Genomic DNA, 72089 nt, shown 5'->3' on the forward strand with positions numbered 1-72089 from the left:
CTAGGACCATAAGTGCTCGTTTCATAGGATATCCTAAAGAGTCATTAGGATACAATTTTTACGTCTTAGAGGATCACAATGTGTTTGTGAGCCGACATGCCATCTTCTTGGAAAAATAGTTTATCCTTGATAAAGGTAGTGGGAGAAAAATTGAGCTTGAAGAAAGAGTCTCTGAAAAGCAACGAGTAATGGATCCTATAGAACCTATTCACAACGAGCCAGTACACGTAGTACCTCCTCCACCTCGTATATCTAGTAGGGTTTCCCATCCTCCTGATAGATACTTAGGTATGCTTATAGAGGACACCGAGGAAATATTTCTCATGGGAGATAGCGAACATGTACAGGATCCCAATACCTACAATGAGGCAATATTTGATATCGATTCCGAGAAATGGCTGGAAGTCATGAAGTCAGAGATAGACTCCATGTATTCCAACCAAGTCTAGACCTTAGTGGATCCACCAGATGGTATAGTACCTATTGGATGTAAATGGATCTATAAAAGAAAAATAAGTTCGGATGGAAAGGTAGAGACCTATAAGGGAAAGCTAGTGGCGAAAGGGTATAGTCAGCGCGAAGGCATTGACTATCAGGAGACCTTTTCACCTGTAGCCATGCTGAAATTCATTCGAATATTGCTTGCCATTGCAGCATTTCATGATTATGAAATATGGCAGATGGATGTGAAAACTGCTTTTCTGAATGGATATCTTGATGAAGATATTTATATGGAGCAGCCTTTGGGTTTCACTTCCAGTGATGGTGATCACAAGGTCTGCAAGCTGCAAAGATCCATCTATGGAATAAAGCAAGCATCTCGGAGTTAGAACACTCGTTTTAATGATGCGATCAAATCATTTGATTTCATCAAGAACAAAGAGAAACCGTGTGTTTACAAGAAGGTTAGTGGGAGTGCTGTCATATTTCTCGTGCTGTACGTGGATGACATCCTTCTAATTGGGAATGATATTCCTATGCTAACCTCGGTCAAGGTCTGGTTATCAAAAGAGTTCTCCATAAAAGACCTTGGGGAAGCATCCTACATTTTAGGGATTAAGGTCTATGGAGATAGATCTAAAAGGATGCTTGGCCTATCATAGAAGATGTACATAGAGAAGATACTGAAGAGGTTCGGTATGGAAAATTTCAAGAGGGGTCTATTACCCCTTAGGCATGGGATTCATCACTCCAAGAAGATGTGCCCCAGCACATCTAAAGAGATTCAACGCATGAGCAGGATTCCTTATGCTTCGGCAATAGGAAGCCTCATGTATGCCATGCTGTGTACACGACCTGATATAGCCCTTGCTGTGAGTGTCACCAGCAGATATTAGTCAAATCCAGGCGAAGAGCACTGGACAACTGTGAAGAACATTCTTAAGTACTTGAGAAGAACTAAAGATTTGTTCTTGATTTTTGGAGGATCATCAGAGTTAAAGGTAGAAGGATACACAGATTCAGATTTCATGACTGATATTGATGATAGAAAGTCTACATCTGGATATGTGTTCTTGTGCAATGGTGGTACGGTAAATTGGAAGAGTTCCAAACAACCGATCATTGCTGATTCTACCATTGAAGCTGAGTATATTGCCGCCTCTGAAGCTGCAAAGGAAGCCTTCTGGTTCAAGAAATTCATTGCAGAGATAGATGTAATGTCATCAGATGCCATCACACTCTACTGCGATAATAATGGCGCCATAGCTCTTGTTAAGGAGCCAAGGTCTCATTAGAAGTCCAAGCACATAGAGCGGCGCTTTCACCTCATACACGACTACCTCGAAAAGAAAAATGTCGAGGTGCAGAGAGTAAACTCCGCGGACAACATGGCGGACCCGCTCACTAAGCAGTTAAATCAGCAGAAGACTGAAGCCCACCTTGAGAAGATGGAACTTAGATATATGTCTGATTGGCTTTAGTGCAAGTGGGAGATTGTTAGATGTGTGCCCTAGAAGCCAATCTGGCGGACACATTATTAATTCTGGGATATAAATTTGTACTTGACTTTATTGAACAATAAATGGGCATCTTTTCATTCATATTATTTATGTGTCTATGAATCGTCCAAGGAATTAATAGGATGATGATACATATTCTCAAAAGTTGAGAATTTGAGCCATGTATCATTGGTGATAAATTTCTAAATGCTCCTGGTCAATGGATCATCACGAGGATGGTGATCGATCCGATAAGTGCACAGATCGCTTTCCTTATGGATGGACGAGACTCGAGTCCACAGTGTAGGGACACTGAAGTGATAGTGCAGGTGCTTATTAGAGAACAAGGGTACTGAGCATGACCAAGACAAGAAGTCACTTGGATGTCTATCCACTCGTCAGTGACTTGCTTGATGTTGCAGTAGTGTGACTGGTCCTTTGACCTGCGGTGCTTCGGCTACTCACAGTGAGGTTATTGTAGTTTGACTACATGTATACATTGTCTCTAGTCATATGAGTCTCTGTAGTGTAGATTGGCTGCAGTAGGTTCACTGTAGGAGTAGGGTATGCACTCACATGGAATCTATCGACCTTGATAGAAGAAGAGTGATCCTATGTGATTTACAAGACTGAGTTCTAAGACCTTGGCCAGGGTAGAATATATAGTGGAGAAAAAGTTTTTCCACTATCGATCTCAAGTTGAATAAATCTAGACATATGACAGACAACGGGGTTTGACGAGTTATCCATGACCTCCGGTCTGTAGGGATCCATGATAGAAGGACTGTATCATATGATAACTGCACCTAGAGGTTCATCATTCTATTCTGCTGGGTAGCCACTACATACTTGTTGTCCGATTCCTGTTTACCTAAAAATATGCTAAACAGATCGTCGTTAGAACCGACAAACAAAGTTTAAATTAATTTTACTCTTATCTGTTCTACTCGAAGAACAGTGGTTGTAAGAGGTCGATCCATAGGCAGGCGATTGGAGTTGCATAAAAATCAAAACATTCACTCGAATTCGAAATCGATTTTTGAATGATAAAAAAAAACATTACTTTGAGGATGTTAAATGATTCTCTAGTCTACCGGAGAATATTTTCTAATTGAAGAATAAACAAAAGAAAGAAAGAAAACTTTATAATTGAGAATGTAATGCAGAGTAGCGGTCAAACAGCAAAGAAAAATATTTAAATATGATTTTCAGTACAAATAAAATAAATTGCAGGAATTAAACTAAAACTTAGAACATAGATTGCATAAAAGAAAATTGATGGATTTCATAAAAAGAAAACTGATTACAAATAAAAGTGGAGATTAGAGGCCTAATACTCCTCCTATTTTGCAAATAAAATAAAGAAAAGAAAACAAAGAAAAAAAATCACTTCTCTTTCCTCTCTCTCTCTCCCACGGTGGAATACTAATTTTTCTTTTTTTTTCTTCTTTCTTCTTCCCCAAAACAGAGCTCCCCTGTTTCTTTCTTGGACCCGCTGGCCACCACCCAGCCGAGAGCTCCCCCTCCTCTTCCCTTTGGACCCACCGGCCACCCTCCTATTTATAGGATGAGGATGCTTGGGATTTCGAAAGGGCGGACTTGGAGGCACGATCCATGGAGCTCGGGCGCGGGGTGATTCATGGCTGGTCACGGGATCACTGATGATGCTTGGATCCTGGAACCGTTGCTGGAGGAGGAGGCGTCGGATGCGGGATCGCTGGGAGGAATCGCGGAGCGGACGCTGGATGCTGCTATCACGGGGCCGCGTTGAAATGAATGCCGACGGGAAGGAGGGGCTGGCGAGCTGAGGCGGAGGCTCCGTGGGACCACTGCTAGCATCACGGGAGGCTTGGATTCCATAGGAGAGGGGGCTAGCCGTGGGATGATGGCTGGCTTCACGGAAGGGTGAGACGTGGGCTGAGGCGCTGGCATTCGGAAGACGGGATCGCTGGGAAGCCGGAAGAGGAATGCGGATGGGATGAATCCTTTCTTCTCCCCTTCTTTCGCATGGGATGAAGCTGGGACAGATCCTACGGCTGTGAAGGAAGGTGGGGATGCGCGGATGCTTCACATGCGTGGGAGCTTGATCTGATCATGAGATGGACGGCTGTGATGATGGCGTGATCCGTGGGATGCTAAGAGGACTCGTTGACGATGCGGACGGAGTGGATTTATTTGGGATGTTGATGATTGGCTGGGCAGATGGCCGAGAAGGAAATGATCGCGGGGCCTTGATGCGGGACTGATTTGGTAGGTGACCTGATGGATGGTGCAGGATTTCATGCTTGCATGGCAGTTGGAGAATTTGTTGAGCTCGAGCTGCCAGGCATTGGGCTCAAACCCAATGTTATTAGGTCTCTTGGACTCCTTGCACTCAAACACAAATACAATATTAATTAATTAATTTTATCATTAAAAATTAACTATAACACTAATTAAGATGGTACAATGATTGCACTTTTGTGCTCTCATCACACCCCCAACTAGCTTATTGCTAGTCTCTAGCAATTTAGTGCGAAAATGATAAAAGTGCAAAAGTGTTATTTATTATATAAATATACTAAGATAAATACTCACTTTCGTAGAGCATTACGATTGCACTTAGCACGTGCAACAAGCCGTTAAACCCTTAGGTTACCCTAGTGGACGAGTGTTGTCTCATGAGGGTTTGCAAAGAAGTTTTCCACAAACTTCATTAGTCAGGGATTTCCAAATTTGAACAAGTATTACTGTATGAAGCTAGAATTGCAAGGACAATAAAGACTTATAGTTATCATATTTAAGCAGACTTTAACTTAAGTTTCATTACACCCCATCTATCTGCTAACAAGTCAAGAATGTAGTGAGGTGTAAGATAGTATCATATAAATGAGTGGCTTTCACTTACTTCCAACATGATCACTCCATTTTTCAAGACTTTCTAGAGTTAAATGGTAATGAACACCCCGGATTTATTTATTTATTTATATTTTTTTTTATCAGACTGAATGCTAAGAAGAATGACTTGTGCAATTGTTAGCATCCCTCATATGCCATGAAAATTTCGAAATAATTTTAAGATTGCAGCGGAAAAACATATGCAGGATCCGTTCATCGCATGAACGTGTTTTAAAATCTTTCGTTTGTAGATAGATTAGAATTAAATTATTTTAAACCATTTTAAAATCATTAAGAAGATCAGATCTTCACCTTGTGCGGGTAGATGGTCTCCGCAAATCTGATTCACGTGGTATTTGATGAAGGTTCAGTGGAAACCGCACACGCGTCCGGCCTCTACAGGTATCCACACGAAGTAATGAGTCGATCGAAGCCTTTGGATCTCCCCAGGGTGCTAGCTCCCTTGCAGAGAAGGCTATTGATAGTTGAATCCTTTCTTCTTGCAGCAATCAACACTTGGTTGCTTTCTCTTGAGGATGAAGAAGAGGAGGAAAAAAAATAAAAATAAGCATACACTTGCAGCCTTTTATTTTTGGCGGAAGAAGGAAAGAAAAAGAGATGCACACGCCTCCCTTCTTTTCTTTGTTGGTGGCTGATGAAACCCCAAAAGAGGAGAGGGCTTCTCACGGCTCAAAGAAGGTTGAAAGGAGGAGAGGTACGGCTCAATAATGGAATGAAAAAATCCCATGCGGCAGCCCCTCTTTTATTTTGTTTAAGATAAAGTTGGAGCTCCTAAAATTTAGGAGCTCCATCCTTATCCATTATTCAAGAGGAGGGGGGTGGGCCCCTCCTCCTTTTCTTCCCGTGAAATGCCAAGGGAGGGGTGTACGACCCTCCCTCCTTATGTTCATCACGCACACCTCCACTTGATCTAGTGGAGGTTAGGGGCTTATTCTTAGGTGGTTTAGTCCCTTTCAAAAAAGAACTAGGTGCACCCTTTTTTTCATTCCAAATCCTAATCCCATTAGGATTTAATTGAACCAAGATTCTATTGAACTCTTCAATCCTAATCCAATTAGGAGTCATTTAATTAATTAGATTAAAATTAAAATTAATTAGGACTTCAGAAAATCCTAATCTAATCAGTACTTGTTCAAATTTCAGCCCCAAGATAATTAGAACTTTAGAAATCCTATTACAAGTAGGACTCTAATTTAATTTGAAATCTTAATCCAATTAGGACTTCATGAATCCCACTCCAAGTAGGACTCATCAAGTCCAATTAATTAAATCCAATTAATTAAATTAAATTGCAATCTGATTGCAATTATTTCTTCTTCTAGCCACTAACTCTTAGCGGATTTTCAATTTATCAATCTAATTGATCATATGTGATTCTTCATCACAATTCAACCATCGGATCGGTCAATACTTCAAATGTGTGTGACCCCATAGGTTCTATTCTGACTGGTAATGAGATATATTGCGATCTCTACCACAATATCATTGAAAACTCCTTTTAATGGGTTGAAACAATTCCAACTCAACTCGCCAGGGATCATCGACCGTCAAGATGATCCCTGTGAGTCTCACCATCCACCAGTGACACCTAACAGTACGTAGTGGCTACCCAGTAGAATAGAATGATGAACCTCTAGGTGCAGTTATTGTATGATACAGTCCTTCTATCGTGGATCCCTACAGACCGGAGGTCATGGATAACTCGTCAAATCCCATCGTCTGTCATATGTCTAGATTTATTTGACTTGAGTTCGATAGTGGAAAACTCTTTCTCCAATTTATATTACTGCCCTGGCCAAGGTCTTAAAACTCAGTCTAATAAATCACATAGGATCACTCCTCTTCTATCAAGGTCGATAGATTCCATGTAAGTGCATACCGTACTCCTACAGTGAACCTACTGCAGCCAATCTACACAACAAGGATCCATATGACTAGAGACCATGTATATGTGCAGTCAAACTACAATAACCTCACTGTGAATAGCCGAAGCACCACAGGTCAAAGGACCAGTTACACTACTGCAACATCAAGCAAGTCACTGACGAGTGGATAGACATCCAAGTGACTTCTTGTCTTGGTCACGCTCAGTACCCTTGTTCTCTAACAAACACCTGCACTATCACTTCAGTGTTCCTACACTGTGGACTCGAGTTTCGTCCATCCATAAGGAAAGCGATCTGTGCACTGATCGGATCGATCACCGTCCTCGTGATGATCCATTGATCAGGAGCATTTAGAAATTAATCACCAATGATACATGGCTCAAATTCTCAACTCTTGAGAATATGTATCATCATCTTATTAATTTTTTGGACGATTCATAGACACATAAACAATATGAATGAAAAGATGCCCATTTATTATTCAATAATAATAAAGTCAAGTATAAATTTATATCCCAAAATTAATAATGTGTCCGCCAGATTGGCTTGTAGGGCATACATCTAACAATCTCCCACTTGCACTAAAGCCAATCAGACATATATCTAAGTCCCATGTTCTCAAGGTGGGCTTCAGTCTTCTGCTGATTTAAATGCTTAGTGAGCGGGTCCGCCACATTGTCAGTGAAGTCTACTCTTTGCACCTCGACATATTTCTTCTCGAGGTAGTCGCGTATGAGGTAAAAGCGCCGTTCTATGTGCTTAGACTTCTGATGAGACCTTAGCTGCTTAGCGAGAGCTATGGCGCCATTATTATCGCAGTAGAGTGTGATGGCATCTGATGGCATTACATCTAGCTCTGCAATGAATTTCTTGAATCAGAAGGCTTCCTTTGCAGCTTCAGAGGTGGCGATATACTCAGCTTCCATGGTAGAATCAGCAATGATCGGTTATTTGGAACTCTTCCAATTTACCGTACCACCATTGCACAAGAACACATATCCAGATGTAGACTTTCTATCATCAATATCAGTCATAAAATCTGAATCTGTGTATCCTTCTACCTTTAACTCTGATGATCCTCCAAAAATCAAGAACAAATCTTTAGTTCTTCTTAAGTACTTAAGAATGTTCTTCACAGCTGTCCAGTGCTCTTCGCCTGGATTCGACTGATATCTGCTAGTGACACTCACAGCAAGGGCTATATCAGGTCGTGTACACAGCATGGCATACATGAGGCTCCCTATTGCCGAAGCATAAGGGATCTTGCTCATGCGTTGTATCTCTTCAGATGTGTTGGGGCACATCTTCTTGGAGAGATGAATCCTATGCCTTAGGGGTAATAGATCCCTCTTGGAGTTTTCCATACTGAACCTCTTCAGTACCTCCTCTATGTACATCTTCTGTGATAGGCCAAGCAACCTCTTAGATCTATCTCTATAGACCTTAATCCCCAAAATGTAGGATGCTTCCCCAAGGTCTTTCATGGAGAACTCTTTTGACAACCAAACCTTGACCGAGGTTAGCATGGGAACATCATTCCCAATCAAGAGGATGTCATCCACATACAGTACGAGGAACACGACATCACTCCCACTAACTTTCTTGTAAACACACGGTTCCTCTTCGTTCTTGATGAAATCAAACGATTTGATCGCATCATTGAAACGAGTGTTCCAACTTCGAGATGCTTGCTTTAGTCCATAGATGGACCTTTGCAGCTTGCAGACCTTGTGATCTAAGTGAAACCCAAAGGCTGCTCCATATAGATATCTTCATCAAGATATCCATTCAGGAAAGCAGTTTTCACATCCATCTGCCATATTTCATAATCATGAAATGCTGCAATGGCAAGCAATGTTCGAATGAATTTCAGCATGGCTACTGATGAAAATGTCTCTAGATAATCAATGCCTTCGTGCTGACTATACCCTTTCGCCACTAGCCTTGCTTTATAGGTCTCTACCTTTCCATCTGAACCTATTTTTTTTTTGTAGATCCATTTACATCCAATAGGTACTATACCTTCTGATGGATCTACTAAGGTCCAAACTTGGTTGGAATACATGGAGTCATCTCTGACTTCATGGCTTCCAGCCATTTCTCGGAATCGATATCAGATATTGCCTCGTTATAGGTATTGGGATCCTGTATATGTTCCCTATCTCCCATGAGGAACATTTTTTCGGTCTCCTCTACTAGTATACCTAAGTATCTATCGGGAGGATGGGAGATCCTACTAGATCTATGTGAATAGGTTCTATAGGATCCATGACTCGTTGCTTTTCAGAGACTCTCTCTTCAAGCTCAATTTTTTTCTCACTGCCTCTATCAAGGATAAACTATTTTTCCAGGAAGACGGCATGTCGGCTCACAAAAACATTGTGATCCTCTGAGACGTAAAAATTGTATCCTAATGACTCTATAGGATATCCAATGAAACGAGCACTTATGGTCCTAGGCTCTAACTTATCCGCCTGTTGTCGTTTGACGTGGGCTGGACATCCCCAAATCTTGAGATGACCAAGACTTGGCTTCTTACCATGCCATATCTTATACGGTGTGGTAGGAATGGATTTAGAGGGAACTCTATTCAGTAAATAAATTGCGGATAATAAGGCATCTTCCCAAAGAAACATAGGCAGATATGTGAAGCTCATCATGGATCGGACCATATCCAATAGAGTCCTATTCCTCCTTTCTGACACCCCGTTGAGTTGAGGTGTACCCGGAGGCATCTATTGTGAGACTATGCCATTCTTCTTGAGATAGTTCCAGAATTTTCCATGAAGGTATTCTCCTCCTCGATCTGATCGAAGAACCTTAAGAATTTTTTCAGTCTGTTTTTCTACTTCATTTCTGAATTCTTTGAACTTTTTAAAAGACTCAGATTTGTATCTCATAAGATATACATACCCATATCGTGAATAGTCATCGGTAAAGGTAATGAAGTACGAATAACGATCCCTGGCTGACACATCAAATGGGCCACACACATCAGTATGTACCAGGGTAAGTATTTCAGTGGTCCTCTCCCCATGTCCTACAAAGGGCAATCTAGCCATTTTTTCTTGAAGACAAGACTCATAAACTGGATATGACTCGGAAGTCAATGGGCCGAGAAGCCCATCTATCTCCATTTTGTTCATTCTGTCCTCTCCAATATGGCCAAGCCTGAGGTGCCATAAATACTTCTGGTTTATCTCATTTCTGGATCTTTTAGATTCTATGGTACTCACTACTTGCTCAGACACATTCACTGATACATCAACATGCAAGTGATAGAGACTGTCAATGATGAAACTACGTGCAACTAATTTATTTCTGAAATAAATAGAACAACAGTCTTTGTCAAAGATCAAAACATGACCATCCTGTGCTAAGCACGAAACAGAAATCAAATTCCTGCTAGCAGCAGGAACATAATAACAGTCTCTAAGCAATAAACTAAATTCAGACGGTAATCACAGAGGATAGGTGCCCATAGCTACAGCAACAACTCTTGCCCCGTTGCCAACCCGAAGGATTACTGCACCTTCCGCTAGCCTCCTACTTTTCTTTAGATCCTGCATAGTAGTGCACAAATGAGCACTAGAACCAGAATCCAAAACCCAACTAGAAGTAGAAGAAACCGTAAGGTTAGTTTCAATTACGAGCAAGTCTAACATACCTTCAGAAGGTGTGTCTGCGTTTTTGTTCTTTAGGCTCTCGAGGTATAAAGGGCAGTTCCTTTTCCAGTGGCCGTCGACATTGCAGTGGAAATATTTTTCTTTGTCATCAGCCTTTTTCTTATGGACTTTCTTCTTAGGCTTCTTGTCTTTTTTCTGCTTCTTAGCAGGCTTCTTTTTCTTCCAAGTAGACTTTCTCTTGGAACCAGAAGGTCAGCTTAGCTGCTAGAATAGAGCCCCTTGAACTTTTCAAGGCTTCCTCAGCAGTTACCAACATGTTCAACAATTCGGTCTTAGTGCATTCAATCTTATTCATATGGTAGTTTACTATAAACTGCCCAAATAAATCAGGAGGGAATTTCAGGATCAGATCTATCTGCAGTTCCTTATGCATGGTCATACTAAGCTTCTCAAGCTCCTCTAGGTCCTTGATCATAGTCAAACAGTGATCGTGGACAGACTGCCCCTCGCGCATCTTTACCTTAAAGAGTCTCTTGGACACTTCAAAGCGTGTAGTGTGGCTCTGCTCACCATACAACTCTTGCAGGTGTGTCAGTATTTTCCTAGCAGTCTTCATATTCTCATGCCGGCATTGAAGTTCATTAGTCATGGATGCCATGATGTAGCACTTGACCCTAATGTCGTCATCTGTCCACTTTTGATGCATCTCACGCTGATCATCAGTAGGACGTGCTGGTAACCTGGGGATGTCACTCTCGAGCACATACCCTAATTTCTCACAACTTAGAATTATTTTGAGGTTTCTCAGCCAGTCTTTGTAATTGGTTCCGGTCAGTCGGTTGGTTTCAAGGATACGGGTCAAAGGGTTCGAAGCTGACATTGTGATCTATAGAGAGTAAAGATTCTAGTTAGACTTTGTACTTGAACTCTATTTGTTTTAGGGTCTTTTAAAATAAATGTACTTCCACTATTTTTTCGAATCCCTCATACTCTCCTGATGGAGAAACGAAAACCCTAGGCGACTAGAATTTCTAGTGGGTATTGCGGTCTCACCGATTATATGCGGCCTCACCTAACAGTTATTGGTGACATATAAATGGATGAGTGTACAACTCTTGTACAATGCTTCTTAAGCAAATTGCAGTGGTACTTGGTCTCTAAGTGATGAAGACCTCACCTAACAGTTATTGGCCCCATTACTTAGTTAAGTCAGACCCACCGTATAACCGTAGAAATAAAGTCGTCATTGGGTCCTCACCTAACAGTTATTGGTGCCCAACCCCACCTTTACCCCACAACATCTCATGTCTAATAGAGAGGTCCAGTCCCCCGATGCAACTTGCCCACTGTGTCCAGCCAAAACAAATCAACACCAAAAAGACCTTAGCAACTCTACTACGGTGGAAGACCTATGGACTTAATATTGCATAATCAAGTCTCAGTGTTTGCAACTTGAGTTCTTCATAACAGGTAATCGAACAGTTGGCTAGGTAAGCAGGTGGGAGGCTCCCCTTACTCAGAGAGTAAGGTTCTAATTAAGTAACCACCTTTTAGGCTTGCCTAGACACCAATTAGATCAATTAATCTAATATGACTAACTCATGTTGGTTCACCCTTGACTGATTAGGGAGGTTTCGATTTAGGTCTCACTCGATCGCGTATTCACATCTCATACAAATATAAATCTACCTGTATAAACATAAGCATTAAACATCCAGGCATTTATCAAAAATAAATATAAATGGTGATGATCATGGATCCAGGATGGGGTCATTTTACAAGCACATGCACGTCAATTGGTTTGATCGTCTTCAACTCTTGACTTGATCTTGATCCCTTAGGTCCAATTGTGATCAACTCCTTGATCCATCTTCAATCAACCCTTGATCTCGATCCGTGCATCTTGAGCTTGTTGATGTACATATCGATCAACCATCGACGTGCAACACACATCACAGAATACATCCCAGATTGCTTTAAAAAATTAAATAAAAATAAAAATAAAATTACAACCCTTTTTCATGAGACACGCAGGTCTCTAATACATGAATTTAAGATGCGCGCAGGCATCTGAAAAATTAAAATTACATGCATCATAGAACATCGCATAACATTTCAGCACATTCAAAGGTTCCATCCATGATCATCACCATACGCATCACATGCATAAAAATTATTTTCAGATCTGTAATTTAATTGATTATTTCATCTCATGACTTTTTGATTATGCAAGATTTGATTCTAAATATTTGTAATCACATTATCAAAGCATTTGAATCATTAATCTAAGCATCCAATAATTAGTATGCAGAAAAATCAGCAAGCTGAAAATTCTGCATACATAAATTTCAGCAAGCATAATCCCTTAAATTTCAAATCTAAAATGCCTTGAAAAATTTAATTATAATCTTAATCTACATAACCATGGCTTTGATACCACTGTTAGCATCCCTCATATGCCATAAAAATTTCGAAATAATTTTCAGATTGCAGCGGAAAAACATATGCGGGATCCGTTCATCGCATGAACGTGTTTTAAAATCTTTCGTTTGTAGATAGATTAGAATTAAATTATTTTAAACCATTTTAAAATCATTAAGAAGATCAGATCTTCACCTTGTGCGGATAGATGGTCTCCGCAAATCTGAATCACGTGGTATTTGATGAAGGTTCAGTAGAAACCGCACATGCGTCCGGCCTCTACAGGTATCCACACGAAGTAATGAGTCGATCGAAGCCTTTGGATCTTTCCGAGGTGCTAGCTCCTTTGCAGAGAAGGCTATTGATGGTTGAATCCTTTCTTCTTGCTGCAATCAACACTTGGTTGCTTTCTCTTGAGGATGAAGAAGAGGAGAAAAAAAAATAAAAGGAAGCATAAACTTGCAGCCTTTTATTTTTGGCGGAAGAAGGAAAGAAAAAGAGATGCACACGCCTCCCTTCTTTTCTTTGTTGGTGGCTGATGAAACCCCAAAAGAAGAGAGGGCTTCTCACGGCTCAAAGAAGGTTGAGAGGAGGAGAGGTACGGCTCAATAATGGAACGAAAAGATCCCATGCGGCAGCCCCTCTTTTATTTTGTTTAAGATAAAGTTGGAGCTCCTAAAATTTAGGAGCTCCATCCTTATCCATTATTCAAGAGGAGGGGGGTGGGCCCCTCCTTTTCTTCCGTGAAAGGCCAAGGGAGGGGTGTACGCCCCTCCCTCCTTATGTTACATCACGCACACCTCCACTTGATCTAATCAAGTGGAGGTTAGGGGCTTATTGTTAGGTGGTTTAGTCCCTTTCAAAAAAGAACTAGGTGCACCCTTTCTTTCATTCCAAATCCTAATCCAATTAGGATTTAATTGAACCAAGATTCCATTGAACTCTTCAATCCTAATCCAATTAGGAGTCATTTAATTAATTAGATTAAAATTAAAATTAATTAGGACTTCAGAAAATTCTAATCTAATCAGGACTTGATCAAATTTCAGCCCTAAGACAATTAGGACTTTAGAAATCCTATTCCAAGTAGGACTCTAATTTAATTTGAAATGCTAATCTAATTAGGACTTCATGAATCCCACTTCAAGTAGGACTCATGATCAAGTCTAATTAATTAAATCTAATTAATTAAATTAAATTGCAATCTGATTGCAATTATTTCTTCTTCTAACTACTAACTTCTTAGCGGATTTTCAATTTATCAATCTAATTGATCATATGTGATTCTTAATCACAATTCAACTATCGGATCGGTCAGTACTTCTAATATGTGTGACCCCATAGGTTCTATTCTGACTGGTAATGAGATATATTGTGATCTCTATCACAATATCATTGAAAACTCCTTTCAGGGTTGAAACAATTCCAACTCAACTCGCCAAGGATCATCGACCGTCAAGATGATCCTTGTGAGTCTCACCATCCACCAGTGACACCTAGCAGTATGTAGTGGCTACCCAGCAGAATAGAATGATGAACCTCTAGGTGCAGTTATCGTATGATACAGTCTTTCAATCGTGGATCCCTACAGACCGGAGGTCATGGATAACTCGTCAAACCCCGTCATCTGTCATATGTCTAGATTTATTTGACTTGAGTTCGATAGTGGAAAACTCTTTCTCCACTTTATATTACTGCCCCGACCAAGGTCTTAGAACTCAGTCTAATAAATCACATAGGATCACTCCTCTTCTATCAAGGTCGATAGATTCCATGTAAGTGCATACCTTACTCCTATAGTGAACCTACTGCAGCCAATCTACACAACAAGGACCCATATGACTAAAGACCATGTATATGTGCAGCCAAACTACAATAACCTCACTGTGAATAGCCGAAGCACTGCAGGTCAAAGGACCAGTCACACTACTGCAACATCAAGCAAGTCACTGATGAGTGGATTGACATCCAAGTGACTTCTTGTCTTGATCACGCTCAGTACCCTTGTTCTCTAACAAGCACCTGCACTATCATTTCAGTATCCCTACACTGTGGACTCGAGTCTCGTCCATCCATAAGGAAAGCGATCCGTGCACTGATCGGATCGATCACCGTCCTCTTGATGATCCATTGATCAGGAGCATTTAGAAATTAATCACCAATGATACATGGCTCAAATTCTCAACTCTTGAGAATATGTATCATCATCTTATTAATTTCTTGGACGATTCATAGACACATAAACAATATGAATGAAAAGATGCCAATTTATTATTCAATAATAATAAAGTCAAGTACAAATTTATGTCCCAGAATTAATAATGTGTCCGCCAGATTGGCTTCTAGGGCATACATCTAACAACAATATCTAGCCTTATTAAGCTTTCTAGCTGACCCATGTAGCGAGTGTTAGGCCAATGACTTCCGATCTAAATGGCTCAGGGCACTAGGTGTAGAGACACCCTAACAGGCTTAATAACTCAAGTTAACTAGGCTTTAAGGCCAAATTAGTCTCTCAGAGTTTAATCTCAATCATCCTCACCTTTTTACGCGAACACTCGCTGCTTGCCAGGCAAGAGGCCCGGTTACTCAGTGAAAAGACTTAAATGAAACTCATTATTTTATTTTATTTTATCTCTTTTTTTTTGATTAGGGTGTTCATCACACATATAACTTTAAATTATTCCAAAGATTAAAAGTATTTATATTAGTTGCAAGTTTGCATACCCCACTATTCATATGCTTATGTGTAGGTGCTAAATCATCTTGTATCATGTTAGCAGAAGATAGGTGGGATGAAAACTCAAGCTAAAACTGCTATCATATTCCTTAACTCAAAGCTATTGTCAAAGCAATTCCTAGTTTGTACAGCCAAAAAGATTAGAGTTTGAGTTAAAAATTTGAAATCCCTTTTTTTTTAAATTTTTTTTTAATTGCATAAAAAAATCAAAAATATTCTCACCCCCATACCTAAATCTAACATTGTCCTCAATGTTAAAGAAGATTTAAAGCAGTAATAGGACATAGGAGAAGTTACCTGATATGGATGGATAAAGCGACAATTGGGGCTAAAAACCTCCAAACCTGCATGTTAGTAATGTATTGAATTTTTTTTTTTTGAAAATCACATGTTGGGTTGCCTCTCAAGAGCGCTAAGTTTTATGTCTTCAGCCAGACAAAATGTAAATCCCCCTATTTTTTCAACCATTATCTAAGAATGATTTTGGAAGAGTCCGATGAAGAACAGTCGGCTGATGACGATCTATGCTCATAAGAAAAATAGAACTAAGGGGCGCATGCTTGACCCCTTCCTCGGAATGGGCAAGGTAAGCTTCTAAAGGGTCCTTATTATAAGTTTGTAAGAAAGTCTCCTGAACCAGACTTTCAATCATGTCAACTTCATTGATTTATTTGTCGTCTGGTGGTTGTTTACTTATGTTGAAGACATTAAGCTCGACTTTCATATTGCCAAAAGATAACTTCAGCATCCCATTTCGACAGTTGATCACAGCATTTGCTGTGGCTAAGAAAGGTCTACCTAAAATTATAGGTGTGTGACTGTCTGGATGTATTGCAGGTTCAGTCTCAAGGATAACGAAGTCCACAGGATAGTAAAACTCGTTTACTTTCACTATTACATCCTCTACAATCCCTTTGGGGTACTTCACTGTCCTATCTGCTAAGAAAAGGATAATATTTGTAGGCTTTAATTCTCCCAAACCTAACTTTTGGTACATATAGTAGGGAAGTAGGTTCACACTGGCTCCTAAATCTAATAGAGCTCTCTGGATGATCGTCTCTCCTACTTTTATTTCAATGGTTGGGCAACCAGGGTCTTTGAATTTTGGGGCAATCTGTTGTTGAATGAGAGATGAGGCTTGTGCAGCCATAACAGCTTGCCTAGGAATGCTGGTTTTTCTTTTGACCGTGGTGAGGTTTTTCAAGAATTTTGTGTAGGAGAAAATTTGTCGTATGGCATCGAGAAAAGGTATATTTATTTGAACAGTTTTAAAGACTTCCATTATTTCATCAAAGTTAGATTGTTTATTGGAGTCCCGAAGTCTACTAGAAAAGAAAACCTTAGGTTTGTATGTTTCTATAGGTTCTTCCTTTTTTTCTGATTTATCCTGTTCTTGACCTCTCTTCTGAATAGGGTTCTTATCGGATTCATTTTTATTTTCTTTTTCATGTTCAGGAAGTTGGACTTTATTGTCCACTTGCTTGCTAGACCTTAAAGTGGTAATTGCCTGGACTTCATAGGTCGGATTTCCATTAGAATCGATTTGATACTGACCTCTCTGACCTTGATTTTGTTGTCTACTAGGGTTAGGCACTGGTTGACTAGGTAGTTCACCTTTCTTTCTATCCCCTAGAAAGTTTGCTATTTGGCTTAGACTAACCTCAAGTTTTGCAATCGCTTGCGCATGGAATTGGTTAGTCTGGGCTTGGGCTGTATTAGTCTGTTGTTGTTGCTTGATAAAATCTTGTTGTTGCTTCATCATATTAGCCATCATGGTTTCTAATTGTGAAGGTTGCTGTGGGATAGGGGCATTATAAGGAGGTACAGATGGAACTAATGGTTGGTTCATTTGTGATGGACCTATCTTGAGAAAGTGGTTTTGAAAACCTGGTGGACCACCTTGATGCTGAATAGGTTCATTCTGCTTGTATGAGAAATTTGGGTGGAACCTATTATCAGGGTGGTAAACTGGGCTGAATGAGTTGGGAGTCGGCTTCTTAAAGGCACTATATGAATTTAGAGCATTTGCTTGCTCGGCCTTTATGGTGGGCAGATTAGGGCAGCACTCCACTAGATGCTCCAGACTGTTACACAAGACACACAAACTATATGACTCGTGATCCACTTTCATGACGGGATTTGACTCTTTGTATGAACTCGAACTAGTGGAAACAGTGAAAGCATCAAACTTTTTACTTAAGTTGTTCATTCCAGTCACCAGATTGGACATGACATTTTTGAGTTCTGGATCTGTTTTCATTTTATAATTACTTGGTTTTCTAGATCCGAACTCATCTCTATTTACTTCCTCACCATAGCTACTCCAATTTTGGGCATTTTCAGCTAAGTCAACAAGAAATTCATAGGCTTGATCCGGGGTTTGGTTCATGAACCTACCCTTGTGCATGGACTCAATCATGTTTCTATATGCCGGAGTTAGTTCTTTATAAAAGAAGTGGACCAGATCAGCCTTATCAAGCCCATGGTGCGGGCACTTGACCAAAAGATCATGGAATCTTTCCCAAAGTTGAGAAAATTCCTCCTCAGATTTTCTTCTAAAAGTTCTGATGACATCCTTAATTTTTTCAGTTTTTACCATGGGATAGAACTTAGCCATGAACTTCCTAGATAGTTGTTCCCATGATGTGACAGAATTTGAAGCAAGAGAATACAGCCATGCAGCAGCACGATCCTCTAAAGTCATGGAAAACAACCTTAATTTAATACCCTCTTCATCTAAGTTTTGATTTCTAAACGTTTGACAGATTGTCAAAAAGTTATTTAGATGAATGTAGGGTTGTTCACTCTCGAACCCATAAAACTTGGGTAACATATTTATTGTTGCAGCCTGAATCTCGAATTGGGCTGCATTATTAATTGGCAATACTATGCAAGTAGGGGGACTAGCGGATGCGGGTGCAAACAACTCATTCAGAGTTCTAATATATTCACCCATTGTAGAGATTGACGGTTGGTTTATAGTTCACAAGTTGTGATGAAAAGTTCTGTCAATCTCAGGATCAAATGAGGTTAACTTATCCCTTAATGACCTTCTACCATGCATACATTATCACAACTTAATTAGACTCGACTCCTAAACGAAATCCTAAAAGAGAAGAAGGGCTAGACACAGATGATCACAACCAACACCACACAGCAATTTGAGCCTATTAGTCTTAGAATTAAGTGAGGTTTAGTAGCTTCTTAAATCTAGTTGTACAAAGATTTATCAGGTTAAAAAGTTTTTGGAATTCTCTCCTAGATTAGACAGCTCCTAATCTTCCTTTCAGATTAAGCTTGAACTTACAAGTTAAGCAATTCAGTAATCAGTGATCAGAAAAGTTCCGGGGTGTGTGGTGGTGCCAGAAGGGATACACCGATACCACAATATCTGTAACAGTTCTCACTGTTGTAAAACTTTTCCAGACATCACCAATTACTAAATCCTCACTGGAGTGGCTTTCAGCCGCTTCTTTCTAAGAGCCTAATTGAGCTCGAAAATCCTAAGACCAACGTCTAATTGATTTTAATTTAATTTGGCTTAGGATATGTATGCAAGGTGGTGATTTTTGGGCTAAGGACAGGTAATGACTTTCCGACCTTATCTTTTTAACGAGTTTTGCCTTTAAATTATTTTATGCAAATGCTTAATACTCAATGCAGCAAATAATCAATGATTTTTTAAAGTTTATGCAATGTCATTAGGTTGTACTGATTAAATGAGCAAGCATTTTTTTTTTATTTACTATTTTTTTATTTTTTTTATTTTTTTTAATTTTTTTTAATTTTTATATAGCAATAACTTGAATATAAACTAAATACAATCCTTATGCGTCAGTCAATCTTCGAATACCCGTTGAATAAGCTCTGGAGATTACTCCGTGAGGAGTCCCAATAGAGGTATGATAACCTCGAAGGATTGCACCCTATCAATTACTAGCAAAAATAATAATTTTTTAATTAATTTTTTTTGATTTAATTAATTTTTTTAACTTTTTTTTAATTTAAATTTCAAATTTCGAATCTCAGAATTCAAATCTTGAATTTAAATTTTTGAATTTTTGAATTTTGGAAATTTTTTCAATTTTTTTAATTATCTTTTTTTTTGAATTTTATTTTTTTTTACTTTTTTAGAAAACTTTAAATTTCGAATTTCAAATTTTAGAATTTAATAACTACGAAATTATTAACTAAAAATAATCAAAATAAGAAAAATTAATAAAAATAAAAACTCACTACCGGAGTGCGTTCACTCCGGACATCCAAAATTCGATTTGATCTTCGTGATCGTTCTTGCTTCTCGATTTGCCTCCCCGGCAACGGCGCCAAAATTCTATTGTCCAATTCCTATTTACCTAAAAATATGCTAAACAGATCGTCGTTAGAACCGACAAACAAAGTTTAAATTAATTTTACTCTTACCTGTTCTACTCGAAGAATAGTGGTTGTATGAGGTCGATCCACAGGGAGGCGATTGGAGTTGCATAAAAATTAAAACATTCACTCGGATTCGAAATCGATTTTTGAATGATAAAAAAAAATATTACTTTGAGGATGTTAAATGATTCTCTAGTCTACCGGAGAATGTTTTCTAATTGAAGAATAAACAAAAGAAAGAAAGAAAACTTTGTAATTGAGAATGTAATGCAGAGTAGCGGTCAAACAGCAAAGAAAAACATTTAAATAAGATTTTCAGTACAAATAAAATAAATTGCAGGAATTAAACTGAAACTTAGAACATAGATTGCATAAAAGAAAATTGATGAATTTCATAAAAAGAAAACTGATTACAAATAAAAGTGGAGATTAGAGGCCTAATACTCCTCCTATTTTGCAAATAAAATAAAGAAAAGAAAACAAAGAAAAAAAATCACTTCTCTTTCCTCTCTCTCTCTCTCGCACGGTGGAATACTAATTTTTCTTTTTTTTTTTCTTTCTTCTTCCCCAAAATAGAGCTCCCCTGTTTCTTTCTTGGACCCGCTGGCCACCACCCAGCCGAGAGCTCCCCCTCCTCTTCCCTTTGGACCCGCCGGCCACCCTCCTATTTATAGGCTGAGGATGCTTGGGATTCTAGAAGGGCGGACTTGGAGGCACGATCCATGGAGCTCGGGCGCGGGGTGATTCACAGCTAGTCACGGGATCACTGATGATACTTGGATCCCGGAACCGTTGCTGGAGGAGGAGGTGCCGGATGCGGGATCGCTGGGAGGAATCGCGAGCGGACACCGGATGCTGCTATCACAGAGACGCGTTGAAATGAATGCCGACGGGAAGGAGGGGCTGGCGGACTGAGGCGGAGGCTCCGTTGTTGGGAACCCGCCCATGCCGCTGATATTTCAAAAATTTTTCAAATGGCAGCGGAATCGGCATGCGCGAGTTCGACGTTCATCACATGAACGTTGTTTCGAGACCTTTCGTAATTAGGTAAGAATTAAAACTTTTAAAACTATTAGGAAGATCAAATCTTCACCTTGCGCGGGTAGATGATCCCCGCAAATCTGAATTCGTGGTTTTGGAAGAGGGTTCGCTTGAAGCCGTTCAAACGTCCGGCCTCTACGGGTATCCACACGAAGCAGGATCCGATCCAAGCTTTCTATCTCACCGGGGTGCTAGCTCCCTTGCAGAGATAGCTTTGATGGCTGATGTCCTCCCTTTCAATCAACTCTTGATTGTGCTTAGAAGGAGGAAGAAGAAGGATGAAGAAGAGGAAGAAGATCCAAGCCCCTGCAGCCTTCTTTCTATCTCCCTGCGTTGGATGGAGGAAGAGAAGGGAAGGAGGCCGCCACCCTTTCTTTGGCTTCTCTCTTGCTTGCGGCTGAAACAAGGGAGGATGAGGATGGCCACGGCTTGGAGGAGGAGGAGAGAGAGGTTCTTTACCTTGGGGCCGGCCCTAGTCCTCCTTATAAAGGGAGTGGAGCTCCTAACATTTAGGAGCTACATGACAACTTGCCTAAGAGGGGCGCCGCCCTCTCTTCATGCCGCACAAGGGAAGGAGGAGGGGCGTGATCCCTCCTTCTTGTGATGCCCTAATCCTCCTCTAAGGAGGATTAGGTGTCCCTCTTATGGCTAAGTCCTAATCCTATTAGGCTTTAACCAAATCATGAATCAATTGGGTTTAATCTATGCTAGTCCTAATCCAATTAGGACTTGAATGAACCATGACTCAATTGAACTCTTCAATCCTAATCCAATTAGGAGTCATGTTGATTCATTAGATTAATAATTAATTAGGACTTAAGGAATCCTAATCTAATTAGGATTTGTTTAATTTTAGTCCTAATCCAATTAGGACTCCATTTGAATCCGAAGTCCTAATCCAATTAGGATTTCTAGGAATCCTACTCCAAGTAGGAATCCAATTCAAAATTCCTAATCTCATTAGGATTGTAGGAATCCTATTCCAAATAGGAATCCCAGTCCTACTCCAACTAGGATTCCTAGTCCTAATCCAATTAGGACTCTAGGAATCCTACCCGAAGTAGGATTTGTGTTTAAGTCCAATTAATTAATTCCCTTTGTTCCTTCTTCAACTTCTTATCAATCAAATTGATTACTTGTGATTCCTAATCACGATTTCAACCATCAGATCGGTCAATACTTCTAGTGTGTGTGACCCCATAGGTTCTATTCTGACTGGTAGTGAGATATATTGTGATCTCTATCACTATATCATTGAAAACTCCTTTCAATGGGTTGGAACGATTTCAACTCAACTCATTAGGGTTTATTGATCATCGAGATAATCCCTATGAGTCCCACCATCCACCAGTGACACCTAGCAGCATGTAGTGGCTACCCAGCAGAATGGAATGATGAACCTCTAGGTGCAGTTAACATGTGATACAGTCCTACTATCGTGGATCCCTACAGGACGGAGGTCATGGACAACTCGTCAAACCCCATCGTCTGTCATATGTCAAGATTTATTCGACTTGAGTTCGATAGTGGAAAACTCTTTCTCCACTTTACTGCCCTGGCCAAGGTCTTAGAACTCAGTCTAACAAATCACATAGGATCACTCCTCTTCTATCAAGGTCGATAGATTCCTTGTAGGTGCATACCCTACTCCTACAGTGAACCTACTGCAGCCAATCTACACTGCATGGACCCATATGGCTAGAGACCATGTATGTGTGCAGTCAAACTACAATAACCTCACTGTGAGTAGCCGAAGCACCGCAGGTCAAAGGACCAGTCACACTACTGCAACATCAAGTAAGTCACTGACGAGTGGATAGACATCCAAGTGACTTCTTGTCTTGGTCACGCTCAGTACCCTTGTTCTCTAACAAGCACCTGCACTATCACTTCAGTGTCCCTACACTGTGGACTCAAGTCTCGTCCATCCAGAAGGAAAGTGATCTGTGCACTGATCGGATCGATCACCGTCCTCGTGATGATCCATTGATCAGGAGCATTTAGAAATTAATCACCAATGATACATGGCTCAAATTCTCAACTCTTGAGAATATGTATCATCATCTTATTAATTTCTTGGACGATTCATAGACACATAAATAATATGAATGAAAAGATGCCTTTTATTTATTCAATAATAAATAGTCAAGTACAAAATTATGTCCCTAGAATCAACAATGTGTCAGCCAAATTGGCTTCTAGGGCATACATCTAACAATCTCCCACTTGCACTAAAGCCAATTGGTCATATATCTTAGGCCCATCTTCTCAAGGTGGGCTTCAGTCTTTTGCTGACTCAGCTGCTTAGTGAAAGGGTCTGCCACGTTATCCGCGGAGTCTACTCTCTGCACCTCTACATCATAGTCGCGTATGAAATGGAAGTGCCGCTCTATGTGCTTGGACTTCTGATGAGACCATGGCTCCATAGCTAGTGCTATGGTGCCAATGTTATCGCAGTAAAGTGTTATGGCATCTAATGACATTACACCTAACTCTGCAATTAACTTTTAATCAGAAGGTTTCCACTGCACCCTTAGATACGGCTTAACATTCAGCTTCTAAGGTAGATCTATAATGATCGGTTGTTTGGAACTCTTCCAATTTACTGAACCACAATTGCACATATTCTGATGTAGACTTTCTATCATCTATATGTGTGCATCCTTCTACCTTCAACTCTGATCTTCTCCCAAAGACCAAGAACATGTCCTTAGTTCTTCTCAAGTACTTAAGACTGTTCTTTCACAGCTATCCAGTGCTTCTTGCCTGGATCCGACTGATATCTGCTTGTGACACTCACAGCAAGAGCTATATCAGGTTATGTACACAGCATGGCATACATGAGGCTTCCCATTGCCGATGCATAGGGAATCTTGCTCATGTGTTGAATCTCTTCAGCACCTCCTCTATGTACATCTTCTGTGAAAGGCCAAGCATTCTTTAGATCTATCTCTATAGACCTTTATTCCCAAAATATAGGATGCTTCCCCAAGGTCTTTCATGGAGAATTCTTTTTGACAACCAGACCTTAACCGAGGTTAGCATGGGAATATCATTCTCTATTAGGAGAATGTCATCTACGTACAGTACGAAAAAACGACCGTACTCCCACTAACCTTTTTGTAAACACACGGTTCCTCTTCGTTTTTGATGAAATCAAACGTTTTGATTGCGTCATCGAAACGAGTGTTCCAACTCCGAGATGCTTGCTTTAGTCCATAGATGGACCTTTGCAGCTTGCAGACCTTGTGATCTCCATCACTGGAAGTGAAACCCAAAGGCTGTTCCATATAGATATCTTCATCAAGATATCCATTCAGGAAAGCAGTTTTCACATCCATCTGCCAGATTTCATAATCATGAAATGCTGCAATGGCAAGCAATGTTCGGATGTATTTTAGCATGGCTACAGGTGAAAAGGTCTCCTGATAGTCAATGCCTTCGCGCTGACTATACCCTTTCGCCACAAGCCTTGCCTTATAGGTCTCTACCTCTCCATCCGAACCTATCTTCCTTTTGTAGATCCATTTGCATCCAATAGGTACAATACCTTCTGGTGGGTCTACTAAGGTCCAGACTTGGTTGGAACGCATGGAGTCTAACTCTGACTTCATTGCTTCCAGCCATTTCTCGGAATCGATATCAGATATCGCCTCGTTGTAGGTTTTGGGATCCTGTATGTGATCCCTATCTCCCACTAGGAACATTTCCTCGGTATCCTCTGCTAGTATACCTAAGTATCTATCGGGAGGATGGGAGACCCTACTAGATCTACGAGGTGGTCGAGGGACATTGTGTACTGGCTCTGTATGAATGGGTTCAATAGGATCCATGACTCGTTGCTTTTCAGAGACTTTCTCTTCAAGCTCAATTTTCCTCCCACTGCCTCTATCAAGGATAAACTGATTTTCCAAGAAGATGGCATGTCGGCTCACAAACACATTGCGATCCTCTGAGACGTAAAAATTGTATCCTAATGACTCTTTAGGATATCCTATAAAACGAGCACTTATGGTCCTAGCCTCTAACTTGTCCGCCTGTAGTCTCTTGACATGGGCCGGACATCCCCAAATCTTGAGATGACCCAGACTTGGTTTCTTACCATGCCATATCTCATACGGTGTGGTAGGAACGGATTTAGAGGGAACTCTATTCAATAAATAAATCGCTGTGAGTAAGGCATCTCCCCAAAGGAACATAGGTAAATCAGTGAAGCTCATCATGGACCTGACCATATCCAATAGGGTCCGATTCCTCCTCTCTGACACCCCGTTGAGTTGAGGTGTACCCGGAGGTGTCCATTGTGAGACTATGCCGTTTTCTTTGAGATAGTCCCGGAATTCCCCACTAAAGTATTCTCCTCCTCGATCTGATCGAAGAGCCTTAAGTGGTTTTCCAGTTTGTTTTTTCTACTTCATTCTTGAACTCTTTGAACTTTTCAAAAGAGTCAGACTTGTGTCTCATAAGATACACATACCCATACCGTGAATAATCATCGGTAAAGGTAATGAAGTAAGAATAACGTCCCCTGGCTAGCACATCGAATGGGCCACATACATTTGTATGTATTAGGGTAAGTATTTCAGTGGTCCTCTCCCCATGTCCTACAAAGGGCAGTCTAGCCATTTTTCCTTGAAGACAGGACTCGCAAACTGGATATGACTCGGAAGTCAATGAGCCGAGAAGCCCATCTTTATCCATTTTGTTCATCCTATCCTCTCCAATATGGCCAAGTCTGAGGTGCCACAAATATCTTTGGTTTATCTCATCTCCGGATCTTTTGGATCCTTTGGCACTCATATCTTGCTCGGTAACATTCACAGATACATCCATATGTAAATGATAGAGACTGTCAATCATAAAACCACGTGCGACTATTTTATTTCTCAAATAAATAGAACAGCAGTCTTTGTCAAATGTAAAAACATGACCTTCCTGTGCTAGACATGAAACAGAAATCAAATTTCTGCTAGCAACAGGTACATAATAGCAGTCTCTAAGTATTAAACTAAATCCAGACGGTAGTCGCAGATGGTAGGTGCCCACAGCCACAGCAGCAACTTTTGCCCCGTTGCCAACCCGAAGGGTTACCGCACCTTCCGCCAGCCTTCTACTTTCCTTTAGACCCTGCATGGTAGTGCACAAATGAGCACTAGAACCAGAATCTATAACCCAACTGGAAGTAGAAGAAACCGTTAGATTAGTTTCAATTATGAGCAAGTTTATACCTTCTGAAGGTATGTCACCTTTCTTGTTCTTTAGGCTCTCGAGGTATGAAGGACAGTTTCTCTTCCAGTGGCCTTCGACATTGCAGTGGAAACATTTTCCTTTGTCGTTAGCCTTTTTCTTTTGAACTTCCTTCTTTTGCTTCTTGTCTTTCTTCTGCTTCTTAGCAGGCTTCTTTTTCTTCCAAGTAGACTTTCTCTTGGAACCAGAAGTCAACTCAGCAGTAAGGACATTGCCCCTTGAACCTTTCAAGGCTCCCTCAGCAGTTACCAACATGTTGATTAGTTCAGTCTTAGTGCATTCAATCTTATTCATGTGGTAGTTTACTATAAACTGACCAAATGAATCAGGAAGTGACTGTAGGATCAAATCCACTTGCAATTCCTTGTGCATGTCCATACCGAGCTTCTCAAGCTCCTCTAGGTCCTTGATCATGGTCAGACCGTGATCATGGACAGACTGCCCTTCGCGCATCTTCGCTTTGAAAAGCCTCTTGGACACTTCAAAACGAGCTGTGCGACTCTGCTCACCATACAACTCTTGCAGGTGTGCCAATATGTCCCTAGCAGTCTTTATATTTTCATGCTGGCATTGGAGTTCATTAGACATAGATGCCATCATATAGCATTTTACTCTAATGTCATCATCCAACCACTTTTTATGCATCTCACGCTGAACATCAGTAGGACGTGCTGGTAGTGTGGGGATATCAGAATCGAGTATATAGCCTATTTTCTCACAGTCCAAAACAATTTTGAGATTTCTAAGCCAGTCTTTGTAATTGGTTCCGGTCAGTCGGTTGGTCTCAAGAATACGGGTCAAAGGGTTTGAAGCTGACATTGTATCTGCAGAGAGTAAAGATTCTAGTTAGACTTTTGTACTTGATCCTAATCTGTTCTAAGGTCTTTTAGAACAAATGTAACTCCCACTATTTTCTCGAATCCCTCACACTCCCCTGGTAGGAAACGGAAATCCTACACGACTAGGATTTCTAGTGGGTACTGCGGTCCCACCAATTTACATGCCACCTCACCTAACAGTTATTGGTGACACATAGATGGATGAGTGTACAACTCTTGTACAATGCTTCTCAAGCATGTTGCAGTGCAACTTGGTCTCTAAGCCATGAAGACCTCACCTAACAGTTATTGGTCTCATTTCTTAGTTAAGTCAGACCCACTGTATAACCGTAGGAATAAAGTCGTCATTGGGTCCTCACCTAACAGTTATTGGTGCCCAACCCCACCTTTACCCTACAACATCTCATGTCTATAGAGAGGTCCAGCCCCCCAATGCAACTTGACCACTGTGTCCAGCCGAGACAAATCAACATCAGAAAGGCCTTAGCAGCTCTACTACAGTGGAAGACCTATTGACTTAATATTGGTTAATCAGGTCTTAGTGTTTGCAACTTGAGCCCTTCATAAGAGGTAATCGAACAATTGGCCAGGTAAGCAGGTGGGAGGCTCCCCTTACTCAGAGAGTAAGGTCCTAATTAAGTAACCACCTTTCATGCTTTCCTAGACACCAATTAGATCAATTAATCTAATATGACTTGCTCATGTCGGTTCACTCTCGACTTGATTGAGGAGGTTTTGATTTAGGTCTCAATTGGGTTTGCTACATCACATGTAAACCTATCTACCCGACTCGCATTTACATCACATGCAAACGGCACATCACAGGCAGTTATAATTGCAGCATCAAATTAAAGCTAAACTTTAACTAGGTGATGATCATGGATTCTAATTAGGTCGTATTACAAGCACATGCACATCAATCGATCAAGTGGTCTTCAACTCTTGAATTGGTTCCAAGCCTCCTTGATTCGATCCTTGATCAACCCTTGATCCCATCGCCATCAACCGCTTGGATCACCTTTCATCTCATGCCTTTGCTTCAACTTGATCGTTGATGTACATCACATCACAGAAATACAACCAGATGTAAAATAAAATAAAAATAAATTACATCTCCTTTTAGGAGGCACGCAGGCCTCTCAAAACATCAAATAAGATGCATGCAAGCATCTGAAAAATTACATGACATCGCAGATCACATCGCAGGTCATTACATTTGATACCAAAAGGGGTTGAATCCTATGATCATCACCGTATGCAACAATTATAATTTTCAGATCTGAAAACTAACTGATTGTATCATGACATAGGTCACTGATCATGCTAATCATGATTCTAAACTTTGTAATCCCATTAACAATGCATTTAGAATCATCTTTTTATCACATAAAAATCAGCATGTAAAAATCAGCACCCCTGAAAAATCTGCATGCAGAATTTTTCAGCATGCATGATCATTTAATTTTCAGATCTAATATGCCTTTAGATATTTAATTCTTACCTTAATCTACGAAGCCTAGGCTCTGATACCACTGTTGGGAACCCGCCCATGCCGCTGATATTTCAAAAATTTTTCAAATGGCAGCGGAATCGGCATGCGCGAGTTCGACGTTCATCACATGAACGTTGTTTCGAGACCTTTCGTAATTAGGTAAGAATTAAAACTTTTAAAACTATTAGGAAGATCAAATCTTCACCTTGCGCGGGTAGATGATCACCGCAAATCTGAATTCGTGGTTTTGGAAGAGGGTTCGCTTGAAGCCGTTCAAACGTCCGGCCTCTACGGGTATCCACACGAAGCAGGATCCGATCCAAGCTTTCTATCTCACCGGGGTGCTAGCTCCCTTGCAGAGATAGCTTTGATGGCTGATGTCCTCCCTCTCAATCAACTCTTGATTGTGCTTAGAAGGAGGAAGAAGAAGGATGAAGAAGAGGAAGAAGATCCAAGCCCCTGCAGCCTTCTTTCTATCTCCCTGCGTTGGATGGAGGAAGAGAAGGGAAGGAGGCCGCCACCCTTTCTTTGGCTTCTCTCTTGCTTGCGGCTGAAACAAGGGAGGATGAGGATGGCCACGGCTTGGAGGAGGAGGAGAGAGAGGTTCTTTACCTTGGGGCCGGCCCTAGTCCTCCTTATAAAGGGAGTGGAGCTCCTAACATTTAGGAGCTCCATGACAACTTGCCTAAGAGGGGCGCCGCCCTCTCTTCATGCCGCACAAGAGGAAGGAGGAGGGGCGTGATCCCTCCTTCTTGTGATGCCCTAATCCTCCTCTAAGGAGGATTAGGTGTCCCTCTTATGGCTAAGTCCTAATCCTATTAGGCTTTAACCAAATCATGAATCAATTGGGTTTAATCTATGCTAGTCCTAATCCAATTAGGACTTGAATGAACCATGACTCAATTGAACTCTTCAATCCTAATCCAATTAGGAGTCATGTTGATTCATTAGATTAATAATTAATTAGGACTTAAGGAATCCTAATCTAATTAGGATTTGTTTAATTTTAGTCCTAATCCAATTAGGACTCCATTTGAATCCGAAGTCCTAATCCAATTAGGATTTCTAGGAATCCTACTCCAAGTAGGAATCCAATTCAAAATTCCTAATCTCATTAGGATTGTAGGAATCCTATTCCAAATAGGAATCCCAGTCCTACTCCAACTAGGATTCCTAGTCCTAATCCAATTAGGACTCTAGGAATCCTACCCGAAGTAGGATTTGTGTTTAAGTCCAATTAATTAATTCCCTTTGTTCCTTCTTCAACTTCTTATCAATCAAATTGATTACTTGTGATTCCTAATCACGATTTCAACCATCAGATCGGTCAATACTTCTAGTGTGTGTGACCCCATAGGTTCTATTCTGACTGGTAGTGAGATATATTGTGATCTCTATCACTATATCATTGAAAACTCCTTTCAATGGGTTGGAACGATTTCAACTCAACTCATTAGGGTTTATCGATCATCGAGATAATCCCTATGAGTCCCACCATCCACCAGTGACACCTAGCAGCATGTAGTGGCTACCCAGCAGAATGGAATGATGAACCTCTAGGTGCAGTTAACATGTGATACAGTCCTACTATCGTGGATCCCTACAGGACGGAGGTCATGGACAACTCGTCAAACCCCATCGTCTGTCATATGTCAAGATTTATTCGACTTGAGTTCGATAGTGGAAAACTCTTTCTCCACTTTACTGCCCTGGCCAAGGTCTTAGAACTCAGTCTAACAAATCACATAGGATCACTCCTCTTCTATCAAGGTCGATAGATTCCTTGTAGGTGCATACCCTACTCCTACAGTGAACCTACTGCAGCCAATCTACACTGCATGGACCCATATGGCTAGAGACCATGTATGTGTGCAGTCAAACTACAATAACCTCACTGTGAGTAGCCGAAGCACCGCAGGTCAAAGGACCAGTCACACTACTGCAACATCAAGTAAGTCACTGACGAGTGGATAGACATCCAAGTGACTTCTTGTCTTGGTCACGCTCAGTACCCTTGTTCTCTAACAAGCACCTGCACTATCACTTCAGTGTCCCTACACTGTGGACTCAAGTCTCGTCCATCCAGAAGGAAAGTGATCTGTGCACTGATCGGATCGATCACCGTCCTCGTGATGATCCATTGATCAGGAGCATTTAGAATTAATCACCAATGATACATGGCTCAAATTCTCAACTCTTGAGAATATGTATCATCATCTTATTAATTTCTTGGACGATTCATAGACACATAAATAATATGAATAAAAAGATGCCTTTTATTTATTCAATAATAAATAGTCAAGTACAAAATTATGTCCCTAGAATCAACAATGTGTCAGCCAAATTGGCTTCTAGGGCATACATCTAACAATCTCCCACTTGCACTAAAGCCAATTGGTCATATATCTTAGGCCCATCTTCTCAAGGTGGGCTTCAGTCTTTTGCTGACTCAGCTGCTTAGTGAACGGGTCTGCCACGTTATCCGCGGAGTCTACTCTCTGCACCTCTACATCATAGTCGCGTATGAAATGGAAGCGCCGCTCTATGTGCTTGGACTTCTGATGAGACCATGGCTCCATAGCTAGTGCTATGGTGCCAATGTTATCGCAGTAAAGTGTTATGGCATCTAATGACATTACACCTAACTCTGCAATTAACTTTTAATCAGAAGGTTTCCACTGCACCCTTAGATACGGCTTAACATTCAGCTTCTAAGGTAGATCTATAATGATCGGTTGTTTGGAACTCTTCCAATTTACTGAACCACATTGCACATATTCTGATGTAGACTTTCTATCATCTATATGTGTGCATCCTTCTACCTTCAACTCTGATCTTCTCCCAAGACCAAGAACATGTCCTTAGTTCTTCTCAAGTACTTAAGACTGTTCTTTCACAGCTATCCAGTGCTTCTTGCCTGGATCCGACTGATATCTGCTTGTGACACTCACAGCAGAGCTATATCAGGTATGTACACAGCATGCATACATGAGGCTTCCCATTGCCGATGCATAGGGAATCTTGCTCATGTGTTGAATCTCTTCAGCACCTCCTCTATGTACATCTTCTGTGAAAGGCCAAGCATTCTTTTAGATCTATCTCTATAGACCTTTATTCCAAATATAGGATGCTTCCCAAGGTCTTTCATGGAGAATTCTTTTGACAACCAGACCTTAACCGAGGTTAGCATGGGATAATCATTCCTATTCAGGAGAATGTCATCCTACGTACAGTACGAGAAAAACGACAGCACTCCTACTAACCTTTTTGTAAACACACGGTTCCTCTTCGTTTTTGATGAAATCAAACATTTTGATTGCGTCATCGAAACGAGTGTTCCAACTCCGAGATGCTTGCTTAGTCCATAGATGGACCTTTGCAGCTTGCAGACCTTGTGATCTCCATCACTGGAAGTGAAACCCAAAGGCTTGTTCCATATAGATATCTTCATCAAGATATCCATTCAGGAAAGCAGTTTTCACATCCATCTGCCAGATTTCATAATCATGAAATGCTGCAATGGCAAGCAATGTTCGGATGGATTTTAGCATGGCTACAGGTGAAAAGGTCTCCTGAACGTCAATGCCTTCGCGCTGACTATACCCTTTCGCCACAAGCCTTGCCTTATAGGTCTCTACCTCTCCATCCGAACTATTTTCCTTTTGTAGATCCATTTGCATCCAATAGGTACAATACCTTCTGGTGGGTCTACTAAGGTCCAGACTTGGTTGGAATGCATGGAGTCTAACTTCGACTTCATGGCTTCCAGCCATTTCTCGGAATCGATATCAGATATCGCCTCGTTGTAGGTTTTTGGGATCCTGTATGTGATCCCTATCTCCCACTAGGAACATTTCCTCGGTATCCTCTTCTAGTATACCTAAGTATCTATCGGAGGATGGGAGACCCTACTAGATCTACGAGGTGGTCGAGGGGACATCGTGTACTGGCTCTGTTATGAATGGGTTCATAGGATCCATGACTCGTTGCTTTTCAGAGACTTTCTCTTCAAGCTCAATTTTCCTCCCACTGCCTCTATCAAGGATAAACTGATTTTTCCAAGAAGATGGCATGACGGCTCACAAACACATTGTGATCCTCTGAGACGTAAAAATTGTATCCTAATGACTCTTTAGGATATCCTATAAAACGAGCACTTAATGGTCCTAGCCTCTAACTTGTCCGCCTGTAGTCCTCTTGACGTGGGCCGGACATCCCCAAATCTTGAGATGACCCCAGACTTGGTTTCTACCATGCCATATCTCATACGGTGTGGTAGGAACGGATTTAGAGGGAACTCTATTCAATAAATAAATCGCTGTGAGTAAGGCATCTCCCCCAAAGGAACATAGGTAAATCAGTGAAGCTCATCATGGACCCTGACCATATCCAATAGGGTCCGATTCCTCCTCTCTGACCACCCCGTTGAGTTGAGGTGTACCCGGAGGTGTCCACTGTGAGACTATGCCATTTTCTTGAGATAGTCCCCCGGAATTTCCCACTAAGGTATTCTCCTCCTCGATCTGATCGAAGAGCCTTAAGAGGTTTCCAGTTTGTTTTTCTACTTCATTCTTGAACTCTTTGAACTTTTCAAAAGATTCAGACTTGTGTCTCATAAGATACACATACCCATACCGTGAATAATCATCGGTAAAGGTAATGAAGTAAGAATAACGTCCCCTGGCTAGCACATCGAATGGGCCACATACATTGTATGTATTAGGGTAAGTATTTCAGTGGTCCTCTCCCCATGTCCTACAAAGGGCAGTCTAGCCATTTTTCCTTGAAACAGGACTCGCAAACTGGATATGACTCGGAAGTCAATGAGCCGAGAAGCCCATCTTTATCCATTTTGTTCATCCTATCCTCTCCAATATGGCCAAGTCTGAGGTGCCACAAATATCTTTGGTTTATCTCATCTCGGATCTTTTGGATCCTTTGGCACTCATATCTTGCTCGGTAACATTCACAGATACATCCATATGTAAATGATAGAGACTGTCAATCATAAAACCACGTGCGACTATTTTATTTCTCAAATAAATAGAACAGCAGTCTTTGTCAAATGTAAAAACATGACCTTCCTGTGCTAGACATGAAACAGAAATCAAATTTCTGCTAGCAACAGGTACATAATAACAGTCTCTAAGTAATAAACTAAAACCAGACGGTAGTTCGCAGATGGTAGGTGCCCACAGCCCATAGCAGCAACTTTGCCCCGTTGCCAACCCGAAGGGTTACCGCACTTCCGCCAGCCTTCTACTTTCCTTTAGACCCTGCATGGTAGTGCACTAGATGGCACTAGAACCAGAATCTATAACCCCAACTAGAAGTAGAAGAAACCGTTAGATTAGTTTCAATTATGAGCAAGTCTATACCTTCTGAAGGTATGTCACCTTTCTTGTTCTTTCAGGCTCTCCGAGGTATGAAGGACAGTTTCTCTTCCAGTGGCCGTCGACATTGCAGTGGAAACATTTTCCTTTGTCATTAGCCTTTTTCTTTTGAACTTCCTTCTTTCGGCTTTTGTCTTTCTTCTGCTTCTTAGCAGGCTTCTTTTTCTTCCAAGTAGACTTTCTCTTGGAACCAGAAGTCAACTCAGCAGCAAGGACATTGCCCCTTGAACTTTTCAAGGCTCCCTCAGCAGTTACCAACATGTTGATCAGTTCAGTCTTAGTGCATTCAATCTTATTCATGTGGTAGTTTACTATAAAACTGACCAAATGAATCAGGAAGTGACTGTAGGATCAAATCCACTTGTAATTCCTTGTGGCATGTTCATCCCGAGCTTCTCAAGCTCCTCAAGGTCCTTGATCATGGGTCAGACCGTGATCATGGACAGACTGCCCTTCGCGCATCTTCGTCTTGAAAGAGCCTCTTGGACACTTCAAAACGAGCTGTGCGACTCTGCTCACCATACAACTCTTGCAGGTGTGCTAAGTATGTCCCTAGCAGTCTTGAGATTTCATGCTGGCATTGGAGTTCATTAGGACATGGATTGCCATCATATAGCATTTGACTCTAATGTCATCATCCAGCCACTTTTTATGCATCTCACGCTGAACATCAGTAGGACGTGTTGGTAGTGTGGGGATATCTGAATCGAGTATGTAGCCTATTTTCTCACAGTCCAAAACAATTTTGAGATTTCTAAGCCAGTCTTTGTAATTGGTTCCGGTCAGTCGGTTGGTCTCAAGAATACGGGTCAAAGGTTTGAAGCTGACATTGTATCTGCAGAGAGTAAAGATTCTAGTTAGACTTTTGTACTTGAATCCTAATCTGTTCTAAGGTCTTTTAAAACAAATGTAACTCCCACTATTTTCTCGAATCCTCACACTCCCTCTGGTAGGGAAACGAAATCCTACACGACTAGGGTTTCTAGTGGGTACTGCGGTCCCACCAATTTACATGCCACCTCACCTAACAGTTATTGGTGACACATAGATGGATGAGTGTACAACTCTTGTACAATGCTTCTCAAGCATGTTGCAGTGTAACTTGGTCTTCTAAGCCATGAAGACCTCACCTAACAGTTATTGGTCCATTTCTTAGTTAAGTCAGACCCACCGTATAACGTAGGAATAAAGTCGTCATTGGTCCTCACCTAACAGTTATTGGTGCCCAACCCCACCTTTATCCCTACAACATCTCATGTCTATAGAGAGGTCCAGCCCCCCGATGCAACTTGACCACTGTGTCCAGCCGAGACAAATCAACATCAGAAAGGCCTTAGCAGCTCTACTACAGTGGAAGACCTATTGACTTAATATTGGTTAATCAGGTCTTAGTGTTTGCAACTTGAGCCCTTCATAAGAGGTAATCGAACAATTGGCCAGGTAAGCAGGTGGAGGCTCCCCTTACTCAGAGAGTAAGGTCCTAATTAAGTAACCACCTTTCATGCTTTCCTAGACACCAATTAGATCAATTAATCTAATATGACTTGCTCATGTCGGTTCACTCTCGACTTGATTGAGGAGGTTTTGATTTAGGTCTCAATTGGGTTTGCTACATTCACATGTAAACCTATCTACCCGACTCGCATTCACATCACATGCAAACGGCACATCACAGGCAGTTATAATCGCAGCATAAATTAAAGCTAAACTTTAAATAGGTGATGATCATGGATTCTAATTAGGTCGTATTACAAGCACATGCATGCATCAATCGATCAACTGGTCTTCAACTCTTGAATAGGTTCCAAGCCTCCTTGACTCGATCCTTGACCAACTCGTTGATCCAATCGCCATCAACCGCTTGATCACCTGTTCATCTTCATGCATTTCTTCGACTTGATCGTTGATGTACATCACATCACAGAAATACAACCAGATGTAAAATAAAATAAAAATAAATTACATCTCCTTTTAGGAGGCACGCAGGCCTCTCAAAACATCAAATAAGATGCATGCAAGCATTCTGAAAAATTACATGACATCGCAGATCACATCGCAGGTCATTACATTTGATACCAAAAGGGTTTGAATCCTATGATCATCACCGTATGCAACAATTATAATTTTCAGATCTGATAACTAACTGATTATCTCATGACATAGGTTGCTGATCATGCTAATCATGATTCTAAACTTTGTAATCCCATTAACAATGCATTTAGAATCATCTTTTATCACATAAAAATCAGCATGTAAAAATCAGCACCCCTGAAAAATCTGCATGCAGAATTTTCAGCATGCATGATCATTTAATTTTCAGATCTAATATGCCTTTAGATATTAATTCTTACCTTAATCTACGAAGCCTAGCTCTGATACCACTGTTGGGAACCCGCCATGCTGCTGATATTTCAAAAATTTCAATGGCAGCGGAATCGGTATGCGCGATTCGACGTTCATCACATGAACGTTGTTTCGAGACCTTTCGTATTAGGTAAGAATTAAAACTTTTAAAACTATTAGGAAGATCAAATCTTCACCTTGCACGGGTAGATGATCACCGCAAATCTGAATTCGTGGTTTTGGAAGAGGGTTCGCTTGAAGCCGTTCAAACGTCCGGCCTCTACGGGTATCCACACGAAGCAGGACCTGATCCAAGCTCTTATCTCACCGGGGTGCTAGCTCCCTGCAAAGATTCTTTGATGGCTGATCTCCTCTCTTTCAATCAACTCTTGATTTGCATGAGAGAGGAAGAAGAAGGATGGAAGAAGAGGAAGAAGATCCAACCCTGCAGCCTTCTTCTTCTCCTGCGTTGGATGAGGAAGAAAGGGAGGAGACCGCCACCTTTGGCTTCTTCCCTTGCTTGCGGCTGAAACCAAGGGAGGATGAGGTGGCCACGGCTTGGAAGGAGAGAGAGATCTTTACCTGGGCCGGCCTAGTCCTCCTTATAAGGATGGAGCTCCTAACATTAGGAGCCCATGACAACTTCCAAGAGGGGCGCCGCCCCTCTCTTCATGCCGCACAAGGAAGGAGGGCTGATCCCTCCTTCTTGGATGCCCAATCCTCCTCTAAGAGGATTAGGTGCCCTCTATGGCTAAGTCCTAATCCTATTAGGCTTAACCAAATCATGAATCAATGGTTAATCTATGCTAGTCCTAATCCAATTAGACTTGAATAACCATGACTCAATGAACTCTTCAATCCTAATCCAATTAGGAGTCATGTTGATTCATTAGATTAATAATTAATTAGGACTTAAGGAATCCTAATCTAATTAGGATTTGTTTAATTTTAGTCCTAATCCAATTAGGACTCCATTTTGAATCCGAAGTCCTAATCCAATTAGGGATTCTAGGAATCCTATCCAAGTAGGAATCCAATTTTATTCAAAATTCCTAATCTCATTAGGATTGTAGGAATCCTATTCCAAGTAGGAATCCCAGTCCTACTCCAACTAGGATTCCTAGTCCTAATCCATTAGGACTCTAGGAATCCTACCCGAAGTAGGATTTGTGTTTAAGTCCAATTAATTAATTCCCTTTTCCTTCTTCAACTTCTTATCAATCAAATTGATTACTTGTGATTCCTAATCACGATTTCAACCATCAGATCGGTCAATACTTCTAGTGTGTGTGACCCCATAGGTTCTATTCTGACTGGTAGTGAGATATATTGTGATCTCTACACTATATCATTGAAAACTCCTTTCAATGGGTTGGAACGATTTCAACTCAACTCATTAGGGTTTATCGATCATCGAGATAATCCCTATGAGTCCCACCATCCACCAGTGACACCTAGCAGCATGTAGTGGCTATCCAGCAGAATGGAATGATGAACCTCTAGTGCAGTTAACATGTGATCAGTCCTACTATCGTGGATCCCTACAGGACGGAGGTCATGGACAACTCGTCAAACCCCATCGTCTGTCATATGTCAAGATTTATTCGACTTGAGTTCGATAGTGGAAAACTCTTTCTCCACTTTACTGCCCTGGCCAAGGTCTTAGAACTCAGTCTAACAAATCACATAGGATCACTCCTCTTCTATCAAGGTCGATAGATTCCTTGTAGGTGCATACCCTACTCCTACAGTGAACCTATTGCAGCCAATCTACACTGCATGGACCCATTATGGCTAGAGACCATGTATGTGTGCAGTCAAACTACAATAACCTCACTGTGAGTAGCCGAAGCACCGCAGGTCAAAGGACCAGTCACACTACTGCAACATCAAGTAAGTCACTGATGAGTGGATAGACATCCAAGTGACTTCTTGTCTTGGTCACGCTCAGTACCCTTGTTCTCTAACAAGCACCTGCACTATCACTTCAGTGTCCCTACACTGTGGACTCAAGTCTCGTCCATCCAGAAGGAAAGTGATCTGTGCACTGATCGGATCGATCACCGTCCTCGTGATGATCCATTGATCAGGAGCATTTAGAAATTAATCACCAATGATACATGGCTCAAATTCTCAACTCTTGAGAATATGTATCATCATCTTATTAATTTCTTGGACGATTCATAGACACATAAATAATATGAATGAAAAGATGCCTTTTATTTATTCAATAATAAATAGTCAAGTACAAAATTATGTCCCTAGAATCAACAATGTGTCAGCCAAATTGGCTTCTAGGGCATACATCTAACATCCGTGGGACCATTGCTAGCATCACGGGAGGCTTGGATTCCATGGGAGAAGGGGCTAGCCGCGGGATGATGGCTGGCTTCACGTAAGGGTGAGACGCGGGCTGAGGCGTTGGCATTCGGAAGATGGGATCGCTGGGAAGCCGGAAGAGGAATGCGGATGGGATGAATCCTTTCTTCTCCCCTTCTTTCGCACGGGATGAAGCTGGGACGGATCCTACGGCTGTGAAGGAAGGTGGGGATGCGCGGATGCTTCACATGCGTGGGAGCTTGATCTGATCATGAGATGGATGGCTGTGATGATGGCGTGATCCGTGGGATGCAAGGAGGACTCGTTGACGATGCGGACGGAGTGGATTTATTTGGGATGTTGATGATTGGCTGGGCAGATGGCCGAGAAGGAAATAATCGTGGGGCCTTGATGCGGGATTGATTTGGTAGGTGACCTGATGGACGGCGCAGGATTTCATGCTTGCATGGCAGCTGGGGAATTTGTTGAGCTCGAGCTGCCAGGCATTGGGCTCAAACCCAATGTTATTGGATCTCTTGGACTCCTTGCACTCAAACACAAATACAATGTTAATTAATTAATTTTATCATTAAAAATTAACTATAACACTAATTAAGGTGGTACAGTGATTACACTTTTGTGCTCTCATCAATACTACTAGGTGTCACTGGTGGATGGTGAGACTCAAAGGGATCGTCTCAATGGTCGATAATCGCTGGTGAGTTGAGTTGAAATTGTTTCAACCTATTGAAAGGAGTTTTCAATGATATTGTGATAGAGATCGCAATATATCTCACTACCAGTCAGAATAGAACCTATGGGGTCACACACATTAGAAGTATTGACTGATCCGATGGTTTGAATTGTGATTAAGAATCACATATGATCAATTAGATTGATAAATGAAAAACCCGCTAAGAGTTAGTGGTTAGAAGAAGGAATAATTACAATCGGATTGCAATTTAATTTAATTAATTGGACTTGATCATGAGTTCTACTTGGAGTGGGATTCATGAAGTCCTAATTGGATTAGGATTTCAAATTAAATTAGAGTCCTACTTGGAATAGGATTTCTAAAGTCCTAATTGTCTTAGGGCTGAAATTTGAATAAGTCCTGATTAGATTAGGATTTTCTCAAGTCCTAATTAATTTTAATTTTAATCTAATTAATTAAATGACTCCTAATTGGATTAGGAGTGAAAAGTTCAATAGAGTCATGGTTCGTTAAATCCTAATTAGATTAGGATAAGGAGGAAATTGAAATCGGTTCATATAAATCCTATTTTGAATGGGATTAGACCCGTGCATTAGACCCAAACCATCTTACCACTTAATTTGATTAAATGGCTAATTAAATGGGATATGAGGGAGGGGCCCATGACCCTCCCCTAGGGAATTGCGTGGAAGAAAAAGGTGTTGGGATCCCTCGCACACCGCAGAAAATTTTAAAAAAATTTTGCGCGCAGCGGAAGAGGCATGCGCGAGATCCCATTCATCGCATGAATGTATTTTAAAACCGATGTTCGTAGATAGATTAGGATTAAATACTTTTTGCATGATTAGGAAGATTAGATCTTCATCTTGTGCGGGTAGATAATCACCGCAAACTGATAATCATGGTATTTTATGAAGGTTCGCTTGAAGCCGCACACGCGTCCGGCCTCTACGGGTATCCACAGGAGGTAGAGGACCGTTTGAAGCCTTTGAATCTCCCCGGGGTGCTAGCTCCCTTGCAGAGAAGACTTTGGATGGATGAATCTCTTTCTTCTTGCAGCAAACAACTCCTTGATTGCTCTCCCTTGAACAAGAAGGATTGGAGAAAGAAGAATAAAAAGGGAGCAACAAGTTGCAGCCTTTTTATTTTGGTGGAAGAAGGAAGGGAGAAAGGAGAATAAAAAGGGAGCAACAAGTTGCAGCCTTTTTATTTTGGTGGAAAAAGGAAGGAAGAAAGGAGAGCCAACGCCTCCTTTTTTTTTCTTTTGTTGGCGGCTGCTAACAGGGATTAGAGAGGGTCTTTTCACGGCTGAAAGGGGGTTGAAAATCCCTCCTTTGGCATGGGCCCCTTTCCCTCTTTTAATTAGCCATGTGGAGCTCCTAAAAAATAGGAGCTCCATGTTTATCTTTTAGAAAAGAGGAGGGGCGGTACGCCCCTCCCTCTTTTCTTCATGTAAAAGGCATGGGAGGGGGTGTGGGCTCTTAGTCCCTCTTTAATCACACCCCACTTAATCATATTAAGTGGGGTGGTGTAGCCACATACATAGGGTCTAATCCTCTTCTAAAGAGGATTAGGTGAACCCAATTCCTTATTTCATTCAAATTCTAATCTAATTAGGATTCAATTGAACCATGACTCAATTGAACTCTTCAATCCTAATCCAATTAGCAGCTATCTTAATTTATTAGATTAAAATTAATTAAGACATAAGAACTCCTAATCCAATTAGGACTTATTCAATTTTTGTCCTAATCCAATTAGGACTTTAGAAATCCTACATCAAGTAGGACTCTAATTTAATTTGAAATCCTAATCCAAGTAGGACTCATGATCAAGTCCAATTAATTAAATTCAATTAATTAAATTAAATTGCAATCTGATTGCAATTATTCTTCTTCAACTCATTAACTCTTAGCGGGTTAACCAATTATCAATCAAATTAATTATTTGTGATTCCTAATCACAATTCAACCATCGGATCGGTCAGTACCTCTAATGTATGTGACCCATAGGTTCTATTCTGTCTGGTAGTGAGATATATTGCGATCTCTATCACAATATCATTGAAAACTCCTTTCAATTGGTTAGAACAATTTCAACTCAACTTACTAGGGAACATCGATCATCAAGATGGTCCTTGTGAGTCTCACCATCCACTAGTGACACCTAGCAGCATGTAGTGGCTACCCAGCAGAATGGAATAATGAAGCTCTAGGTGCAGTTATCATATGATACAGTCCTTCTATCGTGGATCCCTACAGGACGGAGGTCATAGATAACTCGTCAAACCCCATCGTATGTCATATGTCAAGATTTATTCGACTTAAGTTCGTGAGTGGAAAACTCCTTTTCCACTGTACATACTACCCCAGCCGAGGATTTACGAACTCAGTCTCATAAATCACATAGGATCTCTCCTAATTTACCAAGGTCGATAGATTCCTTGTAGCTGCATACCCTACTCGTACAGTGAACCTACTGCAGCTAATCTACACTACAAGGACCCATATGACTAGAGACCATGTATACGTGCAGTCAAACTACAGCAACCTGACTGTAAATAGCCGAAGCACCGCAGGTCCAAGGACTAGTCACACTACTGCAACATCAAGCAAGTCACTGATGAGTGGATAGACATCCAAGTGACTACTTGTCTTGGTGACGCTCAGTACCCTTGTTCTCTAACAAGCACCTGCACTATCACTTCAGTGTCCCTATACTGTGGACTCGAGTCTCGTCCATCCATAAAAAAAGCGATCTGTGCACTGATCTCATCGGATCGATCACCGTCATCGTGATGATCTATTGATCAGGAGCATTTAGAAATTAATCACTAATGACACATGGCTCAAATTCTTAACTCTTGAGAATATGCATCATCATCTTATTAATTTTTTGGACGATTCATGGACACATAAGAACATGAATGAAAAGAATGCCTAACTTAATAAATTAATAATTAGGTCAAGTACAAATTTATGTCCCAGAATAAAATAATGCGTCAGCCAAATTAGCTTCTAGGGCATACTTCTAACAATCTCCTACTTGCACTAAAGCCAATCAGCCATAAACTTAAAGCCCCATCTGTTAGATGTATGCCCTAGAAGCCAATTTGGCTGACACATTGTTGATTCTAGGGACATAATTTTGTACTTGACTATTTATTATTGAATAAATAAAAGGCATCTTTTCATTCATATTGTTTATGTGTCTATGAATCGTCCAAGAAATTAATAAGATGATGATACATATTCTCAAGAGTTGAGAATTTGAGCCATGTATCATTGGTGATTAATTTCTAAATGCTCCTGATCAAAGGATCATCACGAGGACGGTGATCGATCCGATCAGTGCACAGATCACTCTCCTTCTGGATGGACGAGACTTGAGTCCACAGTGTAGGAACACTGAAGTGATAGTGCAGGTGCTTGTTAGAGAACAAGGGTACTGAGCGTGACCAATACAAGAAGTCACTTGGATGTCTATCCACTCGTCAGTGACTTGCTTGATGTTGCAGTAGTGTGACTGGTCCTTTGACCTGCGGTGCTTCGGCTGCTCACAGTGGGGTTATTGTAGTTTGACTGCACACATACATGGTCCCTAGCCATATGGGTCCATGCAGTGTAGATTGGCTGCAGTAAGTTCACTGTAGGAGTAGGGTATGCACCTATATGGAATCTATCGACCTTGATAGATAAGGAGAGATCCTATGTGATTTATAAGACTGAGTTCGTAAGACCTCGGCCGGGGCAGTATACACAGTGGAGAAAGAGTTTCTCACTATCGAACTCGAGACGAATAAATCTTGACATATGACAGACGATGGGGTTTGACGAGTTGTCCATGACCTCCGTTCTGTAGGGATCCACGATAGTAGGACTATATCACATGTTAACTGCACCTAGAGGTTCATCATTCCATTCTGCTGGGTAGCCACTACATGCTGCTAGGTGTCACTGGTGGATGGTGGGACTCATAGGGATTATCTTGATGATCGATAAACCCTAATGAGTTGAGTTGGAATCGTTCCAACCCATTGAAAGGAGTTTTCAATGATATAGTGATAGAGATCACAATATATCTCACTACCAGTCAGAATAGAACCTATGGGGTCACACACACTAGAAGTATTGACCGATCCGATGGTTGAAATCGTGATTAGGAATCACAAGAAATCAATTTGATTGATAAGAAGTTGAAGAAGAAACAAAGGGAATTAATTAATTAGACTTAAACACAAATCCTACTTCGGGAGGGATTCCTAGAGTCCTAATTGGATTAGGGCTGGGAATCCTAGTTGGAGTAGGACTGGAATTCCTACTTGGAATAGGATTCCTACAATCCTAATGAGATTAGGAATTTTGAATTAAAATTGGATTCCTACTTGGAGTAGGATTCCTAGAAATCCTAATTGGATTAGGACTTCGGATTCAAATAGAGTCCTAATTGGATTAGGACTAAAATTAAATACATCCTAATTAGATTAGGATTCCTTAAGTCTAAATTAATTATTAATCTAATGAATCAACATGACTCCTAATTGGATTAGGATTGAAGAGTTCAATTGAGTCATGGTTCATTCAAATCCTAATTGGATTAGGACTAGCATAGATTGAACCCAATTTGGCTAATCCTAATTGGATTGGGATTAAACCATAAGAGAGGCACCCAATCCTCTTTGGAAGAGGATTAGGGCATCACAAGAAGGAGGGTTCACGCCCCTCCTCCTCTCCTTGAGTGCGGCATGAAGAGAAGGGCCGGCGCCCCCCTTCCCTCTTAGGCAATATGTCTAGGGCTCCTAGATTGTAGGAGCCCTAGATGGCTTTATAAGGAGGCATGAGGCCGGCGCCCTAGCCAAGAGCTCTCTTCCTCCTCTTGCTGCCGCCACCAGCCCCCTCCTCTCTTGGTTCAGCCGCAAGCAAAGGGAGAGCAAAGTCCAAGCGTTGGCGTCATCCTCTTCCTCCAATCCTTCTTCCAACGCAGGGAAAAGAAAGAAGGCTGCAGAAGCTGTGTTCTTCTTCCTTGAGTCCCTTCTTCTTCTTCCTCCTCTCAAGCACTTTCAAGAGTTGAAAGAAAGAGAGGAGATCAGCCATCAAAAGAAGTCTCTGCAAGGGAGCTAGCACCCCGGGGAGACGAGAAAGCTTTGATCGGTCCTCTGCTTCGTGTGGATACCCGTAGAGGCCGGACGTTTGAACGGCTTCAAGCGAACCCTCTTCCTAAAACCACGAATTCAGATTCGCGGTGATCATCTACCCGCGCAAGGTGAAGATTTGATCTTCCTATTAGTTTTAAAAGGATTTAATTCTTACCTAATTACGAAAGGTCTCGAAACAACGTTCATGAGATGAACGTCGAACTCGTGCATGCCGATTCCGCTGCCATCTGAAAAATTTTTGAAATATCAGCGGCATGGGCGGGTTCCCAACAGTGGTATCAGAGCCTAGGCTTCGTAGATTAAGGTAAGAATTAAATATTTAAAGGCTTATTAGATCTGAAAATTGATTGATCATGCATGCTGAAAAATTCTGCATGCAGATTTTTCAGGGGTGCTGAATTTTTACATGCTGATTTTTATGTGATAAAAAGATGATTCTAATTGCATTGTTAATGGGATTACAAAGTTTAGAATCATGATTAGCATGATCAGCGACCTATGTCATGATATAATCAGTTATGTTTCAGATCTGAAAATTATAATTGTAGCATACGGTGATGATCATAGGATTCAACCCCTTTTGGTATCAAATGTAATGACCTGCGATGTGATCTGCGATGTCATGTAATTTTTCAGATGCTTGCATGCATCTTATTTGATGTTTTGAGAGGCCTGCGTGCCCCCTAAAAGGAGATGTAAATTATTTTTATTTTTATTTTACATCTGGTTGTATTTCTGTGATGTAATGTACATCAACGATCAAGTCGAAGACGATGCATGAGATGAACAGGGGTCTAAGCGGTTGATGGCGATGGGATCAAGAGTTGATCAAGGATCGAATCAAGGAAGCTTGGATCCAATTCAAGAGTTGAAGACCACTTGATCGATTGATGTGCATGTGCTTGTAATACGACCTAATTAGAATCCATGATCATCACCTAGTTAAAGTTTAGCTTTAATTTGATGCCGCGATTATAACTGCCTGCAATGCGCCGTTTGCATGTGATGTGAATGAGAGTCGGGTAGATAGGTCTACATGTGATGTAGCAAACCCAATTGAGACCTAAATTAAAACCTCCTCAATCAAGTCGAGAGTGAACCGACATGAGCAAGTCATATTAGATTAATTGATCTAATTGGTGTCTAGGAAAGCATGAAAGGTGGTTACTTAATTAGGACCTTACTCTCTGAGTAAGGGGAGCCTCCCACCTGCTTACCTGGCCAATTGTTCGATTACCTCTTATGAAAGGCTCAAGTTGCAAACACTAAGACCTGATTAACCAATATTAAGTCAATAGGTCTTCCACTGTAGTAGAGCTGCTAAGGCCTTTCTGATGTTGACTTGTCTCGGCTGGATACAGTGGTCAAGTTGCATTGGGGGGCTGGACCTCTCTATAGACATGAGATGTTGTAGGGTAAAGGTGGGGTTGGGCACCAATAACTGTTAGGTGAGGACCCAATGACGACTTTATTCCTACGGTTATACGGTGGGTCTGACTTAACTAAGAAATGGGACCAATAACTGTTAGGTGAGGTCTTCATGGCTTAGAGACCAAGTTGCACTGCAACATGCTTGAGAAGCATTGTACAAGAGTTGTACACTCATCCATCTATGTGTCGCCAATAACTGTTAGGTGAGGTGGCATGTGAATTGGTGGGACCGCAGTACCCACTAGAAACCCTAGTCGTGTGGGATTTCCGTTTTCCTACCAGGGGAGTGTGAGGAATTCGAGAAAATAGTGGGAGTCATATTTGTTCTAAAAGACCTTAGGACAGATTAGGATCAAGTACAAGAGTCTAACTAGAATCTTTACTCTCTGCAGATACAATGTCGGCTTCAAACCCTTTGACCCGTATTCTTGAGACCAACCGACTGACCGGAACCAATTACAAGGACTGGCTTAGAAATCTCAAAATAGTTTTGGACTGTGAGAAGATAGGCTATATACTCGATTCAGATATCCCCACATTACCAGCACGTCCCACTGATGTTCAGCGTGAGATGCATAAAAAGTGGTTGGACGATGACATTAGAGTAAAATGCTATATGATGGCATCTATGTCTAATGAACTCCAATGCCAGCATGAAAATATAAAGACTGCTAGGGACATACTGGCACACCTACAAGAGTTGTATGGTGAGCAGAGTCGCACAGCTCGTTTTGAAGTGTCCAAGAGGCTTTTCAAAGCGAAGATGCGCGAAGGGCAGTCTGTCCATGATCACGGTCTGACCATGATCAAGGACCTAGAGGAGCTTGAGAAGCTCGGTATGGACATGCACAAGGAATTGCAAGTGGATTTGATCCTACAGTCACTTCCTGATTCATTTGGTCAGTTTATAGTAAACTACCACATGAATAAGATTGAATGCACTAAGACTGAACTAATCAACATGTTGGTAACTGCTGAGGGAGCCTTGAAAGGTTCAAGGGGCAATGTCCTCGCTGCTGAGTTGACTTCTGGTTCCAAGAGAAAGTCTACTTGGAAGAAAAAGAAGCCTGCAAAGAAGCAGAAGAAAGACAAGAAGCCAAAGAAGGAAGTTCAAAAGAAAAAGGCTAACGACAAAGGAAAATGTTTCCACTGCAATGTCGAAGGCCACTGGAAGAGAAACTGTCCTTCATACCTCGAGAGCCTAAAGAACAAGAAAGGTGACACACCTTCAGAAGGTATAGACTTGCTCATTATTGAAACTAATCTAACGGTTTCTTCTACTTCTAGTTGGGTTATAGATTCTGGTTCTAGTGCTCATTTGTGCACTACCATGCAGGGTCTAAAGGAAAGTAGAAGGCTGGCGGAAGGTGCGGTAACCCTTCGGGTTGGCAACGGGGCAAAAGTTGCTGCTGTGGCTGTGGGCACCTACCATCTGCGACTACCGTCTGGATTTAGTTTAATACTTAGAGACTGTTATTATGTACCTGTTGCTAGCAGAAATTTGATTTCTGTTTCATGTCTAGCACAGGAAGGTCATGTTTTTACATTTGACAAAGACTGCTGTTCTATTTATTTAAGAAATAAAATAGTCGCACGTGGTTTTATGATTGACAGTCTCTACCATTTACATATGGATGTATCTGTGAATGTTACCGAGCAAGATGTGAGTGCCAAAGGATCCAAAAGATCCAGAGATGAGATAAATCAAAGATATTTGTGGCACCTCAGACTTGGCCATATTGGAGAAGATAGAATGAACAAAATGGATAAAGATGGGCTCTTAGGCTCATTGACTTCCGAGTCATATCCAGTTTGCGAGTCCTGTCTTCAAGGAAAGATGGCTAGACTACCCTTTGTAGGACATGGGGAGAGGACCACTGAAATACTTACCCTAGTACATACAGATGTATGTGGCCCATTCGATGTGCTAGCCAGGGGACGTTATTCTTACTTCATTACCTTTACCGATGATTATTCACGGTATGGGTATGTGTATCTTATGAGACACAAGTCTGAATCCTTTGAAAAGTTCAAAGAGTTCAAGAATGAAGTAGAAAAACAAACTGGAAAACCTCTTAAGGCTCTTCGATCAGATCGGGGAGGAGAATACCTTAGTGGGGAATTCCGGGACTATCTCAAAGAAAACGGCATAGTCTCACAATGGACACCTCCGGGTACACCTCAACTCAACGGGGTGTCAGAGAGGAGAAATCGGACCCTATTGGATATGGTCAGGTCCATGATGAGCTTCACTGATTTACCTATGTTCCTTTGGGGAGATGCCTTACTCACAGCGATTTATTTATTGAATAGAGTTCCCTCTAAATCCGTTCCTACCACACCGTATGAGATATGGCATGGTAAGAAACCAAGTCTGGGTCATCTCAAGATTTGGGGATGTCCGGCCCACGTCAAGCGACTACAGGCGGACAAGTTAGAGGCTAGGACCATAAGTGCTCGTTTTATAGGATATCCTAAAGAGTCATTAGGATACAATTTTTACGTCTCAGAGGATCACAATGTGTTTGTGAGCCGTCATGCCATCTTCTTGGAAAATCAGTTTATCCTTGATAGAGGCAGTGGGAGGAAAATTGAGCTTGAAGAGAAAGTCTCTGAAAAGCAACGAGTCATGGATCCTATAGAACCCATTCATAAGGAACCAGTACACGATGTCCCTCAACCACCTCGTAGATCTAGTAGAGTCTCCCATCCTCCCGATAGATACTTAGGTATACTTGAAGAGGATACTGAGGAAATGTTCCTAGTGGGAGATAGGGATCACATACAGGATCCCAAAACCTACAACGAGGCGATATCTGATATCGATTCCGAGAAATGGCTGGAAGCTATGAAGTCAGAGATAGACTCCATGCATTCCAACCAAGTCTGGACCTTAGTAGATCCACCAGAAGGTATTGTACCTATTGGATGCAAATGGATCTACAAAAGGAAGATAGGTTCGGATGGAGAGGTAGAGACCTATAAGGCAAGGCTTGTGGCGAAAGGGTATAGTCAGCGCGAAGGCATTGACTATCAGGAGACCTTTTCACCTGTAGCCATGCTAAAATCCATCCGAACATTGCTTGCCATTGCAGCATTTCATGATTATGAAATCTGGCAGATGGATGTGAAAACTGCTTTCCTGAATGGATATCTTGATGAAGATATCTATATGGAACAGCCTTTGGGTTTCACTTCCAGTGATAGAGATCACAAGGTCTGCAAGCTGCAAAGGTCCATCTATGGACTAAAGCAAGCCTCTCGGAGTTGGAACACTCGTTTCGATGATACAATCAAAACGTTTGATTTCATCAAAAACGAGGAGGAACCATGTGTTTATAAAAAGGTTAGTGGGAGTGCTGTCGCTTTTCTCGTACTGTACGTAGATGACATTCTCCTGATTGGGAATGATATTCCCATGCTAACCTCGGTCAAGGTCTGGTTGTCAAAAGAATTCTCCATGAAAGACCTTGGGGAAGCATCCTATATCTTGGGAATAAAGGTCTATAGAGATAGATCTAAAAGGATGCTTGGCCTGTCACAGAAAATGTACATAGAGGAGGTGCTGAAGAGGTTCAGCATGGAAAACTCCAAGAGGGGTCTCTTACCCCTAAGGCATGGAATTCATCTCTCCAAGAAGATGTGCCCCAACACACCTGAGGAGATTCAACGCATGAGCAAGATTCCTTATGCATCGGCAATAGGAAGCCTCATGTATGCCATGCTATGTACACGACCTGATATAGCTCTTGCTGTGAGTGTCACAAGCAGATATCAGTCGAATCCAGGTGAAGAACACTGGACAGCTGTGAAGAATATTCTTAAGTACTTGAGAAGAACTAAAGATTTATTCTTGGTTTTTGGAGGATCATCAGAGTTAAAGGTAGAAGGGTACACAGATTCAGACTTCATGACTGATGTCGATGACAGGAAGTCAACATCTGGATACGTGTTCTTGTGCAATGGTGGTACGGTGAATTGGAAGAGTTCTAAACAACCGATCATTGCTGATTCGACTATGGAAGCCGAATACATCGCCGCCTCTGAAGCTGCTAAGGAAGGCTTCTGGTTCAAGAAATTCATTGCAGAGCTGGATGTGATGACATCAGATGCCATAACACTCTACTGCGATAACAATGGCGCCATAGCCCTTGCTAAGGAGCCAAGGTCTCATCAGAAGTCTAAGCATATAGAGCGGCGCTTTCACCTCATACGCGACTATGTGGAGAAGAAATATGTAGAGGTGCAGAGAGTAGACTCCGCGGATAACGTGGCAGACCCTTTCACTAAGCAGCTGAGTCAGCAAAAGACTGAAGCCCACCTTGAGAAGATGGGCCTAAGATATATGACCAATTGGCTTTAGTGCAAGTGGGAGATTGTTAGATGTATGCCCTAGAAGCCAATTTGGCTGACACATTGTTGATTCTAGGGACATAATTTTGTACTTGACTATTTATTATTGAATAAATAAAAGGCATCTTTTCATTCATATTGTTTATGTGTCTATGAATCGTCCAAGAAATTAATAAGATGATGATACATATTCTCAAGAGTTGAGAATTTGAGCCATGTATCATTGGTGATTAATTTCTAAATGCTCCTGATCAAAGGATCATCACGAGGACGGTGATCGATCCGATCAGTGCACAGATCACTCTCCTTCTGGATGGACGAGACTTGAGTCCACAGTGTAGGAACACTGAAGTGATAGTGCAGGTGCTTGTTAGAGAACAAGGGTACTGAGCGTGACCAATACAAGAAGTCACTTGGATGTCTATCCACTCGTCAGTGACTTGCTTGATGTTGCAGTAGTGTGACTGGTCCTTTGACCTGCGGTGCTTCGGCTGCTCACAGTGGGGTTATTGTAGTTTGACTGCACACATACATGGTCCCTAGCCATATGGGTCCATGCAGTGTAGATTGGCTGCAGTAAGTTCACTGTAGGAGTAGGGTATGCACCTATATGGAATCTATCGACCTTGATAGATAAGGAGAGATCCTATGTGATTTATAAGACTGAGTTCGTAAGACCTCGGCCGGGGCAGTATACACAGTGGAGAAAGAGTTTCTCACTATCGAACTCGAGACGAATAAATCTTGACATATGACAGACGATGGGGTTTGACGAGTTGTCCATGACCTCCGTCCTGTAGGGATCCACGATAGTAGGACTATATCACATGTTAACTGCACCTAGAGGTTCATCATTCCATTCTGCTGGGTAGCCACTACATGCTGCTAGGTGTCACTGGTGGATGGTGGGACTCATAGGGATTATCTTGATGATCGATAAACCCTAATGAGTTGAGTTGGAATCGTTCCAACCCATTGAAAGGAGTTTTCAATGATATAGTGATAGAGATCACAATATATCTCACTACCAGTCAGAATAGAACCTATGGGGTCACACACACTAGAAGTATTGACCGATCCGATGGTTGAAATCGTGATTAGGAATCACAAGAAATCAATTTGATTGATAAGAAGTTGAAGAAGAAACAAAGGAAATTAATTAATTAGACTTAAACACAAATCCTACTTCGGGAGGGATTCCTAGAGTCCTAATTGGATTAGGGCTGGGAATCCTAGTTGGAGTAGGACTGGAATTCCTACTTGGAATAGGATTCCTACAATCCTAATGAGATTAGGAATTTTGAATTAAAATTGGATTCCTACTTGGAGTAGGATTCCTAGAAATCCTAATTGGATTAGGACTTCGGATTCAAATAGAGTCCTAATTGGATTAGGACTAAAATTAAATACATCCTAATTAGATTAGGATTCCTTAAGTCTAAATTAATTATTAATCTAATGAATCAACATGACTCCTAATTGGATTAGGATTGAAGAGTTCAATTGAGTCATGGTTCATTCAAATCCTAATTGGATTAGGACTAGCATAGATTGAACCCAATTTGGCTAATCCTAATTGGATTGGGATTAAACCATAAAAGAGGCACCCAATCCTCTTTGGAAGAGGATTAGGGCATCACAAGAAGGAGGGTTCACGCCCCTCCTCCTCTCCTTGAGTGCGGCATGAAGAGAAGGGCCGGCGCCCCCCTTCCCTCTTAGGCAATATGTCTAGGGCTCCTAGATTGTAGGAGCCCTAGATGGCTTTATAAGGAGGCATGAGGCCGGCGCCCTAGCCAAGAGCTCTCTTCCTCCTCTTGCTGCCGCCACCAGCCCCCTCCTCTCTTGGTTCAGCCGCAAGCAAAGGGAGAGCAAAGTCCAAGCGTTGGCGTCATCCTCTTCCTCCAATCCTTCTTCCAACGCAGGGAAAAGAAAGAAGGCTGCAGAAGCTGTGTTCTTCTTCCTTGAGTCCCTTCTTCTTCTTCCTCCTCTCAAGCACTTTCAAGAGTTGAAAGAAAGAGAGGAGATCAGCCATCAAAAGAAGTCTCTGCAAGGGAGCTAGCACCCCGGGGAGACGAGAAAGCTTTGATCGGTCCTCTGCTTCGTGTGGATACCCGTAGAGGCCGGACGTTTGAACGGCTTCAAGCGAACCCTCTTCCTAAAACCACGAATTCAGATTCGCGGTGATCATCTACCCGCGCAAGGTGAAGATTTGATCTTCCTATTAGTTTTAAAAGGATTTAATTCTTACCTAATTACGAAAGGTCTCGAAACAACGTTCATGAGATGAACGTCGAACTCGTGCATGCCGATTCCGCTGCCATCTGAAAAATTTTTGAAATATCAGCGGCATGGGCGGGTTCCCAACACCATCTTCTCAAGATGCACTTCAGTTTTCTGCCGACTTAGCTGCTTAGTCAATGGGTCAACCACATTTTCTATGGAGTCTACTCTCTGATCCTCTACTTATTTCTTTTCGAGGTAGTCCCTTATTAGGTTAAACCACCGCTCTATGTGCTTCGGCTTCTAGTGAGACCTTGACTCTTTAGTTAGTGCTATGGTGTCCTTGTTATCGCAGTTGAGTGTTATGGCATCTGATGGCATTACACCTAACTTAGCAATGAACTTCTTAAACCAGAAGGTTTCCACTGCACCCTTAGATACGGCTTGACATTCAGCTTCTAAGGTAGAATCTACAATGATCGGTTGTTTGGAACTCTTCCAATTTACTGAACCATCATTGCACATATTCTGATGTAGACTTTCTATCATCAATATGTGTGCATCCTTCTACCTTCAACTCGGATATTCTTCCAAAGACCAAGAACATGTCCTTAGTTCTTCTCAAGTACTTAAGAGTGTTCTTCAAAGCTATCCAGTGCTTCTTGCCTAGATTTGACTGATATATGCTCGTGACACTCACAGCATATCCTATATCATATCACGTACATAGCATGGTATACATGAGGCTCCCTATAGCCAAAGCATAAGGGATCTTGCTCATCTGCTGAATCTCTTCGGATGTGTTGGGGCACATCTTCTTGAAGAGATTTATCCCATACCTAAGGAGTAATAATCCCCTTTTAGAGGTTTCCATGCCGAACCTCTTCAGCACTCCTTCTATGTAATATTCTATGATAGGACAAGCATCCTTTTAGATCTATCTCTATAGACCTTAATTTCCAAAATATAGGATGCTTTTTCAAAGTATTTTATGGAGAAATCCTTAGACAACTATACCTTGACCTAAGTTAGCATGGGAACACCATTTCCAATTGGAAGAATATCATCCATGTACAATACGAGGAATTTAATAGCCCTCCCACTAACCCTTCTTATAAATACATGGTTCCTCTTCATTCTTGATGAAATCAAACAATTTGATTACATCGTTGAAACGAGTATTCCAACTCCGAGATGCTTGCGTTAGTCCATAGAAGGATCTTTGCAGTTTGCAGACCTTGTGATCACCATCACAATATCTCATAATCATATTATGCTGCAATAGCAAGCAATATTCGAATGGACTTCAGCATGGCTACAGGTGAAAAAGTATCCTGATAATCAGTGCCTTCGCACTGACTATAACCTTTCGCCATTAGCCTTGCCTTATAGGTCTCTACCTAGCCATCCGAACTTAATTTTCTCTTGTAGATCCATTTACACCCAATAGGTACTATACCTTCTGGTGAATCTACTAAGGTTCAGACTTGGTTGGAATGCATGGAGTCCAACTCTGACTTCATTGCTTCCAGCCATCTCTCGAAATCGATGTCTAACATCGCCTCGTTGTAGGTATTGGGATCCTTACCTTGATCCCTATCTCCCATGAGGAACACTTTCTCTACATCCTCTGTAAGCATATCTAAGTACCTTTCAGGCGGATGGAAGATCCTACTAGATTTACGAGGTGGAGAAGGTACTACATGTACTGGCTTAATATGAATAGGTTCTATAAGCACAATGGCTCGTTGCTTTTCAGTGACTTTCTCTTAGAGCTTATTTTTCCTCCCACTGCCTCTATCAAGGATAAACTATTTCCATAAAGATAGCATGTCGACTCACAAACACTTTGTAATCCTTTGGAACGTAAAAATCGTATCCTAATAACTCTTTTAGGATATCTAATAAAACGAGCATTAATTATCCTATCATCTACCTTGTCCGTCTGTTGTCGCTTGACGTGGGCCGGACATTCCTAAATCTTGAGATGACCAAGACTTGGCTTCTTACCATGCCATATCTCATACGGTGTGGTAGGAACAGACTTAGAGGAAATACTATTCAATATATAAATAGCTGAAAATAGGGCATCTCTCAAAGAAACAAGGGTTGATCAGTGAAGCTCATCATGGACCTAACCATATCCAATAGGGACTGATTCCTCCTCTCCGACACTCCGTTGAGCTGAGGTGTACCAGGAGGGATCCATTACGAAACTATACCATTCTTCTTGAGATAATTATGGAACTCACTATTAAGGTTTTCACCTCCTCGATTCGATCGAAGATCTTTAATGAGTTTTTCTGTTTGTTTTTCTACTTCATATCTAAACTTTTTGAACCTTTCAAAAGTTTCAAATATGTGTCTCATACACATATCTATACCATAAGAAATCATCGGTAAATGAAGTAAAAATTATAACCCCTAGCCTGCACATCGAATGGGCCACACACATCTGTGTGTAGTAGGGTAAGTATTTCAGTGGACCTCCCCCGTGTCCTACAAAGGATAATTTGGCCATCTTTTCTTGAAGGCGGGATTCACAAATCGGATATGACTCGAAAGTCAATGAGCCCAAAAGCCCATGTTTATCCAATTTGTTTATTCTGTCTTCTCCTATATGGCCAAGTTTGAGGTGCCACAAATACTTCTGGTTTATCTCATTTCTAGATCTTCTTGATCCTATGGCACTCACTACTTGCTCAGATACATTCACCGATACATCCATATGTAAGTGATAGAGACTATCAGTCATAAAACTACGTGAAACCCGTTTATTTCTCAAATAAATAGAACAGTAGTTTTACAAAACTCTTCTTGTGCTAAACAAAATACAGAAATCAAATTTCTGTTAGCAGCAGGTAATAGTCCCTAAGTATCCTGAGCATATCTGACATACCTTCTAAAGGTCTATCACCCTTCTTGCTCTTTATGCTTTCCATGCATGTAGGACAGTTCCTCTTTCAATAGCCATTTCATGATGCAATGGAAACACTTTCCCTTGCATTCGGCCTTTTCTTGGAACTTCCTTGCTTGGCCTTTTCTCGGTCTTCTGCTTCTATGCAGGCTTCTTCTTCTAGGTAAATTCTCTTTTGAAAGTAGAAGCTAACTTGGCAGCGAGAACGATGCCCCTTGAACTCTTCAAGGTTCAATCTAATTAGGATTATAGGAATCCTACACCATGTAGGAATCCTAGTCCTACTCCAAATAGGATTTCCAGTCCAAGTAGGAATCCCAGTCCAAGTAGGAATCCCAGTCCTAATCCAATTAGGACTCCAAGAATTCAACTCCAAGTAGGACTCTTGTTTCAAGTCCAATTAATTAATTCCCTTTGTTCCTTCTTCAACTTATTATCAATCGAATTGATTACTTGTGATTCCTAATCACGATTCAACCATCGGATCGGTCAATGCCTCTAGTGTGTGTGACCCCATAGGTTCTACTCTGACTGATAGTGAGATATATTGTGATCTCTATCACAATATCATTGAAAACTCCTTTCAATGGGTCGGAATGATTCCAACTCTACTCATTAGGATTTATCGATCATCAAGATAATTCCTATGAGTTCCACCATCCACCAGTGACACCTAGCAGCATGTAGTGGCTACCCAGCAGAATAGAATGATGAACCTCTAGGTGCAGTTATCATGTGATACAATCCTTCTATCGTAGATCCCTACAAGACGGAGGTCATGGATAACTCGTCAAACCCCTTCGTCTGTCATATGTCAAGATTTATTCGACTTAAGTTCGAGAGCGGAGAACTCTTTCTCCACTGTGCAATCTGCCCCGACCGAGGTCTTACGAACTCAGTCTTATAAATCACATAGGATCTCTCCTTATCTATCAAGGTCGATAGATTCCTTGTAGATGCATACCCTACTCCTACAGTGAACCTACTGCAGCCAATCTACACTGCATGGACCCATATGGCTAGAGACCATGTATTTGTGCAGTCAAACTACAATAACCTCACTGTGAGTAGCCGAAGCATCGCAGGTCAAAGGACCAGTCACACTACTGCAACATCAAGCAAGTCACTGACGAGTGGATAGACATCCAAGTGACTTCTTGTGTTGGTCACACTCAGTACCCTTGTTCTCTAACAAGCACTTGCACAATTGCTCCAGTGTCCCTACACTGTGGACTCAAGACTCGTCCATCAAAGAAAGCAATATGTGCACTAATCTCAGCGGATCAATCACCGTCCTCGTGATGATCCATCGATCAGGAGCAATTCAGGAATTAATCACCAATGACACATGCCTCAAATTCTCAACTCTTGAGAATATGCGTCATCATCTTATTAATTTCTTGGACGATTCATGGACACATAAGAACATGAATGAAAAAGATGCCTTTTATTTATTCAATAATAAATAGTCAAGTACAAAATTATGTCCTAGAATAAAATAATGAGTCAGCCAAATTGGCTTCTAGGGCATACTTCTAACAATCTCCCACTTGCACTAAAGCCAATTAGCCATAAATCTAAGCCCCATCTTCTCAAGATGCGGTTTAGTTTTCTGCTGAGTTATCTGCTTAGTAAATGGGTCCACCACATTTCCTGTGGAGTCTACTTTTTGATCCTCTACTTATTTCTTTTCGAGGTAGTCGCTTATTAGGTTAAACCTCCGGTCTATGTGCTTCGGTTTCTGGTGTGACCTTTGGCTCCTTAGCTGGTGCTATGGTGCCTTTGTTATTGCAGAAGAGTGCTATGGTATCTGATGGCATTACACCTAATTCTGCAATGAACCTTTTAAACCAAAAGGTTTCCACTGCACCCTTAGAGATGGCTTAACATTCAGCTTCTAAGGTAGAATCTACAATGATTGGTTGTTTGGAACTCTTCCAATTTACTAAACCATTATTGCACATATTCTGATGTAGACTTTCTATCATCAATATGTGTGCATCCTTCTACCTTCAACTCTGATATTCTTCCAAAGACCAAGAATAAATCTTTAGTTCTTCTTAAGTACTTAAGAATATTCTTCACAGTTATCCAGTGCTTCTTGCTTGGATTTGACTGATATATGCTCGTGACACTCACAGCATATACTATATCATTTCACGTACATAGCATGGTATATATGAGGCTCCCTATAGCCGAAGCATAAGGGATCTTGCTCATCCGCTGAATCTCTTCAGATGTGTTAAGGGACATCTTCTTGGAGAGATTTATCCCATGCCTAAGGGGTAATAATCCCCTTTTAGAGGTTTCCATGCCGAACCTCTTCAGCACTCCCTCTATATACATATTCTGTGACAGGACAAGCATCCTTTTAGATCTATCTTTATAGACCTTTATTCTCAAAATATAGGATGCTTCCCCAAGGTCTTTCATAGAGAACTCTTTTAATAACCAGACCTTGACCGAGGTTAGCATGGAAATATCATCCCCTATCAGGAGGATGTCATCCATGTACAGTACGAAAAATACGACAGCACTCCTACTAACCTTTTTGTAAACATACGGTTCCTCTTCGTTTTTGATGAAATCAAACGTTTTGATTGCGTCATCGAAACGAGTGTTCCAACTCCGAGATGCTTGCTTTAGTCCATAGATGGACCTTTGCAGCTTGCAGACCTTGTGATCTCCATCACTGGAAGTGAAACCCAAAGGCTGTTCCATATAGATATCTTCATTAAGATATCCATTCAGGAATGCAGTTTTCACATCCATCTGCCAGATTTCATAATCATGAAATGCTGCAATGGCAAGCAATGTTCGGATGGATTTTAACATGGCTACAGGTGAAAAAGTCTCCTGATAGTCAATGCCTTCGCGTTGACTATACCCTTTCGCCACTAGCCTTGCTTTACAGGTCTCTACCTTTCCATCCGAACCTATCTTCCTTTTGTAGATCCATTTGCATCCAATAGGTACAATACCTTCTGGTAGATCTACTAGGGTCCAGACTTGGTTGGAATGCATGGAGTCTAACTCCAATTATTTCTCGGAATCGATATCAGATATCGCCTCGTCATAGATTTTGGGATCTTGTATGTGATCCCTATCTCCCACTAGGAACATTTCTTCGGTATCCTCTTCTAGCATACCTAAGTATCTATCGGGAGGATGGAAGACCCTACTAGATCTGCGAGGTGATTGAGGGACATCGTGTACTGGCTTAATATAAATAGGTTCTATCGGCACAATGGTTCGTTGCTATTTAGAGACTTTCTCTTCAAGCTCAATTTTTCTCCCACTGTCTCTGTCAAGGATAAACTATTTCCATGAAGATAGCATCTAGGCTCACAAACACTTTGTGATCCTTTGGGACGAAAAGTCGTATCCTAATGACTCTTTAGGATATCCTATAAAACGAGCATTAATTGTCCTATCCTCTAGCTTGTCTGCTTGTAGTCGCTTGACGTGGGCCGGACATCCCTAAATCTTGAGATGACCAAGACTTGGTTTCTTACCATGTCATATCTCATGTGGTGTGGTAGGAACGGACTTTAGAGGGAACTCTATTCAATAAGTAAGTAGCTGAAAATAGGGCATCTATCTAAAGAAACAAGGGTAAATTAGTGAAGCTCATCATGGATCGGACCATATCCAATAGAGTCTGATTCCTCCTCTCTGACACTCCATTGAGCTAAGGTATACCAGGAGGAGTCTATTATGAAACTATACCATTCTCCTTGAGATAATCACGAAACTCTCTGTTAAGGTGTTCACCTCCTCGATCTGATCGAAGAACCTTAATGAGTTTTTCTGTTTATTTTTTTACTTCATATCTTAACTTTTTGAAACTTTCAAAAATTTCAGATTTGTGTGTCATACACATATCCATACCGTGAGTAATCATCAGTAAATGAAGTAAAAATTACAACCCCTAGCTTTCACGTCGAATGGGCCACACATATCAGTGTGTACTAGGGTAAGTATTTCAGTGGACCACCCTGTGTCCTACAAAGGATAATTTGGCCATCTTTCCTTGAAGGCAGAATTAACAAATCGAATATGACTCGAAAGTCAATGAGCCCAAAAGTTCATTTTTTTTTCAATTTGTTTATTCTGTCTTCTCCTATATGGCTAAGTCTGAGGTGCCAGAAATACTTTGGATTTATCTCATTTCTGGATCTATTAGATCCTATGGTATTGACTGTTTACTCAGATACATTCACAGATACATCCATATGTATGTGATAGAGAATGTCAATCATAAAACCACATTGAACTAATTTATTTCTCAAATAAATGGAACAGTAGTCTTATAAAAATCCTTTTTGTACTAAACAAAATACAGAAATCAAATTTTTGCTAGCAATAGGTAATAGTCCCTAAGTATCCTAAGCATATCTGACATACCTTCTGAAGGTCTGTCACCCTTCATGTTTTTATGCTTTCCATGTATGTAGGACAGTTCCTCTTCCAATGGCCGTCCATGATGCAAATGAAAATATTTTTTCTTGCAATTGGCCCTTTTCTTGGAACTTCCTTACTTGGCGTTTTCTCAATCTTCTGCTTCTTCGCAGGCTTCTTCTTCTTCCAAATAGACTCTCTCTTGGAATTAGAAACCAACTCGACAGCGAGAACGATGCCCCTTGAACTCTTCAATGTCCCTAAGGTAGTTACCAATTTATTTAACAATTCTGTTTTGGTGCATACAATCTTGTTCATATGATAATTTACTATAAACTGTTCATATGAAGCTAGAAGGGATTCTGGGATCAAATCCGTTTGCAATTCCTTGTGCATGGTCATGCCGAGCTTCTCAAGCTTCTCTAAGTCCTTTATCATGGTCAAACCATGATCATGGATAGACTGCCCATCACGCATCTTGGCCTTGAAGAGCCTCTTGGACATTCAAACTAAGCTGTGTGACTCTGATCACCATACAACTCTTGCAGGTGTTTTAATGTGTCCTTGGCAATCTTCATGTTCTCATGCTGGCATTAAAATTTATTGGACATGGATGCCATTATGTAGCACCTAACTTTATTGTCATCGTTCGTCCACTTGGCATGCGTCTTATGCTTGATCAGTGATCGGACAGATTGGTAATACAGGGATTCCATGGTCTAGCTCATACCCTAATTTCTCACAATTCAAAACTATTTTGAAATTTGCTGAGCCAGTCTTTATAATTGGGTTTGGTCAAACGGTTGTTCTATAGGATATGAGTTAAAAATCTAGAAGCTGACATTATAATCCTCATAGAGTAAAGATTCTAGTTAGAATTTTGTACTTGATCCTTATTTGTTCTAGGGTCTTTTAGAACAAATGTACCTCCCACTATTTTCTCGAATTCCTCACACTCCCCTGGTAGGAAAACGGAAATCCTACGCGACTAGAGTTTCTAGTAGGTACTGCGGTCTCACCAATCTACATGGCACCTCACCTAACAGTTATTGGTGACACATAGATGGATGAGTGTACAACTCTTGTACAATGCTTCTCAAGCATGTTGCAGTGCAACTTGGTCTCTAAGCCATGAAGACCTCACCTAATAGTTATTGGTCCCATTTCTTAGTTAAGTCAGATCCACCGTATAACCGTAGGAATAAAGTCGTCATTAGATCCTCACCTAACAGTTATTGGTGCCCAACCCCACCTTTACCCTACAACATCTCATGTCTATAGAGAGGTCCAGCCCCCCGATGCAACTTGCCCACTGTATCCAGCCGAGACAAATCAACATCAGAAAGACCTTAGCAGCTCTACTACAGTGGAAGACCTATTGACTTAATATTGGTTAATCAGGTCTTAGTGTTTATAACTTGAGCTTTTCATAGGAGGTAATCGAACAATTGGCCAGGTAAGCAGGTGGGAGGCTCCCCTTACTCAGAGAGTAAGGTCCTAATTAAGTAACCACCTTTCATGCTTTCCTAGACACCAATTAGATCAATTAATCTAATATGACTCGCTCATGTTGGTTCACTCTCGACTTGATTGAGGAGGTTTTAATTTAGGTTTCATTGGGTTTGCTACATCACATGTAAACCTATCTACCCGACTCTCATTCACATCACATGCAAACGGCACATCACAGGCAGTTATAATCGCAGCATCAAATAAAGCTAAACTTTAAATAGGTGATGATCATGGATTCTAATTAGGTACACAGGCAGTTACAGATCACATCGCAGGTCATTACATTTGACACCAAAAGGGTTTGAATCCTATGATCATCACCACATGCAACAATTATAATTTTTAGATCTGAAATCTAATTGATTATCTCATGACATAGGTTGCTGATCATGCTAATCATGATTCTAAACTTTGTAATCCCATTAACAATGCAATTAGAATCATCCTTTTATCACATAAAAATCAGCATGCAAAATCAGCATCCTAAAAAAAATCTGCATGCAGAAAATTTTCAGCATGCATAATCATTTAAATTTCAGATCTAATAAGCCTATGAATAATTAATCCTTATCTTAATATACGAAGCCTAGGCTCTGATACCACTGTTGGGAACCTACCCATGCCGCAGAAAATTCAAAAAAATTCAGATGGCAGCGGAATCGGCATAAGCGGGATCGACGTTCATCTCATGAACGTTGTTTCATGAACCGTTCGTAGATGGGTAAGGATTAAATACTTTTTAAAATATTAGAAGATCAGATCTTCACCTTGTGCGGGTAGATGATCACCGCAAACTGATGATCGTGGTTTTGGATGAAGGTTCGCTTGAAGCCGTTCAAGTGCCCGGCCTCTACGGGTATCCACACGAAGCAGAAACCGATCCAAGTTTTCCATCTCCCCGGGGTGCTAGCTCCCTTGCAGAGATAACTTTAGGTGGCTGATGTCTTCCCTTTGAATCAACCCTTGATTGTACTTGGGAGGAGGAAGAAGATGGAGCATCCAAGGAAGAAGATCACCAGGCTTTGCAGCCTTTATCTTTTCCTGCGTTGGAAGAAGGAAGGGTGGAGGAAGGGAGCCGCCAAGCTTCTTCTTTTCTTCCTCTTTGCATGCGGCTGAAAACCAAGGGAGGAGAGGGGGCGACGGCTGAAAAGAAGAGGGCTTCAAAAAATGCCCTAGGGTGCCGCCACTCACTCCCTTTTAAAGGCATCTAGGGCTCCTACAATTTAGGAGCCCTTGATGTTTTACCAAGAGGGGCGCCGGCCCCTCTTGTGTTGCCGCACCAAAGAAGAAAAGGAGGAGGGGCGCAAGCCCCTCCTTCTTGTGATGCCCTAATCCTCTTTAAGTTAGGTTTGGAAGGCCCTAATGTGGCTAAGCCCTAATCTAATTAGGCTTAGTCCAAGGGTGAACCAATTGGGTTTAATCAAAGTAAGTCCTATTCCAATTTAGAACTTAATGAACCATGACTCAATTGAACCCTTCAATCCTAATCTAATTAGGAGTCATCTTGATTCATTAGATTAATAATTAATTGCGACTTAAGAAACCCTAATCCAAATTAGGACTTATTTAATTTTTAGTCCTAATCCAATTAGGACTCTTATTTGAATCCGAAGTCCTAATCCGATTAGGACTCTAGAAATCCTACTCCAAGTAGGAATCCAAATTTAATTCAAAACTCCTAATCTAATTAGGATTATAGGAATCCTACTCCATGTAGGAATCCTAGTCCTACTCCAAATAGGATTCCCAGTCCAAGTAGGAATTCCAGTCCAAGTAGGAATCCCAGTCCTAATCCAATTAGGACTCCAAGAATCCAACTCCAAGTAGGACTCTTGTTTCAAGTCCAATTAATTAATTTCCTTTGTTCCTTCTTCAACTTATTATCAATCGAATTGATTACTTGTGATTTCTAATCATGATTCAACCATCGGATCGGTCAATGCCTCTAGTGTGTGTGACCCCATAGGTTCTACTCTGACTGGTAGTGAGATATATTGTGATCTCTATCACAATATTATTGAAAACTTCTTTCAATGGGTCGGAACGATTCCAACTCTACTCATTAGGGTTTATCGATCATCAAGATAATCCCTATGAGTCCCACCATCCACCAGTGACACCTAGCAGCATGTAGTGGCTACCCAGCAGAATAGAATGATGAACCTCTAGGTGCAGTTATCATGTGATACAGTCCTTCTATCGTAGATCCCTACAAGACGGAGGTCATGGATAACTCGTCAAACCCCTTCATCTGTCATATGTCAAGATTTATTCGACTTAAGTTCGAGAGCGGAGAACTCTTTCTCCACTGTGCAATCTACCCCGGCCGAGGTCTTACGAACTCAGTCTTATAAATCACATAGGATCTCTCCTTATCTATCAAGGTCGATAGATTCCTTGTAGATGCATACCCTACTCCTACAGTGAACCTACTGCAGCCAATCTACACTGCATGGACCCATATGGCTAGAGACCATGTATTTGTGCAGTCAAACTACAATAACCTCACTGTGAGTAGCCGAAGCATCGCAGGTCAAAGGACTAGTCACACTACTGCAACATCAAGCAAGTCACTGATGAGTGGATAGACATCCAAGTGACTTCTTGTGTTGGTCACACTCAATACCATTGTTCTCTAACAAACACTTGCACAATTGCTCCAGTGTCCCTACACTGTGGACTCAAGACTCGTCCATCAAAGAAAACAATATGTGCACTAATCTCAGCGGATCAATCACCGTCCTCATGATGATCCATCGATCAGGAGCAATTCAGGAATTAATCATCAATGACACATGCCTCAAATTCTCAACTCTTGAGAATATGCGTCATCATCTTATTAATTCCTTGGACGATTCATGGACACATAAGAACATGAATGAAAAAGATGCCTTTTATTTATTCAATAATAAATAGTCAAGTACAAAATTATGTCCTAGAATAAAATAATGCGTCAGCCAAATTGGCTTCTAGGGCATACTTCAACAAGTTCATGGTCAAGAACATAAGCTATCTTTTCGCAACTCAAGACGATCTTCAAGTTGCAGAGCCAATCTTTGTAGTTTGGTCCGGTCAATCTATTGTTATCTAGGATTCGAACTATTGAGTTGGAAGCCATTGACATCTGCAGAGAGTAAAGATTCTAATTAGAAATTTGTATTTGACATTAATTTGTTTTAGAAATTTTAAAAACAAAACTGGATCAAATTCTCCCACTATTTCTTGGATCTCTCACACTGTCCTGGTAAAGATACAGAAACCTGCGACTTAGGATTTCGAGTGGGGTGCTACGGTCCCACCAATCTACATGTCACCTCACCTAACAGTTATTGGAGATACATAGACGATGAGTGTACAACTCTTGTATAATGCTTCGTAAGCATATTGAGCTAACCTGATCTCCAAGTCATAAGGACCTCACCTAACAGTTATTGGATCTGTTCCTTGGTTAAGTCAGACCCACCGTATATCCTGCAAAAATAAAGCTGTGATTGGGTCCTCACCTAACAATTATTGGAGCCCAACTCCATCCTTACCCCACAACATCTCATGTTAATAGAGAGGTCCAATCCTTCGATGCAACTAGCCCACTGTATCCAGCCGAGACTAAGATCTTAGTAACTTTACTATGGTAGAAGACCAATCGACTTAATATTGGGTAATCAGATCTTAGTGATTCCAACTTTGAGCTTTCCATAGGAGGTAATCGATCAATTGGTCAGATAAGCAGGTGAAAGGCTCCCCTTACTCAGAGAGTAAGGTCCTAATTAAGTAACCACCTTTGAGCTTTCCTAAACACCAACTAGATCAATTAATCAAATATGGCTAGCTCAATATATCGTTCACTCTCGATTGATTTAGGAAGATTTTAGGTCTCTTAGAATTTACATCTAATGTAACCATCTACCCCTTACCATATGTCATTCGATTTACATCTTATGTAAATGTCACATTGGTTCAGGTTTACATCCTATGTAATTATGAAATCCTTTTATATATTATGTGATTATATCTTATGTAAATGATATAATTGTTTCAGTTTACATCTTATGTAAATATCCTATTGTTTAAGGATTTTATTTATATCTCATGCAAATAAATTTGGTTTAACTAATACATACATCTCATGTATACATTATTTTAAGTATAATCTTAAACAAGTATGAACATTATGATTACCACATGCATCTCATGTATATTTTCAGATCTGAAATTTTAAACCTATTATGCTATTCTCTAGATTTCAAATCATGCATTACTTGATTTAAAACATTGTAATCTAATTGCAATTCTAAAATAATTTGCAAGATCATAGTAAATAAAAATATACATGCTGAAAACTTCAGCAACCTGAAATTTCAGCATGCAGAAAATCCAGCAAGCATAATTTCTTAAAAATCAAATTAAAAATATGGTAATCAATCATTAAGTCCTAATCATGCTCTCTAGAATCATGGCTCTGATACCACTGATGAGTTACGCCCCATTCAATGCGACGTTCGTAGCGGAATTCGAACGGAACGTCATTCATCGTATGAACACGCCTCTGATCGTAGAATTCAAAAAAATTTCTAGATCCAAATCCAAAAGATCTTTGAACTCATTAGGAAGGGAAGATTAGGATCTGAGGAGGGTTGATTAAGATTCATAAAACTGAAACAAAAATCAGAAGTTATTAATTTGAAGATCTCATCTTCAAAAATTCTGCAGGTGTAGAACACCGCAGCCTGATGATCTTTCTAGGTTCTTAGTTAAGCCGCACATGTGTCTGACCTCTACAGGTATCCATACGAGAATCTAATCATCTGAGATAGGGTCTTACCAGAGTGCTAGCTCCTTACAAAAATCTCTCATGACTATCAAATAGATTGGAAGAAATCTGCAACATACCTCCTTGAAGAAGAACCCTTTCTTCTTTGATCTTACTCGCAATGGAGGAAGAGGAAGGAGAAACCTTTGTGCGTGGATCTTCCTTGCCTTGATGTCGTGGAAGAAGAGGATGCAAAGGACCCCCTTGCTGCCATGAAGAAGGAGGAAGAATGGGCTTGGGCGTGGAGGAAAGAACTCCTTCTTTCCTTGGGCGAATTGATCTCTTCATAGGTTCTTCTTCTTTCTTTCTTTCCAACACTTGGAAGAAGATGAACTTGATCTCCCTTGCTGCCGTGGGAAGAAGAGGGGAAGCCTCTTACTGCCGAGGGAAGGGAGAAGAAAAGAGAAAGGAGGCCTGGAGAGGAAGAGGAGAGAATTAATTCATAATGTCTCCCTTGCTAACCTTTTATAGATTGGGTTTAGGGCTTTTCTTAATCTTATTAGGAGTATGGGACTATAACCCATCCTTGGATTAATGCCAAGTGTCCAATCCTTGAGCTCATAGATGCATGACATGTGTCCACTTAATCAATTGATTAATTTTTTAATCTCATTAGGAGAATTAATTGATTTGGGAGCATGCATCCTACGATGCTACGTGGACTTTAAAGTCCACATAGTGTGAACATGACTTAAGCCATATTCATCCTACGACGACATGTGGTCTTTAAAATCCGCACAAACTTTGGTTTAATCAAATTGACCCAATCATGAACCCAAATCAATTTGGATCGAACCCAATTTGATTTGGCTCATTAAATCAGCCCAATTGCAATCCAGTTGCAATCAATTCCACTTAATTCTTCTTCCATTAACTTACTAACACTTAGTGGGTTAATTCAATCACCAATCATATTGATGATTGATTTCTATTGTGATTCCAAATCACAATTATGATTGTCTAACTAATTAAATCCTCTATGTGTGTGACCCCATAGATTCTATTTTGACTAGTAGTGAGACATATTGAGATCTCCATCTCAATATCATTGAAACTCCTTTCAGTGGATTGAAACGATTTCAGTTCTACTCTCAGGGTTCACTGATCATCAAGTGAATGCCTTCGAGTCTCACAATCCACTAGTGATATCTAGCAGTATGTGGTGGCAACCCAGCAGAATGGAATGTCTGAACCTCCAGATGCAGTTAGCGTTTGATATAGTCCCTCTATCATGGATCCCGACGTGATGGAGGTTATGGATATCTCGTCAAACCCCATCGTCCATCATATGTCAGATTTATATGACTTCCAGTTTGAGATATGGAAAACTCTTTTTCCAAAATACCTGGCTAGAAATTTATCGAACTCAGTTTCATAAATCACATAGGATCACTCCTAATCTATCAAGATCGATATATCCCATCAAGATGCAACCCTATTCCAAAATGAACCTATTGTAGCCAATCCGTACTACAAGGACCCGAATGGCTAGGGCCCAAGTTCACATGCTCGTCAAACTACAGCAACCTCACAGTGAATAGCTGAGGCATCGCATGTCAAAGGACCAGTCATACAACTGCAGCATAAGTAATCACTGACGAGTGGATAGACATCCATGTGACTACTATCTTTAGTCACGCTCAATACCTTGTTCTCTAACAAGTACTTGCATAATCATTCTAGTTTCTTTACACCGTGGACTCGAGACTCGTCCATCTGACTAAGTGATCTGTGCACTAATCTCAGCGGATCGATCATCGTCCCTCGTGATGGATCCATCGATCAGGAGCATTTAGAAATTAAACCCTAATGACACATGCCTCAAATTCTTAACTCCTTGAGAATATGTGTCATCATCTATTAATTTTTTGGACGATTCATGAACACATACAAACATGAATGAAAAATAAATTGCCCAATCTTATTTATTAATAAGTATGAAATTACAAATTTATTCTCCGGATTACAAATATGCGTCAGCCACGTTGGCTTCTAGGGCATACTTCTAACATTAACTTGACTGGACCGAAACCCAGCAAGTAGCTCCCAATTAAAAACCTACTGATTATAGTTGCCTTTGACACCAACTGGTTTATCAATTTCAATTCGATCAATATCATAACTCAAGCTCAACCAGGAAGCCTAAATCAACATCCATTTGGTCTAATCAAAGACGTGGACTTGATTAACTACAACTATTGCAAAGATCAAGAGTAATCTTGACCCAATCTAAGATACAACTTTAATTAGATTAGATCAACTACACTACCAAGTTTGATTTCAACCATTAAGTCCAAATCAATTGGATTTGATTTAGCTAACCCATTGCCCTATGAATTATGCAATGTCTTGGACGTTCAAATCACATTTAAACTCTAGGATCTATATCATTACTCAATTCATAATTAAGTATATTGCATTATTCATGTCTTATCTTTGTTTTGCATGCTCCATAACTTTAAATCCTTAAAACACTTTAAGATTCAAGTTAATCATGCAAACAAACATGTTCATTCATCATATGAATAACATAATGAAATAATATAATCAGTTTACATCATATGTAAAAGATCACATCTTGCATAGATATTTGATATCACAAAGAACTTGGACGGGCTCTGATACCACTGATGGTGTGCGTGCAGAGGGCTAAGCATGAATTTCAGAAAATTTTATGCGGAAAGAACGGGTTAAACATTTTAACTCAAAATATGCTTGATATTTTAGATATTTTGACTCTGGTACCAGTCGAAGACAGTCTTCAACTGCACATCACATGTCGTGCGGGCTCAGTCCCAATACATAGGGTGACACCCGCGCGTGCCTATCAAAACACTCATCACATGAGCCCCCGGGTGGAGAGCCACGCTTCATCACACGATCACGCGTGAGAGTTCTCAAAAATCGGAATGTCTCCACTAATCCTTTGCTTTGACACCAAATATCACAAAGCCCTCAGATCCCGAGGATTGTGTGATTCAAATAAATATGCATAAATCACAACTTCTTGTGATTTAAAGATTGAGATCATATCTCAACCATAAAAGAGATCATATCTCTTACCTTTAAAAGGAGGTTCCTTCAAGGATGCTTCGCAGCCGCACAAGCGTCCAACCTCAATGACTCGTCCACGCGAAGCTCGGAATGATCAGCTTTCTGGGGAGTGCTAGCTCGTAGGGAGGCAGCAGGTTGGCTGAAAGGGAGAAGAAGGAAGAAGATGGACTTTCATGGCTCAAGAACTCCTTCATGAGCTTTCACCTTCAGAGCTTCTCTCTCCTCTCACTCTCTTTCTCTGGTGCTCTTGATCTCAAGAAGAAGGAAGAGGGGTGGCCTATTTATAGGCAAAGAAGAGGATGAAGTGTCCCTATGAGGTGTCCGACGAGGTGTCCTGCCAGGACACATGTCACACATGCAAGAAAAAAATATGCTTAAGAGCAGGCGGTCGGGATGTGGGTCCCACATACAGTATGTAGGATTCCAATAATATCATAATGGGCAGCAGAAGCTAGGGATTTTAAAAATTTCTTAATAAAGTCCCTTAACATGAAACCTTTATAAGCCTAGATCACCTTAATGGTAGCAATCAAATAATATAAATATAAATGCTGAAATAGAAGAATACCTGTAATGCTAAATCCAAGTTTGTAGAATCTCCACGAGGCATCCTGTTGCCCAAGGTGACAACCCAAGAGGGAAGGTGAATTGGATTTTCTAAAAATTTTGTTTCCTAATTAACTTTGAATTGAATGCAGCAGAATGATAAGATGTTATTTACTTAAGCTCTAGGCAATTGCAAATAAAATAGTGAAAAATTAAGCTAGAGCAATTATACTATGGCTTTAGGGTGCAATTGATCTAAAATTAACTTATAGTTGTATGATCAATTTTAATCTATGTGAATGGTAAGAATGAAGTGGAAGCTAAGCAAGTTCTAAACAATCACTTATAAATCTATAGAAAACAAAGCTAGAGATATTACACAATCAAGTATGAATGTAAGGCATGAAACACAATAGATAAGGCATCACAAACACAAAGATGTAGTGGTTTGGTGCACCCCAGCACCTACATCCACTCTCCAAGACCTCTTGGGAATTTCACTATAATCCCTCATATTACAGCTGGTTGTTTTACAAGCTCACGACCTAACTTGTTTTCATGAGATCACAACGAACTCGGTCGGTTTTCACAGGCTCACCGACTAGAACCAATCCGACTATTTTCACGGGCTCACAATCCAACCCAGTTGGTTTTTTTCCGGATTACCAACTACAACCTACAACGTTGGTTTTCACTGGCTCACCAACAACTCTTAACCCCATAATTCAATCCCTTGATTGAATCAAGTTACAAGATATCATAATAGAAGTTTAAAACAAATACAAGCTTCTCAAACAAGCAGATATAACAAATATAAATAAATAGAGTAAAGAGAAGAAGCCCTCAAACAAGTTTTGTAGATGAAGGAACTCGGCTTCTTCTTCACTTGATCCTCTTCTGATTCGCACGAGGTAGAGGATCACTGAGGTAGCACACAATTGGAGAGGAAGCTTTAGGATTCACTCGGGATGCTCTTCTTCTCTCTCTTTTGCTTTGAATGGCCCTTTTGTGCTTTTGGGAGGTTTCTCTTAAAATCTCTTTGAAATCTCTTTCCTATGTGTTCTCTCCCACTTTCTTAACTTCTCCCCTAGCTCTCTCCTTGATTTTATAGCTTTGGATGGCGTGGGAACAAAAATCTAGCCGTTAGAGACAAAAATAGAGCCGTTGGAGTTGAGAAAAAACTAGCCGTTATGCCTCCCAGCGTGCTCGAGTCGACTCGGCTGAAGCAGAAGTCGACTCGGCTGAAGCAGGAGTCAACTCGTAAATAGGAGTCTGCCGACACTGTAGCTGGGAGTTGATTCGACTATAGCTGGAGTCGACTCGACTGTAGCTGGAGTCGACTTGAGCACTGTAGCGCTGAAATCAACTCTTTATCTTTTTCTGCAGGAGTCGGCTCATAAACAGTAGGAGTCGACTCGAGCACTGTTCCTTGAAACTCCAGAGTGCCAGAGTCGATTCTGAACTTCCAGGAGTCGACTCTAGGACTGTTCTTTTAAATTTTTCTTTGAATTTGCTACTCCAACTTGAATCCTTTGAACTTGAAACTTGGGCCAATGAAGTGTGGATTTCTTCCAACTTTTCTTGAGAGCTTTTGAGGCCTTCTTGTATTTTTCCAACTTACTATGTTCCTTGCAAAACAAATTATCTTTCTTCTTGCAACACAAGCATTAGTAATTATACTTCAAGATTTTGTGATCATCAAAATCAATCTTTGGGTCAGCAATCTCTCCCTTTTTGATGATGACAAACTTGGAGTATATGCAATATAAAATAGATTGTGTTCTAGAACTAATGCATAGCTAAGTTGCATGAAGTAGAAAACATGCATATTTAAAATATACTTCATGATAATGTTTTAGATTTAATCAACTTAACATAATCAACACATAAAACATTATGAGCATATACTCAGATATTTCTCTCCTTTTTTGACAATATCAAAAAAGTTGCAAAATAATGAAACATTAAGCGTAAAGTAATAAACTAAACTTAGATATTTCTCTCCCTTATTGTATTCTGATTTTCAGTCAATGCATGTCGAATTATTGCATGAATATGAATGATATAACTCAAGGCAATAATGTCAAAACAAGATTAATGAGCATGTATCAGAGCCAATTAAAATGATTTCAGAGCAAATTTAAATGAGATCACATTGAATTTCAGAGCAAATTTAAATTTTAGAGCAAATAATTTTTTTTAAAAGTTCTTTTACCCCTCTTTCAAAAGAATAAACTCGAAATTATTTGGCTTTAAGAATGTCATCAGAATCAAGAATGAAAAGTTTGGCTTTAAGAATAATACATTTGAGATACGAACCAAAAGAGACATTTAAATATAGATTCCAAAGATAGTTTTCAAATCAAGTGCAGGTAGAATCTTTTTCAAGTTAATTCAAGGAGTGTCAAGAATG

Source organism: Phoenix dactylifera, unplaced genomic scaffold (assembly GCF_009389715.1).
Source record: "Phoenix dactylifera cultivar Barhee BC4 unplaced genomic scaffold, palm_55x_up_171113_PBpolish2nd_filt_p 000291F, whole genome shotgun sequence".
Lineage (NCBI taxonomy): Eukaryota > Viridiplantae > Streptophyta > Magnoliopsida > Arecales > Arecaceae > Phoenix > Phoenix dactylifera.